Below are 52,936 nucleotides of genomic sequence, written 5' to 3' on the forward strand. Positions count from 1 at the left end.
GCCGGTCACTGAGAGGTGGGCGGAGGCCTGAGCCCGGAGGTGGGGAAAAACCCTGCCTGCGTCCAGCTGGAGAAGTCTCCCAGGGGCGCGCTCACGACAGTGACGCCACGGGCGCGAGGGCGGCAGGGTGGGCGGAGAGGAGCGGCGCGCACCGCCCCTCGGAGGCGGGGGGGGGGGCGCGGTTCCGGAGGGCTGGGGCGGGGCGGGGCTGGGTGCGCCGGGGAGTCTGGGCGCAAGCCGGCGGTTTCGATTAGTACGCGGAGTTGCGGCTGCAAAGCAGGGCACGGAGCTTCGCTGCCCGGAGCCCGGCGGCGAGGCGGTGGGGAGGCGGCGGCGGAGGCGCAGGCGTGTGGGGTCCGGCCGGCGTCCGCGAGGGGGTGGAGAGACGAGTCGGAGCGCGGGGCCACGGCCGCCCTGCCCACTGAGTCCGGCCACCGCAACGCCTGCATCCGCGAGCGCGCCCAGGCCAGCGCGCGAGCGAGTGCGCGCGGGCGGGGGCGCGCAGGCCCTGCCCGCCCCTTCCGCCCCCACCCCCCTCCGCCCCTTCCTCTCGCCACCTTTCTCTCCACTTCTGCGACCCCGCGCCGGGCGCCCACCCTGTCCTCCTGCGGGAGCGCTGTCCGCTGCGGCGGCCGGAGCGGGCCAGGCCGGGGGATGGCGCTGCTGGACCTGGCCCTGGAGGGAATGGCCGTCTTCGGGTTCGTCCTCTTCTTGGTGCTGTGGCTGATGCATTTCATGGCCATCATCTACACGTGAGTGAGGGGCAGCTGGAGGAGCCCGTGGCGGGGGTCGAGGCCTGGGGACAGGCGAGGGTGGGAGGAATTTCGCTTTGGAGGGGATTGGGATCGGATGGGGGTGGAGAAAGCCAATTCTCAGACTCTTCCTCCCATTCCCTCTCCCTGTGCATCAGCTGGGGCGGGGGGTTCATTGGAAGAGAAAAGTGGCGAGTGAGGGGATGGCTGGGCTTCAGGCGACTGCACAGCCAGGAGAAAGGAGACTATGCTCTTTTTACGTGTCAGGCGGAAGGTTGCTTGCTTGGTTTGATTGTGTTGGGGATTCGTGTGATTTTTCATCTGGGCCAAGATGTATGGTGTATTGTGTTTTGTGGTTTTCCCTCGACCTGGGCCACGTTTCTATTATGGTGATGATCGTTTCCACTCTTCGGTGAGCTGCACACAGCCACCTGGAGACCTCCCTGTGGATTTTCTTCTTCCTGGAAGAGCTGTGTGTCCTTAGATAGGTGTGAAGCACCTGTCCACCTTGAAAAATGTCCACCAAATGTCTGAGCTGGCGTTGTAGTCTTGAGTCATGTCAGCTTGTACATTTCAGTGTGGTTTTCTTTCCTTTTTTTTTTCCCAATTCCTTATTTATTATCTTGTTTAGATGTGCCCCCCCCCCACACACACACCTTTTCATTAGATGCCTTTCACTGGGGACACAGTGGCGAGCACGACAGAATTCCTGTCCTCAAAGATCTTACATTCCAGAAGGGAGAGACAGATAATAAAATTCCAAATAAGGTTATTTCAGATAGTGATAAAGACTATGAATAAAATAAAACCGGGTAATGGATGAATATGACATAGAGTGTGTAGCTACTTTTGATATTTCAGTTGTTCAAATGTCTTTAAAATGTCTTTATCCTTCATGAGGATATGAAAGAATTGGCATAGAGTGCATTACTCTTGGATTCACTGGATTTTTAGACCCCCAAAAAGATGATGGTGCATAGTGATGTTTACCACCCATTAGAATAAGGTATATGTTAGTAGAAGAGAGAGGAGAACTTTAAGAAATTAATTACTTATAGTTTTTTTTCCTTTTCACTACAGAAAAAGTGTGCTTTTTCCTTTTGGACATGCTGCATTTTATTAGTGTAGTGTGGCATTTCCTGGTACTGGAGAAAGATACTACATTGTACAAGGCATACTGATATTTCTTTGAAGATGAAAGAAAAATGCTTCTTGGACACTGTTGATCTTAGGTTTTGGAGTTTGTGAGCTGTAGGCACTGACATTCTGGAGTTCATTTTAAATATATGAGTTCTTAAAAAACAATTTTGTCACTTTTTCCAATCATAAAAATAAAACATGCTTACTATATAGAGCATTTAGACAGTACAGAGAGGAAGAAAGAAGAAAGTTCAACACACACACCAAAACTCCATTACCTGTCAACCTTTTGTGACTATCCTTCCAATTATATTTCTGCGGTGGGAGGGAAAGGAAGGGAGGGAGGTAAGGAGGGAGAGAGAAAGGGGCCATATTATGGTTGTTCTTTCACCAGCCTCAAAATTCATCTATTTAATAAATACTTTCTGGGAAGCTCTTTTGTATATACAAGGCACTGTTCTAGGTGCTGGAAATAAGATTGAAGAACAATACATGCAGGGCCCCTGCTCACATAGAGCGTCCATGTAAAATGTCTTGAGTAATTTTCTCATGTCAGTAAATGTATGAGGGACTTCCCTGGTGGCACAGTAGTTAAGAATCCGCCTGCCAATGCAGGGGACATGGGGTCGATCCCTAGTCGGGGAAGATCCCACATGCCACGGAGCAACTAAGCCTATGTGCCACAACTACTGAGCTTGCGCTCTAGACCCCGCGAGCCACAACTACTGAGCCTGCATGCCACAACTACTGAAGCTCACTCACCTACAGCCCGTGCTCCACAACAAGCCACCTCAGTGAGAAGCCCGTGCACTGCAACAAAGAGCAACGCAGCCAAAAAATAAAGAAATAATTAATTTAAAAAAAGAAATCTATGATCTCTCCATCATTTTTAATAGATGCATGACATTTTTGTTTATGAGGTACTAATATGTATTCATTGTTATTATGATGGGCATTTAGGTTATTTTCAATTTGTCAAGTTACAAACAATATGGTGATGAATTCATATGCTTACATCTTTGAGAGATGATCTCCTTAGTTTACATTCTGAAAGAGGAATTATTGGGCCAGAAGTGGTGCACATTTTAAACTTTATTACATATTGCTCTATAGAAAGGTTGTATCTATTCATAGTCCTTGTAACATGGTATGATGGTCCCCATTTCCCCTTACTAAGTATCAGGCTTTTTACTGTTTTCTGTTTTTTATTTTCATTTCTTTAATTACTAGTTCCACTGAATGTTTTTCATATATTTAATACTAGTTACATTTAGTTGTAAATTTCATACTCAATCTTTTGCCTGTGCTGCAGTGTATTGCTGTGTTAATCTTTTTAATAGGAAGATTGTTCTTCTGTGATATGTTGCAGTTTTTGCCCAGGTTGTTGTTTTTTGTTTTGTTTTGGTTTTGGTTTTTTTTTTGTCTTTCAACTTTGTACATGTATTTAGCATGGAGAAAAAGTGTGTACCTGTGTGTTTTAGGTAGTCAAGTCTTTTTTTTTTTTTCCTGACTGGTAAAATTTTTTATCTTCTCCATTTCCCCCAACTATTATATAGTAAGTATCTGTTTTTCTTTTAGTATTTTGAGTTTTCTTAGATTCTTTTTTTACACTTTACTCTTACAAAGTGTACCAGTATCCACTATTTTAATGAATGAAGTATTATTACCTTTACTACCATATTACTGGCGAGGCCAGCCCCTCCTTATTCTTTTGCAAATTTTAAACTTTTTATACATTTTTATTTAAAAATGAACTTTAGAACCTTTTTTTTTCAGACACTAAGTAATCTTGTATTTAAATTGGAATTGTTAAATCCACAGCTTGATTTGAAGAAAGTTGACTTCTTTCAACATAGGACCATGATGGATCCCCTTCCCTCTATGATGTATACATAATGATAAAGTCACACTTCTTTCACACTGGTGATGTAGCTTAATACTTCAAATAACCATCTGGGAATGTTTATACTCTTAGACTGTGACAACTCCAGAATAGTTTTAAATTATTTTGTGCTTCATGATAAACTGCAGAATTTTCTTAAATACTTTTTTACTTAAAATACTTCTAGTTTTTGAGACTAGTACAAACTTTAGCTTAATTAAGATACTGTAAAGAGTCTTTGTATTTCTTTTCCAATGCCCCATAAAGTTACCTTTTATATTGACAGTAACAGGATTCAGAAAAGTTATGTGAAAATAGAATAGAGAAAATGCAATTTTTTATAACAGATGAGTAGGAATCTTCTCTTTCTGAAATGGATAACTGAACATAAAGTAAATCAACAGCTTAATTTATGTATAAATTAAATCTTGCCTTTTAAAAAATTAAGTTCTTTTCATCTCATCCCACCATCAAAATTATTTACATGTTTGATTTGATTCCTTTCTTATTGAAGTAAAGATACTTCCCAATTTAGTGAGTTGTTTTCAAGCAGAGCCCTAAGGTTTTGTCCTCTCCTTTTCTCTTCTGTATTTAAAATTGCAAATTTGATAATCTCCACATTTTGACAAGCAAGGTTAAAGAACATTGGCAATGATATTTTGGTTAAAATATTGTGCTAAGCATTCTGTATTTTATTGAAGAATATATTTTCTGAACAGGTGTTCTGTGTCCTCTCAAATCATTTTAAGTGAGGTAAAGTATAAATAAAATAATCATATATTGGTTCTCTCCTAAAACCTTGTGCCTGCAACTGGTGGAAATGGAGCCTATTTTCAAAACCTTATATGCCTCCATATCTGGTCATCAGATTAAGGAGCATAATCTGTGAGCTACTAATGTTTAAAAATGTTTTAGTAATACAAACATTGTAGTGAAATTGCTGAGAAAAACGATAAAACATTCTTTTTTAAAACCAGTGGTTATTTTTTAAAAATTAAATACAGTGTATAATGGTATCTAGTTAATTTAGATTCAATGTTCTATTGTATTGTAACTTCTTAAAATGAGATAAAGAGCTAAGTATTGGCCTGTATTTTAAAAATGGAGCTGAATGTGATTAATACAGTGAACAATTGTTCAATGAAATTTTTTGCTCCAATTTCATAAATATCTTACAGTTCCTATATGCCTACAATTTAAAAAATTGAGATGATTTATAAACTAGAGAACCATTATTTTCAATATTTTCTGCTCACTGGTATCTCTACCTACTGCTTTGCTCCTTTCCAGATTTAGTATCGACTGATGCCTAATCATTTCATAACATATTTTAGACGGCAGACATTTGTGGGATTTTGCCTATAATGTCTCCCCCTCGCCCCCCCATGGCTCGCGGGATCTTAGTTCCCTGACCAGGGATTGAACCCCGGCCCCGTGGTAGTGAAAGCGCGAACTCCTAACCACTGGACCACCAGGGAATTCCCCTATAATGTTAAAGATAACATTCAGATTAGAGCATTTGAAATTCAGGGCTCTTATTTTGAAGATTATTTTTTCCTAAAACAAAACAAAACAAACAACAACAAAAACTAATGATTATATCCTCTGTAGGCGGAGTTGGTTAAGTGATCTTTATGGATTTTTTTCCTTTTTTGAGAGCTAGTGTGGTTTGATAGCTTGGGGGCTGCTGTTTTCTTCCCTGTTTAGCTGTTAGGAGCCATACTGCTAGATAAGAGTATCTAAGCAAGACACCTTGCTTTTTTCTCCTCTCACTCCCCCATCCCTCTCCCTCCTTGGATTTATCATTTTTTCCCCTCTACACATGGTATACTAATGTTTAGTGATAGGCTTTATCTTTTCTATTAATTGACTGGAGGTGCCAGGGTACGGTGGAAATACTTCTTGTATCCATAAATATTAACTGCCCTCTACTAAAGCAGAGGTCCTTTTCCTGAAGATTTTTTCTCAAGTTAATTGTGCCTTTCCTAATTTTTCTAGTATAACAACTTTTATACCTGCTGCACAGCTTTTATTTGTTTGTTTTTTGGGGTTTTTTTTTTTTTTTTTTTTTTTTTTTTTTTGCGGTACGCGGGCCTCTCACTGTTGTGACCTCTCCCGTTGCGGAGCACAGGCTCCGGACGTGCAGGCTCAGCGGCCATGGCTCACGGGCCCAGCCGCTCCGCGGCATGTGGGATCTTCCCGGACTGGGGCACGAACCCGTGTCCCCTGCATCGGCAGGCGGACTCTCAACCACTGCGCCAACAGGGAAGCCCTGCACAGCTTTTGAATGGAGTTTAAATACTCACTGTATCAGGATAACTGTGATAAACTTCCTGTTAGAAAGTAATTGTGTTTTTAATGTGAATTTTAGCATTTCAAATATTATTTTTAGGTAATATGATTTTTTTTTGCCTTAAATTCATTAATATATTGATGTTCTGAGCCTTAGTAGAATGTAAATTGAGAGCTTATTTTCTGGGTTTATTCCTGAGGATGCACTTGGACTTTGGACAGATGTTCATCAGTCAGGGTCATTGCTACCAGAACCACTTTTGGGTGCACGAATAAGGCAATTAAGCCCCTTGAACCTGAGCCTGGGGTAGATACAGAATTGGACTATATTGTGATAGCTTAAAAAGCAAAAAGGAAATCGTAATTCAGTTTTAATATTTAGTGATGATTCTCTTGATTCATCATTCCTCCCTTTTCCTACCTACATTATTAGTTTAGTACATGTTATCTCTGCCCTAGATTATTGAACTCTCTCTACTCTCTGGTATCTTTACCTACAGCTTTGCTCCTTATCTACTTTATTTTTCTTATTGTAACCTAATCTTTCTGGTGCAGTAATCTTGGATCATGTGCTTAAAATCTTACCATGGTTCTCCACTGCCTTCAGTTTAAAATTCAGATGCCTTAACAAGACATGTATAGTTCTGTAGGAGCTGAGCCATCCCCTGTGCCTGTTTCTCCAGCAACACTGAATTACTGGCCTTCCCTTGAATATGCAATGTAATTTTCTTTAGAATTCTCTTTCCTTCCTTTTTTTCCCCTTCTCTCCCTCCTTCCCTCCCCTCCTTCCTTTTTGTTTTACTAACTCCTACTCATTCAAGTCATTGTCGACTTTTAGCTCTTTATTGGAACTGGCACCCCCTCTTATGTCCTTCCACAGTATCTTGAATTTACCCATCTAAACAAATAGGTGTTCCGTTGTCTCTTTCCCCACTTAGATTATAAGCTTTTGAGGGTAAGGAGGTGTCTTTTTTTTTTTACATGTTTATTTATTTTTTATACAGCATATTCTTATTAGTTATCTATTTTATACACATTAATGTATATATGTCAATCCCAATCTCCCAATTCATACCACCACCACCACCTGCCCTCAGTCTCCCCCCTTGGTATCTATGTTTGTTCTCTACATCTGTGTCTCTATTTCTGCCTTGCAAACTGGTTCATCTGCACCATTTTTCTACATTCCACATATATGCGTTAATATACGATATTTGTTTTTCTCTTTCTGACTTACTTCACTCTGTATGACAGTCTCTAGATCCATCCATGTCTCTACAAATGACCCAATTTCATTCCTTTTTATGGCTGAGTAATATTCCATTGTATATATGTACCACATCTTCTTTATCCATTTGTCTGTCGATGGGCATTTAGGTTGCTTCCATGACCTGGCTATTGTAAATAGTGCTGCAGTGAACATTGGGGTGCACGTGTCTTTTTTTTTTTTAATTAATTAATTTATTTTTGGCTGCGTTGGGTCTTTGTTGCTGTGCGCAGGCTTTCTCTAGTTGTGGCGAGTGGGAGCTACTCTTTGTTGCGGTGCATGGGCTTCTCATTGTGGTGGCTTCTCTTGTTGCAGAGCATGGGCTCTAGGTGCGCGGGCTTCAGTAGTTGTGGCACGCGGGCTCTAGAGCATAGGCTCAGTAGTTGTGGTGCAAGGGCTTAGTTGCTCTGCAGCATGTGGGATCTTCCTGGACCAAGGCTCAAACCCATGTCGCCTGCATTGGCAGGAGGATTCTTAACCACTGTGCCACCAGGGAAGTCACAGCATGTGTCTTTTTGAATTATGGTTTTGTCTGGGTATATGCCCAGTAGTGGGATTGCTGGGTCATATGGTAATTCTATTTTTAGTTTTTTTAAGGAACATCCATACTGTTCTCCATAGCTGCTGTATCAATTTACATTCCCACCAACAGTGCAAGAGGGCTCCCTTTTCTCCACACCCTCTCCAGCATTTATTTGCAGATTTTCTGATGATGCCCATTCTAACCAGTGTGAGATGATACCTCACTGTAGTTTTAATTTGTATTTCTCTAATAATTAGTGATGTTGAGCAGCTTTTCATGTGCTTCTTGACCATCTGTATGTCTTCTTTGGAGAAATGTCTATTTAGGTCTTCTGCTCATTTTTGAATTGGGTTGTTTGTTTTTTTAATATTGAACTGCATGAGCTGTTTATATATTTGGAGATTAATCCACTGTCCGTAGATTCTTTTGCAAATGTTTTCTCCCATTCTGAGGGTTGTCTTTTATTCTTGTTTATAGTTTCCTTTGCTGTGCAAAAGCTTTTAAGTTTCATTAGGTCCCATTTGTTTATTTTTGTTTTTATTTCTATTACTCTACGAGGTGGGTCAAAAAATATCTTGCTGTGATTTATGTCAGAGAGTGTTCTTCCTATGTTTTCCTCTAAGAGTTTTATAGTGTCCAGTCTTACATTTAGGTCTTTAATCCATTTTGAGTTTATTTTTGTGTATGGTGTTAGGGAGTGTTCTAATTTCATTCTTTTACATGTATCTGTCCAGTTTTCCCAGCACCATTTATTGAAGAGACTGTCTTTTCTCCATTGTATATCCTTGCCTTAAGGAGGTGTCTTACTATTGTATCTTCATTGCTACTTGGCACTCACTTATTGCATGTCGAATGAATGATCTTTGAATTTTTTCCAGTGGTAATGGTGGGATTCTTGCTCACTCATTAACTTAGTGTCGTTTGGCCATTGTGATTTGAGGTAGATGGACAGAATTTGGGATGCATTCAGTGGCCATGGTCTTCAATGAAATTAATTGGACCAAATGGAATCTTTATCTCACTATTTCTAACTAATCGTGGTTCAGATAGAAACAGGGCCGTATCAATAGCATGTTCACCCACAAATCATTTGTTAGATTTGAATTTTCCCCCCAAGGTTTTCCAAAGGGAATACCTGTCGTTCCATCATAATCTTTACACTTAGATCTGCCCTTTGGGAAATGCAAAGCCATTAGTTGCTGTTAGCAAAATACCTTGATCTATTTATTTCCCATACACTAAAGCTGACTCTTGTCACCAAAGGGTGAGTGAGTGGAGTTTTTGGGGAGGGAGGGGGAGCAAAATTAATAAAGATCTCCTCTTTGTTTTTTATGGTGACGGAATCTTTTGTGTTTTGTAGTGTACAAGTCCGTTGTCCATGGGAACTAGTTTGTGTTTTCCTATAAAGCTAACTCACTATTGGTTGTTCTGTGTCCTCTGGGGAATCTTGTGTCTACAAAGTTAATGTTGCACCAGGTATGCTTTGTGTTGCTGATGAAGCCCGTTTTGCTGCAGTACCATTTTTGACAAGATAGGTGCTATATGGAGGTAACATTAGTCATGACACATACTGATTATTAAACAAAGTAACAGCCTTCCAGGGCACAATCGTAGCTAACAACAACAACAGAAGCCTTTTATATTGGGAATTGCTGGCATAGACTATATGAAGTAGGGGATCTGCTGATCAAGCAATCAACTTAATTTTACATGAAATATTAACAACCTTGATAGCATGGAGCAGAGGTGAAAACTCCCAATGTCAGGTAAGTTGGTTCAGCTGAACTGCACAGCACAGTCTGGGACTGTTGAGCAAGGTGAACCTTTGCCCTCAAGGAATCCATATTCTCCCTTAGAAGCTTCTAGGAAGATTCTTGTGCCTCACTTTTGGGAGGTGTAGCGCTGTCTTAAGGTTGCTGCAAGGGGCTGACAGAAGGGGACGAGCACAGCCAGCCCTCTCCCAGAAGTTTCCCTTCATTCCAGGCCCCCCTCCCACTCAGAACTCAATCCGAATACAAAACTGTACAATAAGTCATTTAAAAATGGTGCAAACCATTAAATAAACTGGTGAGTAGGGGCAGAGAGGAGACTAAAAGATTTGAAAGATAAAACAATTAACTAAAATGACGGAAAGGACAGTAACAATTTTAGAGACTGAGATGTTAGGAAATAAAAATCAACCAGGAAGAACAAGGCCATCCTATCAGCTCACAAGTTGGAAACCCTTATGCAGAGAGGCAGTGAAGGTTCATCAAGCCAAAGCAGCCATAAAGTCCAGCAGAATATTCCTGAATACTCCTTACCATCCCTTGGAGTTCTTTGAAGTGTTCCCTGAATAGATGTCCTTCTAGCTCGCAACGGAAAGCAGGACCCTGAAGGCCTGTCTTTCTTGCCCGTGATTCATCTCTCGTGACCTTTTAGACTGAGGTGACTCTTACTCTGAGAAAGCACCTCAGATGGTACCTACCCTTCTGTTCCCTGTCCTTGCAGCTGGCAGGTACAGCCCTGCAGCAGCGTGCTGTGAGCATCTGCCCCTCCCTGTCTTTGACAGTGACATGGCTTAATTACATGAATTCGATTTTCTTTTTTTCTTTTGACTGCAGCTCTCAATTTCAAGTGTACTTTAGAAATAATTCCTTTGGAAAATGACACGTATTGAAAATTTACCCTGCTTTCTTGTCTTCCCCAATTGCTCCCTTAGTTTCAGGATCATTTTATCCTTCAAAAATGAAACCAATCAAAACCATTGGCTAGTATATAAGAGGTTCATTCCTCTTTTACCTAATGTGTTCCTGAAAATGTAATAAAATCAAATTTCTGAAAATCAAATGGACATACATGTTAGGAGGGGAGATTCTGTTTCAAGAGAACTAAGAAAAGTATTAAAATCCCAGACTGTGGATCTGCTGGTCCTGGTGCCTGGACATGCTGCCACTGACTGAGAGCTTGCCGGGTATTAGGGGCTGCGGGGAGGGGCTTTCTCTCAGGCCTGGACCCCCGGGAGGAAGGCTGCATTGTAGTCTTTGCTTTGGGGACTGTGTTAGGCGTGGTGATTTAATGGTCAACAAAACAGAATACAGTCCACGTTGGAATGCCTGAAAATATCTTCATGAGAGACGGTGGTATTGATTGGATTACATAGTAACCAGTAGTTGCTTTGTACATGGTACTTGCTGCATTGGGCAATTATCTTGCCTCTGCCTCTCAGCTCTGAGGGTGACAGTCTCTCCCTCGAGCAGAGCCAAGGGAAGGGGGAGATTCATGTGGCTACGGAATCCAACACTTTGAGCCAGGCTCTGAGGATAGAGGGATTTCGAGAAGCCAGGACTGTGCAGTACCTCTGCCCAACTGAGAACCCATTTAATAGTCTTAAGGAGAGCTCACCTAAGAAAACAGTAACAGGTCATTTTGGGGCAATAATAATTTGTGACATTTAATGCTTCTCACTCTCATACTTGCATTGTTTTTATACTTTTAGATGACACCTATAGAACTTTAAATTGGTTCCTAAATTTTGAGTGTAATTTAAACCTTGAATACAATTTTAGCTTAAATATTGGATATAATTTAAACTTGACATTAAATGTTTTATCCCATGTTTTGACTTATTTTGTTTTAACCATGATTTGAGACTTTTGATGATTCCCTTTTCCCCCTTTAATCTTTCTTAATACATAAGAGTTGACTTTATGTTTAAAAAGAAAACCAAGCTTTGTGACCACCTAGAGGGGTGGGATAGGGAGGGTGAGAGGGAGGCACAAGAGGGAGGGGCTATGGGGATATATGTATATGTATAGCTGATTCACTTTGTTATACAGCAGAAACTAACGACATTGTAAAGCAATTATACTCCAATAAAGATGTTTAAAAAAAAAGAAAACCAACATAATGGTCTAATCTTTAAATATATATGAAATAATCTTTAAATCTATGAATTTCCAGTCCTTCCTTTTTGTTTATATGTCGCATCAATGTTTGATATCTCTAAATCTCTTATCAGAACTATGGTAATTCAGAGAAGTTACATTTAGTGGAAAATGTCCTTAAAATTAGCAGTTTTTGAAAAAAAATTACCAGTGATAGCTATCACTGAATGTTTACTTTGTGGCTTAATCTCATCTGTTTCTCACAACTATCAATACTTTATGAGGTAGGTACTGTTATTCACACTTTAAACAACAACAACAACTTGAGATAAAGAAGTACCTTGCCCAAGGATACACAACTAGTTAGCTGTGAAGCTGGTACAGAAATCCAGGCAGTTGCCCTCCAGCCCTGGCTCTTAAACCAGTATGCTATATACACTGCCAGTGATAACCTAAAAATAACCCCAGAAGTAGTCCATAGGGATAGGGTAATCTGTATGGGAATTTCTCCAGTTGCTATGAATCTTAAGTTTCTGATAACGGGCAACATTTAGATCACTAGGGAGAGAGCCCCTACTTTCTCTCTTCTACAACTCTTCCCCATTCTCATGCCACTTGTATGGCTCCTTACAGGCTCCTTGTTTTCCGTCCATCCCATAACTGCTGATCTTTCTGAGAGTTTCCATCTCAGCCCTCTTCTGTTAATCTAGCCTTCCTAGGTCCGTGGGTCTCAACTTTGCACTTTGGAGTCACCGGGGAGGTTTTTTTTTTTTTTTTTTTTTTTTTTTAAAAAGCATGCTGCTGCCTGGGTCTCAATTCAGGAGATTCAGATTTATTTGGTCTGGGCATCAGGAATTTTCACAAAAAAAAACCTCCCCAGGTGATTTTCATGTACAGTCAAGGCTGAGAGCAGCTGCTCTAGGCAATTTATCGACAGGTATGGCCTCTACCTGCTTACCTCTTGGTTTCACTTAATTCTCCATTACAATTCATCACTTCGTTATCTTGCCCCTTGCCTTCCCTCATATCAGTCTGCCCTGTTATCCTGTATCCATCTCATAATTTACAGCTTCTCAACTTTCAGAATCTTGCAGAGGTAATCACGCAGCCACGTGGGTTGGTATTACTACACATTCATGGTCTCAAATCTCAGCTAAGCCTACGCTGGTATCTGGCAATACTTCGTTTCTGTTTATAGCCCTGACACCCGTGACTGGCAGCACCTCTTCTACATCTTCACCATTTTACCTTCATCCTTGTCACATTACCTTTACTCCTACTTCGCACTGTGGATCCTATCATGCCATTAATTATTTTTATTTTTTCTCTATTTACCTTTTGACTAGCTCTTTCCCCTGACCATATATACTCAAGGATTAAAAGCTAAAAATAATTAAAAATTAAACTGAAAAACCCTTCTCCATCTAGTTACTCTTTGGCTCTTTTTCACTGTCAGGTTTCAGGAGAAACCAGTGTTTATTCACTGTTATCACAGCTCACCTCTCATTCATTTGCTTCTTAACCATTTTTATCTACCTGCCCCTTGCCCAGAGTACTCTGAGGTCACCAGTGTTCACACATTCTAGTGGACATTTCAGTTCTGTGGACATTTCAATCCAGTGGACATTTCAGTTCTTATCTTGTGCTCTCGACAGCATTCAATGTTTTTCTTTCTTGAACCCTGTCAAAAAGAAAACAGCCCAGCCAAATAAACCCTTCTGTGACTTCACTTTCTTCCTGGCTCTCTTTCTACTCTCCTGGTCACTCACTCTTGGTCTCCCTCATGCATTACTGGTTCTGTAATATTAGTATATTGATTTGTGGCCACCTGCTAATGGCATGCTCCCCCTGGGAGAGCTTATGTATTTACCAAACTGTGGGTGACTCCCATGTTTTCATCTCTAGACTAACCATTCCTTCCAGCTCTATTTAGCCAACCATTTTTTACTCTTCATTTATTTAACATTTTTAAAAATTGTGAACATACTATTGTGTTGGACCCTAGAGACTTGACAGCCTACTGTAGTGTGTCTTCAAGTGTGGTTCACTGCTAGCCTGCATCAGAATCATTTGAGATGTTTGTAAAAATGCAGATTCTGAGGCTCTGGAATGGTCCAGTAAGTTGTGATTTCTGCCTGTGGGCGTTTTGTATACTAAACATTTAAAAAAAAAAAACAGGAGTCTCCTGGCCTGGAAATTGTCTCAGAACAGTAAGCTGAGGCAATTGGAGGACTCACCTCATTCGTTTTTCATGTCTTAGGAATCACTTCTTTACCTGATATTCAGTATCTTTAAAAACATTTCCTATTTTTTGTCTGCTTTGTTTGTTTGTTTGTTTGTTTCAGGTGGGAGAGTAAATCCAGTTCCTGCTTCTTCATATTGTCCAAAAGTTGAAGTCCTGAGGCGTGAGAAAGGGGAAGCCAGGGGTTTTTATACTTATGTAAAGTCAGAGACAAAGTCGCAGACTATTTGTAATAACCGGAAGCTGGAAACAACCCAGTAGTCCATCAACAGAAAGTAGATAAAGTGTGGTATATTAATACAAGGAATACTATGCAGTTGTGAGGCTGAATGAACTATAACTGTACCAACAAGGATGGCGGTTACAAACATGGTGTAAAGTAAAAGAAGCCAGACACAAAAGAGTATGTGCTCCGGGGCTCCATTTAGATAAATTTTAGAACCAGCAAAATTAGTCTATGGTGTTTGAAGTCAGGATGTGGTTACCTTGAGGAGAGGGTAGTTAGTAGAAGGGCACACTCATGAGCTTCTGGGGTTCTGGTGAGACTCTGTTTCTTGAGCTGGGTACTGGTTCCATGAGTATTTCACTTGGAGAAAATTCATTGAGCTGTGTACTTACATGTGACTTTACTATATGTGTTACATATCAAGAAAAAGTACTCCCTGGCTCCCCTACAAAAAGGTCAAGGCTTCAAGCCAAATGCACGATGGGAAGGTAGAGGTGGATTCCCAGTATAGCAGCTGAAACGGAGAAAGTGCTGTACCCAGGATCCTGCAAGAAAGCAAGTTACCTGATCAAGCTAGGGTTGGAAACGGGCACCCACAGGAAATCCTGTGCAAGGTGTCAGGGCAGTAAGCTCACGTTCATGCCACCTAGGTAATGCAGAAACCCTGACCTGAGATACTTAAATAAAAACTGCTTTGAAACCAGGAGACCTTGCAAGACCCTGTCAGAGCCATTCATGAAACTGGCCCACTTGGGGGACTTCACCATTCAAGCCACTTTTGAGATTCCAGGCAAATGGGCTGTTGTTCATAATTTGAAAACTACAAATTAGTTTACAACACACTGGCCATGGCCAAGGTTCCCATCGGCATCATTTCTGTGTGTGGCAGGCAGAGTTCAGGTAGGTATTCTTGCTCTAGAGCTTGGCTCTGTTGGCCTCTCTAGGAGTTCTAAAAGAAGAGCTTCTGTATGTGGGCACCTCCCCCGTTAAACCACAGCTCCTTGACAGTATGGAGTCCGTCTGTTCATCATGGTATCACCAGTGCATAGGATAATGCCTAGTGTACATTTGGGCTCAAAATAGATTTGTTCAATAAGGGAACGCTGAGTAGTCATGGAGCACCACTGTGTGCACAGCAGAGTGCTATGTGATTGTGTGTGTGTGCGTGCGCATGTTGACTTAATGGATATTGTTTTTTTTTTTTGATAAGCATTTCAAGTAATTTGTAGCAAGGGGCTATGTCAGTTGTATTACATAAGTCAAAACAATACTCTCCAAAGTAAGATACTTGTATGCTAGGGGGCAAACTACAAGATGACCCCTTGGGGTGTGGAGGGAAAATTGTGTGTGTGTTTGTATGTTAGAGAGGTGGGGGGGAAGGGAGAGGACTAGATACATAGATAGACAGATATTGGGAGGAGGCACAAATGAGAATTTTTTTAAAGGTCCTGTGATACAGTTGCGCTTATGATGATTTTGAGTAGAAATTTCAGATATAGTACTTATCATCAATTCGCTTCACTGTAAACCTGGAGAGGACTTCATTGTTGTTTGGCAGGTCAGCCTATCTTTGATAAAATGCTGCATTCTTGATATGAAAGGATAGGAGGTATATCTATATTAGCATTTAAAGTAAAATGTCTTAAGGCAAAGGGAAGAAGGAAAAAACAGGATCAACGCTACACTGTTTAGCACAGTTTAAATTAACATTGTTTTTCATCTAAAGCCTCGCCAAATGCAGTGTGTTAGTGGGCTAGGTTTTTCCATAATTGGTCATCACCTCACATGCATGTTTTGTTACAGTTTAATAGCACTTAATGAGCATACAATGGGACCAATAGATTAAAATTACTGTGATTTTAGACTTCTTATTCTAGCCTCCATGTCTCAAACCCTTTCATGATTTCAATGTCGTTGCCTCTCATTCTCTCTGTGCTGCATTCTGGATAATTTCTTCAAATCTAGATTCCAGTTCTCCAGTTGTCTTTTGAACTGTGGGTATGCAACTTCTCTATGACCTGTCTATTGAGCTTCTGATGTCAGTGACCGCCATTTTCATTTCTAGACGTTGTGTAGTTCTTTTCATATATTCGTGGTCACATATGATGGTCTCTCTTGTTCCATCTCTTAGGTTTTGTTCAAGCAACACCTATAGTTTGCATTCTGGGTTCCAAACCCACGTGGTTAGGTGTTCTCCAGGGAGCCTTTTTGCTTTTGTTCCATTTTGCTTCGGACTGAATCCAAGATAGGCGGCATCCCCATCTTCCCTCTGTGGTCCAGAAGTTTTCTACTTTGCCTGTAAGAGATTCCATATTTATTCAATGTTCTTCAGACAGATTTACTATCATTCCTGTCTCAGGCTTGTCACCATTTCTAGGTCACTAGGGACCAACAGATGATCCCAGTGCAAGTATTGTCTCCAGCACTACTCACTCAGGGGTTTCTCCTCATTTCTGACTTGGGACGCTTTCCTTTTATTTCTAACAGTTTAGTCATATATTTAAAAACATGCTTTTGGTGTGCTTGTATTAAGAAGGAGGAGAGAAAATTATAAATATTATGTAAGAATTTCGTGTGTGTATGTTTTGGCTTGAATATGCATTTTTTAAAATCTCTGGAAAGATAAGTAAGAAACTAATAATGCTGGGGAGGTGGTGATGGCGACAAGACAGATGGGGGACAGGAGTGACAGGGAGACTTTTTTATATGAACCTGTTAATATTTTTAGTGATTTGAACCATGTGGATACATAACTGTTTCAACCAATTAAATATATAATATAAACATTTCCTTCTGGCAATCTAGATGTTCTGTACTGGGTGGATTTCTCCGGACATCTAGTCTACTATTTTGTTAGAAATGGAATAGTTGTCATATTTGTGGTTATATAAATTTTAGATCATGGTTTTACCTCTTTCCAGCCCTCTAGATGAACTCTGTAGATCAATATTTTCCAACCTATCTGTGGCAAAGGATCAGTTCTTTAAAAGTTTTCCCATCTGTCATGGATTGATACGTTGGTAAACTACAGTGAAAATAAATGACTGACCATATGCTTGGATGGCATGGCAATGTCAAACTGCTATAAAAGTTTCTAAATGCTTTCTCTCCATTTCTTTTCATCACTGGCCAGTAAAAAGCAACTTGTGGACCACTGCCACACTGAACAGCACTGCTGTAGATGGTGCTCATTATTTTCTGGCGTTTGATGTTATGGATGAAAAATTGAGACCACACTGTTCTTTAAATTTTTTGTTGGTTTAAATTTTTTTCCACTGTAGGTAGTAACCTGCTTTTCTTTCCGTAAAGATGCATTCTGGCAGCTGTCCCCAACCTTTCTGACATCAGGGACGGGTGGAAGACAATTATGCCATGGATCGTGGGTGGGGGAGGGGATGGTTCAGGCGGTAATGCGAGCGATGGGGAGCCGCGGGATGAAGCTTTACTTGCCCATTGCTCACCTCCTGCTGTGCCGCCTGGTTCCTAACGGGCCTCGGACGGGGATGGGGGGAGGGCGGGGGGGTTGGGGACCCCTGCTTATGACCTTATCTGAAACATGAGATGTTTGCTGCAGCACACCCCTGCCTTAATTAGGGGAGTGAGCCTGTGGCTGACTTCTGTGGATGATGGTACTGGTGTACTTCCAGATGAATAGTATATTTCACTATGCATTGATACTGGCGTTTTCTTGATCTTCTAGAAGGGTTGGTTTTCATGCTATTAAGTCTGGGCCGCCATCTGGCTGCCAGCAACTCTAAGATGCCATTGATTTCAGAGATGTGGAAGAATTGTGTCTTAAAATATCCTGCAGTTGGCCCCATGATTGTCCCAGCTTCTAATTACTGTTGAGTGCTTGGAGACTTGCTAATGAAAAGAAGGGAAGACGCCCTTGGTGACTTCCTTTAGAAACTTCAGCACTCTGCTGAAGAGTGTCTCCTCTCTTTATCGTGACAACCTGACATGAACTGGAGCACATTCTCTCTTCTCTAATTGGCATGGCTTCCCCCATTAGGAGCCCTGTGCTTCATTCCCCATGGGATGGAGCAGTGCTGAGAACCTTGGCCAACTTATCTGTGATTTGGTGACACTGGTATATCTTCTAGTGTCCTTAATAGGCATTTCTGTCATCATTGAGATTTTTTTTCTTACCTTCAATTTCCCTCCATTCCATCCCTGCCATTCTGAGATTGTGAACATTGGGAGTTCTGATAGTTATCCCATTTTCTTGCTTGCCATGCAGGCTGGCTTGGTAGTTCTTCCAATCAGTGGTTGTGTGGACTGTTTGTTATAGAAAGTTCTCAGATTTTTCTGGTTACTCTTCCGTATTTTTCTGGTGCAAATAGGGTTTTTTTTTTTTTCCCTGCCATGTTTATAGTTCTTTGGCCACCTTGATGGCGATTTGGGAGGAAGGTCAGTTAATGTGTGGGCTAACACTGTCATTTGTTACTTCAGCTGATATTTATTGAATGCCTGCTCCAGGCCTAGCACTGTTCTGGGTTCTGAGAGTACAGCACGAAACAGCAGTCTTAAGCTTCAGCCTTCACTGGAACATTCATTCTGCTTAGTTCTGGTTTTCCTCAACTGGAAGCTTACCTGGTTCTACTTTCTTTCATTTTCAAATACCCCTTTCGAAAGATGCCAATTAAAAAAAGAATTCAGTAATTTATTGGTAGCTTGATACATACTTTATATAGATTCGGCCCTAATATATTCTCCAGAAATGTATGTTAATATATGTATCATTTGCTTTTTAGCCGATTACACCTAAACAAGAAGGCAACAGACAAACAACCATATAGCAAGCTCCCAGGGGTGTCTCTTCTGAAACCACTGAAAGGAATAGATCCTAACCTAATCAACAACTTGGAAACATTCTTTGAATTGGATTATCCCAAGGTAAGAACAGTGTTGTACTCATAGGAATGGGCTAGACCATACTTTTTTGTTCTTATAATAAACACCTAGAGAGAAATTTTGACACTGTATCAGGTGAAGGTATTAAAAATGCATGATGGTGTTGGCTTCCTCATACTTATGCTCTAGTAGTAGTTGTGGTTGTGGTTGTGATCACAGGACAGAAACCGGGTTGAGGAAGGGGTAGAAATTCCTTTTCTAACTACCTATATGTCAACCTGAATTAGAAATCCCTGAATAAAGCTCCTGGAACGCAGACAGCGTTAAGTGCCCGGTAGTTTGAGTATGAAAGTCTTGTTCCATGAGAGTCGGTCGCAGTGAAAGTGAGAAAACAATATTCAGTGGTCAGAAATGGGATGCAGGACAGCTAGAACTAATGATGAATCCCCTTGAGAATCTGACTTTTGGGGTTAGAATTAGTGGTAAGGTGGAGCTTCATCAATACCGGATTTTTCACAGGGAGATCAGCTCAGTGCTTTGTGACCACCTAGAGGGGTGGGATAGGGAGGGTGGGAGGGAGGGAGATGCAAGAGGGAAGAGATATGGGGACATATGTAGATGTATAACTGATTCACTTTGTTATACAGCAGAAACTAACACACCATTGTAAAGCAATTATACTTCAGTAAAGATGTTAAAAAAAAAACACCGAATTTTTGATGTCTTGATTTTTCTGGGTTTTAATACCTAATTGTATTGCTTATATCTTTTATCTATATAATCTGTTTATCTCTAAACTCAATGTACTTCCTTCCTTGGAGACTTCAATTTTCTTGAGATGGGAATATTCTTTTTATTTCTTCCCTTTAGTTTCTTAGGAAAACTTAATATTCCTTAATTTTTGTGCTTAGTTTTATGGCAACTTTTTCAATTGCCTATTTGAGACGCTGCTTTTGAAAGCAGGTCCTAGCAGTGGTAGATTACTTGTGAAAATATGTCTGAATTTCTACCTGCTTGATTTTCAGTCCAGTTTAATTTTCCCTCTGTGGTCTCTACTCACTTTCCTCAGTTTTTACCGTCATTGCCTCAGTTTTTCCATAATTTTTGCCAGTCGGAGACTCTTTCCTTCCTATTTCTTTAGAACAATGTCGCCCAAGTAGTGAGAAAGAAGATGACATCTACACACCACACTTCTCATGGTGACTGGTTTTCACGCTGTTATTTCTTTTCTTTTAAGAAACAGAAGACACGGACGTGGTAGCCTTAATTCAGCTCTTACTCAGTATGTAGACATGAGTATCATTCAGTTATTTTTTAGTGTTGCTATATTATTGCTTTTGGAGTTTTGGAGTCTAGGCATTTGAAGCTAATTTGTAGCAGAAAATTATGTATTTCTTCTACTTTGTGTGTGTATATATATTTAATAATTTTAGAGATCTGAATCATATGCATGCATTATCTTCAATAAATTAAATATATAATTAGAAAAAATAAGAAGATTGGTACTTGATTTTTTTTTCAAACTAAAAATGCAAAAAGTGGCCTTTGATGATTCAGGAAGGATGAGACAAACAAAATTAATTGTAAAATAAGCTTTGCAATAAGAAAAATGGAAGTTTTTCAAGCCTCACCTTATATAAGTAAATGTAAAGGAGAATTTATTTTTGTGAATGAAAGAATATTTTCATTGATTATGAATAAATTTCAGAGCATAGTGTGGAACCATGCATTTATCCTTGTGAAACTTAATCTCACAAATTTCAGTTTTTTAACCATCATCCAACCCTTTCCCCTTTCCCTATTCAACCACTCTTAAAACTTAGTTACGGAATTTTTATGTTGCTGCTCTTGTGAGATAATAGTCATGGAATTTAAAATGGTTTTGGAAGTTAGTGTGGGTTTAAACAGTTTCTTAAAATAACCCCAGGAACATATGTATCCATTAACTCTGAACATTTGGGATGAATCAATAATTGATTTCTTCTTCTAAATGAAGTTTTTTTTTTATACAGTTTGGAATTATCTCCAGAGCTCTAGTTTTTCACTTAGTTCTTTTTCCAATTAAGTTATGTCATTAAGACATTTATTTGGTTGAGGAGAAAGCTGTTTTGACACATTACAAAAATGAATAACATTATATGCAAGAGATTGTTTTCATTCTTTTTTAGTTCATAATTTTATTTTCTAATTACAAAAGAATCATTAGCTGCGTAAAAAGAACATTTAGAAAGCAGAGCAAAAGTGCAAAGTATCTGCAATCTAAAGGGAAATGTTGATCTCACTGCACTGTATTTGCTTTTTAAAAGACCAAAAGCAATGGCAATTCTACAGGAGACTGAAGTTAAACCACTGAAATTGCACAAATCTGAGTGTGAACACGAGTTGTTTGTGTCATCAAGGAGGCATGTAGTCATGAAATGAACATTTGTGTAACTGCCAGGCCCAGCACACTTTAATATTCTCCATTTGTCAAACGTGAACATTGTTTTATAAAAGTATGGAAACGTTTTTGTTCTGGATGTAACTCTTTCCTCCGTTATTTGATTTGGAACCTTATAGGCCATTTGGAAATATGTATATAACATATTGAAATTCTAAAATTTCATTTAATTTTAGACATGTGCAAGAAGATTTATTACTGACACTTGTTCTGAATTTCTCGGTTTAAATTTTGGTGAGACTGTTATTATACTAAGTGCCCTGAAAGATATCTATGCTTTAAATATCTTGTAAATCCACCTTATATTGATATTTATTCCTTGGGGGAAAAAATTCTTGGAAAAAATATAAGAATAAAAAAAAATGAATACAATTCATTTTTCACAAAATCGAGTACTCATTTGACAGCAGCATAGAAGAAGGCATTTAGGCAGAAATTCAGCCATATTAGGAGGATTCAGTAATCTGCATCTAAAGTGTCTTGATGGCTTTACTTTAGTAAATTCTGGCCATATGAAGAATTTTAAAATGAGTGATCAGAGTTATTAACAGAGTGAGGTTATAGTAATTGTGATTTTCTTTTCTTTTTTGCAAATATAGAACAGGTTTAAAATGTTATAAGTCCAGTGCCATACTTGGATTCTTTATTGTCACTGATGACAATAAAGAATTTAAAAAGATTGAAAATATGTTCAATTATTGAAAGATCGGCACAATACATGTACTAAAACTACTACGTCTGAAGGATTAGTGTTTTACCAAATAAATTTGAAAAACCATGTAAACTACCTAGTTCTTGAAAGTAAGTAAGTTTTTGATATAACTTATCAAAACTTTGAATTCAGAGCAGTTTTCTTACAAAATATCTTCCTTTCACTCAAAGGAAGCATCTATCTTTCACTCAAAATTTATCCTAGGGCTTCCCTGGTGGCGCAGTAGTTGAGAGTCCACCTGCCGATGCAGGGGACACGGGTTCGTGCCCCGGTCTGGGAAGATCCCACATGCCACGGAGCGGCTGGGCCCGTGAGCCGTGGTGGCTGAGCCTGCACGTCCGGAGCCTGTGCTCCGCAACAGGAGAGAGGCCACAACGGTGAGAGGGCCGCATACCGCAAAAAAAAAAACAAAAAATACTTTTAATCAACTTAATATCTTATGTTTTACCAATTGCAGTGTAGTGGGAGTGATTTAACTATTTAAGTACAGAAATTCCTAGCAAATTGAATGTTGATCAAACAGAGATTCTAGCTGAAAAATGAAGATTCTTGGTTAAAATCTAATACTTTAGAAAACACTTGGAATACTACCTCCAATTTGGTATAATTTTTAATATCAGAAACATCTAAGGGAAAGATGTATCTTTAATAAGAGTCTGAACATTTTTTAGATAAAGTGAATTGAGTTTCATCTGCGCTCTGGCTAATCAGGAGGTATTTGTTTTTCATTTGAAATTAAGTTTAAGAGGTGTAATCAATAAAAACAAAAACTTTAAATCTTGCATTTGGATAAAGGTAAACTATACCTCCCTTACTTATACTAACACCATATACTTCTGAAAAAGTTTTTGCTACAACCTAGTATAGCCTTTTTCTTCCCATTGAGTACATGTCTAGTACTATATATTACAGAGTTTCTCTTGCTGAGGAAAAAGCCAAGAGTAGATTTTTAATAATATTTTATGGAATTGTATTACTTATAAACATATTCTTTCACTATATTTACTTACACCTGTAAAACAGTATACATTATAAAAGCATAAAACTACGCTATGTTTGGAAAAACAATGAACTCTTTAGAGCAAGCCTGACTGAGCAACTCACTATAGTAGGAAAGCTCATTGTTACTTACACCCTTTGGAAAGTCACTTAACCTTTCTAATCTTCATCGTTAAGGTCTGCCTCTTGTTGGCTCAAGCAAACATTTTGGTAGGGAGGATGGCTGACTTTTTATGGGACTTAAGAGTCAACCCTTGAAGAAGTTTCAGGGTGTGGCAGGAATGGTGTCCATCCCATTCTCAGATTTTTATCTAATCTCTGGAGACCAGTGGCTGTAAAGTTGCTTAATTATTTCAGTACCTCTAAGGTGGCAATTTTGGTCAGTCATCATGAGAGGTAGATATTGGATAGAATATGTAATAACTATAGGTAGGAAGTATGAGGGAAATATACATTGCTTTTCCCTTTTACTTTTTTTTTTTAATTGGGGTATAGTTGCTTTACAACAAAGTGAATCAGCTATATGTATACATATATCCCATTTCTCTTGGACCTCCCTCCCCCACATCCCGCCCATCCCACTCACAGAGCACCAAGCTGAACTCCCTGCGCTATACAGCAGCTTCCCACAAGCTATCTGTTTTACACATGGTAGTGTATACATATCAATCCCAATCTCCCAATTCATCCTACCCCAACCTTGTGTCCACACGTCCCTTCTCTACATCTGCATCTCTGTTCCTGCCCTGCAAATAGGTTCATCTGTACCATTTTTCCAGAGTCCACATATATGCGTTAATATACGATATTTGTTTTTCTCTTTCTGACTTACTTCACTCTGTATGACCGACTCTTAGGTCCATCCAGGTCTCTACTTAATTATTGAGAAAACTTTTTCTTCACTTGAAAAAAAAAATCTCACCTTGTTAGCTAAACTTTCTTTATTTACCTTAGTCCTGGTCCTTATGTGCTCAACCACTAAATTCTGTGCTGCCACTTTTTGCTGACATATCAATATATTAGGTGAACAGTAATTATTGTGCTCAAGGCACTGTACACATTTTATTTCCACTTTTTACTTGTGTATGCTTATCAACGGAAGTAAATCAAACAGGCCTTCCCATTACCTTAGCTTTAGTCCCTGTATGTTAGACACCTAAAAAATTGTGTCCTCAACTTTTTGTATTTTTTAGAACACATAGCTTTGTTATTTTCTCATGGACATAATTAACCTTCCTCCTTTGCTTAAAAATGTTCAATCTGTCTTAGAAAGAAGGTTTGGGGGCTTCCCTGGTGGCGCAGTGGTTGAGAGTCCGCCTGCCGATGCAGGGGACACGGGTTCGTGCCCCGATCCCGGAAGATCCCACATGCCGCGGAGCGGCTGGGCCCGCGAGCCATGGCTGCGGAGCCTGTGTGTCCGGATCCTGTGCTCCGCAACGGGAGAGGCCACAGCAGTGAGAGGCCCGCGTACAGCAAAAAAAAAAAAAGAAAGAAAGAAAGAAGGTTTGGTAGGAAATTTGCTATTGAGTCAGCATGAATTTATCACCACTTTTGAGAAAAATTACTGCTTAGAATACATAGCCCACAAAATAATAGAGTAGCATCTTTATGTGTGAAAGCAAACACTTTTAAAAAATTTAGTAGTTTACTAAATGGTATCTTAGAGCTCAAGATTTTATAAACTTGGTTACATGTCAGAATCCCCTCAGATACTCTGATTCAGAAGTTTAAGAGTGGGGCCCAGTATCCTCTTTTTAAAAAAACTGCCCGAGGGTAATTTTGACACAGCCAGCCAAGTGCTAAGAAATGTCTTCCTTAGTGTACTATCAGAGAGTAAACATAGGGCTTCCCCATGGCGCAGTGGTTAAGAATCCGCCTGCCAATGCAGGGGACACAGGTTCGAGCCCTTGTCCGGGAAGATCCCACATCCCACATGCCGTGGAGCAACTAAGCCCGAGCACCACAACTGCTGAAGCCCACAGGCCTAGAGCCCATGCTCCAAAACAAGAGAAGCCACTGCAATGAGAAGCCCGCGCACCGCAACAAAGAGTAGCCCCAGCCTGCCGCAACTAGAGAAAGCCCGTGCACAGCAACGAAGACCCAATGCAGCCAAAAAAAATAAATTAATTAATTTAAAAAAAAAAAGAGTAAACGTGGGTCTGGGCAAAATAAAATCCTGGGTGTTTTCATAGTTAAAAGGCTAAGTGTGCTTTTCAGGATACATTTTTAATCAAATCAGATTCTATTTTACTTCAGAAAACTATTATACAACAAAAAATCTAATCTCACTTTGTCCTTGTGAAGAGTTTGGGAAACCTCTTTTAATTTATCATAGTGGTATTCAATATGTAATTTTTAGCACCTTGATGAAATGATATTAAGTTCAGAGACAAAGCTGCTAGAGAACGAAGGGTGTGTTCATTTTGGTTGCTTTCTGTGTTGCTTTTACACTGCTAGGCACCCTGTGAGCATCTAGTAAATCTTCAGTGATGAAGGCCATGGAGAAGCTGGGAATCCAGTTGAATTATTAGGCCACGCCTATCTGGCAATGGCAAGACTTCAGCTGTGGGCCCTGCCAATCTCTTCATTCTGTCTTTGGCTTGCAAACAGGCCCCTTCTGGAGAAGCTGCTCTCGGTTAAAGCAGCACTTGATAATCCTTTAAGTGTCTGCATCCATTATGAATACTCTCTTAACTTTTAAACTTTGTACAATTGCTTGTTTTTCTTAATGCTTTTTGATCCATCAGTAAATGCTAATAATAAGTGGTTATCTTTGGAAAAGAGGTTAATTTACATAAAATGTGTTCTTTGACTAGTATGAAGTACTCCTCTGTGTCCAAGATCATGATGATCCAGCCATTGATGTGTGTAAGAAGCTTCTTGGAAAATATCCAAATGTTGATGCTAGATTGTTTATAGGTAAGTAACAAATTCTACAATAACCTTTTTGCTTTAATATATTAAATATCAGTAATCTTCTTTGCATTAAATTATAGATTAGGGTGCTAGACACCCGTTAAGTTATTAGCATGTCTGCTTTATGCATGTTGGTTAGATACAGTGAAAGGTGTTTCTGTCCTTTTGAGAAGACTTAAGTTATAAAGACAAAGTTTTTTTTTCATATCTGGGATTAACAGAATTACCCCAAATTATGTTTTACTCATCAGTCAGACATGAGTCTGTTATTTTTGTTTCTTTAATATTTTCAATCTATGGCCTTTTCTGTATCTCATTGATTATAATTGGGAATGAGGGATAGAACTCATTTTTGTAATATTGCAAAAAGAATATTTTCCCAAAAGCCTACAGGCTTATTCTAAAGACTAATTAGAGGTATATTTGCTATTAAATATTGATTAATGTTTACTATTAATGCAAGCACTTAAGAATTAGAAAACTGAAACTAATGAATTTTCAAAGATTAATGCTGTAATTTTCTTTTTGAGAATGAACAGTTTTTTTCTAAATATATTATTATGAATAATAAGAAACAATGGGTTTTTGGCTTTTTTTTAAAGTATGGTGGTTTCACCTACTATTTTCTTTTTTTTTGAATTTTTGAATTTTATTTTATTTATTTTTTTATACAGCAGGTTCTTATTAGTTATCCATATTAGTGTATACATGTCAATCCCAATCTCCCAATTCATCCCACCACCAGTGTCCACCGCCACCCCATGCCACTTTCCTGGTGTCCATACGTTTGTTCTCTACATCTGTGTCTCAAGAGAAACATAATGTTAAAGTATGTTTGTTTAAATTATTAAATCTGCAAGTACTTTTTACTTCTCTCTACTATGTATATGTATAATAGAAAATATTTCCAATACTGCATGAATTGTTCACTGCTGTACTTTAAAATTTTTAGGTGGCAAAAAGGTTGGCATTAATCCTAAAATTAACAATTTAATGCCAGGATATGAAGTTGCAAAGTATGATCTTATATGGATTTGTGATAGTGGAATAAGAGGTGAGGTTTTTCTTATTTATTTTGCAGAACTATTCATTCAATGATAAAATGCCAAGAGCAGTCTGAGAATACATTTATCAATCCTATTTGTTTGCCTAATAAAGTAATTCATTTATCATTATTTCATGGTAATATGTCAAGTTATACTTACTAAGATTTTGATCTTTTTTATACTAACCTAGAATGTTACGTGTATGAAAATGTTTTCATTTTGAAGAGAAAATTCCAACTATTAAAAAAAAAAAATAGGGCCTCCCTGGTGGCGCAGTGGTTGGGAGTCCGCCTGCCGATGCAGGGGATACGGGTTCGTGCCCCGGTCTGGGAGGATCCCATATGCCGCGGAGCGGCTGGGCCCGTGAGCCATGGCCGCTGGGCCTGCGCATCCGGAGCCTGTGCTCCGCAACGGGAGAGGCCACAGCAGTGAGAGGCCCGCATACCGCAAAAAGAAAAAAAAAAAAAAAAAAAAAATAGTCGGGACTTCCCTGATTGCGCAGTGGTTAAGAATCTGCCTGCCAATGCAGGGGACACGGGTTCAAGCCCTGGTCCGGGAAGATCCCACATGCCGCGGAGCAACTAAGCCCGTGCACCACAACTACTGAAGCCCGTGCGCCTAGAGCGCGTGCTCCACAACAGGAGAAGCCACCACAGTAAGAGGCCTGCACACTGCAACAAGGAGTAGCCCCTGCTCGCTGCAACTAGAGAAAAGCCCGCGTGCCGCAACAAAGACCCAATGCAGCCAAAAAAAAAAAAAAAGTCGTGGTCCGTTATATAGTCTATGAGATTTTTCTAGGTGTAAGTTTTCCCTTATTCATGTGACATCTTTTACTTTAATCTGTTTGTGGCATGCGCAATGTACTGTCTCGTGCAAAGAGACAGAAATTAATAGGTGCATATTTTACTAGAATTACATACATTTATTAGAATACATTCATGGCTTTTTACCTAGCTGATTTTATCAGGAATTATTTTAATAATAATGTTTTCAATTATATTGAAATTATAATTTCAATATCAATATATTGAAATTATAATTTGTATTTTTGCATTTTTAAACATATATACTTATAATAATTTTGGTGTTCTGTAATATTCTATTATATTCTAATTACCTCAAGTTTTTCAGCCTCAACACTTTTGGGCTGGGTAATTGTTGTCAGGGCTGTGCTGCAGGATGGTTAGCAGCATCCCTGGCCCCTACCCACTAGATGCAGTAGTAGCCGCTGTTGGTTGTGACAGCCAGAACTGTCTCTGGACATTGCCAAATGTCCCCTACAGGGCAGCAGTTGAGAACCACTACCCAGACTACCTGTATTTAAAGTCCAAATACACTTTTATACAGTAGATTTGGTTCTTAAATACTTGAAGGAAATAAAAATGAAGTTGTATAAAATGATATGAGATTTTTGCTATTTAAAAATGGGAAAATGATTTAAATTTTATCGGCTTGAAATGTGCAAATTTGAAAATTAATAGTAAGTGTGGCACTCCTGCTTAATTAGATCATTACAAATCTATCAATTCATGGTCAGAGATTACATTCATTTTTCACATTTGCTACCTTAAATTATTTACTATCATATATATTTGCTATGTTGTCAGTGTATCAATCTCTGTCAAGTATATTCTCATTCAGTTCCAATTAGCAGTTTTGAGAGAGAATATCTCATACCCCCAGAAAGAGGAGGCTCATTCCCTATGGTTGGAATGGAGGAGTCATAGTGAACACTGAGTCCCTTTGACCTCTGCTCCTGTACCTTTTGTACTAGGACATATTGTCCGTTATTCCAGTTGGGAGGTTCAGAAATGGACTGTTAACATTTTCAAGGTACATCCTGCCCCTGCTACATATTAGGTATGTACCAGCCTGCAAGTGTCCAGAATAAATTCACTACCATAAGTTAACCTCTTTGAAATTTTGTATTCTACTCAGAAAGGTGATTGAGATTAGACCCACATACAAAGAAAAACATTTATTAAGAATTTAATAACTCATAAATTATATTTTACATTAGTGGGCATTTTACTAAAAGGAAATTTTTTCCTCTCTCCCTCTGCACCTTTTTTTCTTTTGCATCCTAGTGATTCCAGACACACTCACGGACATGGTTAACCAAATGACAGAGAAAGTAGGCCTGGTTCACGGGCTGCCGTATGTAGCAGACAGACAGGGCTTTGCCGCCACACTAGAACAGGTAAGTGCAATGGTTATAAATAATATTCTTGGGCTTCCCTGGTGGCGCAGTGGTTGGGAGTCCGCCTGCTGATGCAGGGGACACAGGTTCGTGCCCCGGTCCGGGAGGATCCCACATGCCGCGGAGCGGCTGGGCCCGTGGGCCATGGCCGCTGGGCCTGTGCGTCCGGAGCCTGTGCTCCGCGGCGGGAGAGGCCACAGCAGTGAGAGGCCCGCGTGCCACAAAAAAAAAAAAAGTATTAAATAATATTCTTGTTATCAGATCCCTAATCTCGCAGAAGCTTGAGACTATGCTGAGAGTTGGGATGAACTACCTGAAGTTAACTGTATTAAGTCTGTGGGTTCTACATCTGTGGCTTCAACCAACAGTAGGTCGAAAATATTCGGAAAAAAAAAATTCCGGCTTCCCTGGTGGCACAGTGGTTAAGAATCCGCCTGCCAATGCAGGGAACATGGGTTTGAGCCCTGGTCTGGGAAGATCCCACATGCTGCAGAGCAACTGGGCCTGTGAGCCACAACTACTGAGCCTGTGCTCTAGAGCCCATGAGCCACAACTCCTGAAGCCCGCATGCCGAGAGTCTGTGCTCTGCAACAGGAGAAGCCACCATAATGAGAAGCCCATGCACGGCAACAGAGTGGCCCCCGCTCTCCGCAACTAGAGAAAGCCCATGCACAGCAACGAAGACCCAATGCAGCCAAAATTAAATAAATAAAATAAATTTATAAAAAAAAAAAAAAAAAAAAAAATTCCGGAAAGTTAAAAAAAGCAAAATGTGAATTTGCCTTGCACCAGCAACTGTTTACATAGCATTTACATTGTATTTACAACTCTTGACATAACATTTACATTGTATTAGATATTATAAGTAATCTGACAGGTGTAGATAATACGCAAATAGCATTGGTGGATTTTGGTACAGGGTTCCTGGAACCAATTCCCCTAGGATACAGAGAGATGACTAATTACAAAAGGCAGCATATCTAAGATGTAAATAATAAATAGGTTTTATATCTGATAAGTTGGGTGATGACCATTTAATTCTACCGTTAATTTAGTAGTTTGCATTTTTCATGACTTCAAAGCACATCTAGGAAAAGGGCAGTAAAATGGAAGACAGAATATTAGTATCCACCCTATTTATGAAAAATACATTGAAAAATGGGGAAGTTGGGAAGCTCAGTGACTCCGGCAGGAAATAGCTAGCTATATAAAAGGACACAAGAAAAAGAATTAAGAAATAGGATTGCTCTATTGGTTGATGTACCTATAAATATTGTGTGTATGAATGCGTGCATGTGTGTAGCCACATGCATACATATACACATATACATGTACATACGTATACCTATATATGTAGGTATGTGTATATCTACATGAACATTCTGAAAACAACACATTAAATATTAATATTTTATATGAAGTGAGTGATATTTTTTACCTATCTGATTCAAATCCAAATTAAGTTTTACTTCAGTAAATCTTTAAATCTTAGAGTTTTAGAGAAGACAGTATTTATTTGAGAATAAAATATACTTTTCCCTCCTAGAAGTAAATACTTCTTTGTAATGGTGATAATAACAAGTGTAGGCAATCACATAAGAAATTATTGACTGCTTGCTATATGTAAATATTACTTTGTACCACTTTTTATTCAGGTAATTTATGTAAGAATAATAGAATATTCACCCAATCATACTGAAATTCATTAGGAAAAAGAATTTATAAACATCATACTTTTAACATAAAATTCTAATTGTATACATATGTTTTTGGCTTTGTTTTGGCAGGTGTATTTTGGAACCTCTCATCCAAGGTCCTATATCTCTGCCAATGTCACTGGTTTCAAATGTGTGACGGGAATGTCTTGTTTAATGAGAAAGGATGTGTTAGATCAAGCAGGAGGGCTTATAGCTTTTGCTCAATACATTGCTGAAGATTACTTTATGGCCAAAGCAATAGCTGACCGGTAAGAAAACTAAATTAAATTAGGCTGTTACATTTTTGGTTCCTAACTTCTGTTGGTTTATTCTGTTTGTTAAACCCATGGATTAAGAGCTATTTTATTTTATTTTTTGCTAGTGAGTACAGAATAGTTTAATACTTTTAGAATGTAATTCCTATTAATTATTCAGTTATGCACTAATGAAGCAAATAAATGTTCTAATTTCTCTACATTCTTCAAATTAATGTGGTTTCTAGAGCAGTATGGAGTTTCCTTAAAAAAACTAAAAATAGAGTTACCATATGATCCTGCAATCCCACTCCTGGGTATATATCTGGAGAAAACTCTAATTTGAAGATACATGCACCCCAATGTTCATAGCAGCACTATTTGCAATAGCCAAGACGTGGAAACAACATGAATGCACATCTACAGATAAATAGATAAAGAAGATGTGGTCTGAATATACAATGGAATATTACTCAGTCATAAAAAACTGAAATGTCATTTGCAGCAACATGGATGGACGTAGAGATTATATTAAGTGAAGTCAGACAGAGAAAGACAAATGTCATATAATATCACTTATAGATGGAATCTAAAAAAACGATACAAATGAACTTATTTACAAAACAGAAATAAATTCACAGACACAGAAACCAAACTTATGTTTACCAATGAGGATAGGAAGGGTGGGGGGAGATAACTCAGGAGTTTGGGGTTAACATATATACACTATATAAAACAAGTAAACAACAAGGACCTACTGTATAGCATACAGATACATACACACTGAATCACTTTGCTGTACACTTGAAACTAACACAACATTGTAAATTAATGTTATACTATACTTCAATTTAAAAATAAATACATTTAAACCCTAAAAAAAACAGCTGGGTGGTTTGAAGTTATTAAATTGAAGCTTCTGTGTGATTATAAATTTTCATTATTATGGATGTAAATTTTTATGTGTTTTAGAAGAATTAAAAATGTCAGTGCAGTCATAAGCCAGTAGGTGAAAATTTAAAGAATATGATTTCAAATTTTGAAATTTCTCAGTAGATTATTTGATACTTTGCTAAGAAGCCACCTAATGATTCACATGATTGGCTTAATAACATTTCCCTATCACACAGTGACACTCATTTGCTTTTTTAAAGGGGGTCGTTTCCTTGTCTGATAATTTACTAAAGATGTGATCTTAAAAATTGAAGTACGTTTTTAAACTTCTCTCCTGATGGTGTTAATGTGGTCCATGGTTTCATAGCGTTTCTCATGAGATACAGAATACCACTTTTGGTTTCACACCCTGCCCCCCCCCTTTTTTGATTAATAGTGTTCAGAGACTAAACTATTAAATACAGGACCCACTCCATTTAGTACTTTCAGAATGTCTGTATTTTAAGTTTATTAAACTGTGAACTGAGGGGTTGTTCCTTCCATTTCTTAGGTGGTACTCTCATGGGCCTCTGTAATGACTAAATTGTGTATAAATATGATATACCCTACGTAGGGTGCTATCCTGGGACGAGGCTCACCCTGAACACTGGCAGTTGCTCACTTTTTTTTTTAATTAAAATACAGTTGATTTACAGTATTATATAGTTTTAGGTATACAACATAGTGATTCAGTATTTTTATAGATTATACTCCATTTAAAGTTACAGCAAAGTAATGGCTGTATTTCCCTGTGCTGTGCAGTATATCCTTGTTGCCTATTTTATACAAAGTAGTTTCTATCTCTTCATCCTCTTCCCCTATCTTGCTCCTTGCCCCTTCCATCTCCCCACTGGTAACCACTAGTTCTCTAAGTCTGTGAGTTTTTTCTTTTTTGTTTAGTCATTCATTCGTTTTATTTTTTAGATTCCACATATAAGTGATAAGAGACTATTTGTCTTTCTCTGTCTCACTTATTTCACTAAGTATTTGTCTTTCTCTGTCTCACTTATTTCACTAAGCATAATACCCTCTAGGTCCATGCACATTGTTGCAAATAACAGGATTTCATTCTTTTTTTATGACTGAGTTATATTCTAGTGTGTGTGTATGTGTGTGTGTGTGTGTACTTCCATATCTTGACTACTGTAAATAATGCTTCTTATTCTTTATAGGGATGAATTAATGTATAATCAGTCATGCTTGCATGTGTTCATCATCATAGCTCATTTTATAATTGTCTTAATTTTCAGAGGTTGGAGGTTTGCAATGTCCACTCAAGTTGCAATGCAAAACTCTGGCTCGTATTCAATTTCTCAGTTTCAATCCAGAATGATCAGGTAAATCAGCTGGATTTCTTCTTTTTATACTTTATTAAAAGAAAAGGGGAAGGGAGAGTAATTTTTACATGGTTTTAACTTGGTTTTAACAACAAAATTAAAAGTCAGGTTTTGTTTATTTCCAGAAAAGAGAGGTTAACTTCCTTATTAAAATAAATTTAACGTCTAAATATATTTTCTTTCCTATGTAACACTGAAAGCTTCCAAAAAAGAGATGTTGAGACTTTGAATTTTTTTATGCCAATCTCTATTTTCTAACTTTCTACCCTTTGAATTTTATGATCTTTATTCATCAGAGTATAGGCCATACAAGTGAATTGATAGACTTTTTTCTTTGAGATACTAAATAAAAATAGAAAAGAGATTCATTAAATACTCTTTAAAGTTTATATAAAAGGCTTTTATATAACAGGATAAAATGCTGATCATTTTGAGAAAAATTGATTAGTCTTGTAACCAGGCTGTTGTTTAAAGAAAATCCCTTTTTGTTTTGTTTGTTTAAGGTGGACCAAATTGCGAATTAACATGCTTCCTGCAACAATAATTTGCGAGCCAATTTCAGAATGCTTTGTTGCCAGTTTAATTATTGGATGGGCAGCCCACCATGTATTCAGATGGGATATTATGGTATTTTTCATGTGTCATTGCCTGGCATGGTTTATATTTGACTACATTCAGCTCAGGGGTGTCCAGGTATGTGGATAGGCTTGGGAAAGTTGGCAGTCATTTGGTAGAACTAAAACACTTTTGATTTAGAAGAAGTTGAAGAAAATCTATCTGAGCCATTCTTCAGCCTCCCAGTGAAGGTTAAAATCAGGTTTAAGCATTACTTTCCTTAGTGGAACGTGGACACAAAATGGAACTTGATTTTCAACTTTCAGCTGGTTGTACAACCACTTTTATTAAGGCTCCAAAAAAAAAAAAACCAATGATGTTAAGCAAATCAACAAGTCTTCAAACTAAGAATATGTTAGGATAGCAGTTATTTTAATGCTGCTTTTCTTCCTAATTAACATTTCCTTAACCAATATAGCATGACAGTTGAATTATCTTAAGAAGCAGACTTGACTTTATATAGTGTATTTAAGAGTGAAATTGAAGAATTTCATTTTTTAAACTGTGTCTTTGGTCTGACAGTACATAATTTATTCTTTTAATTCCTAGGGTGGCACACTGTGTTTTTCAAAACTTGATTATGCAGTAGCTTGGTTCATCCGTGAATCCATGACAATATACATTTTTTTGTCGGCATTATGGGACCCAACGATAAGCTGGAGAACTGGACGCTACAGACTACGCTGTGGAGGCACAGCCGAGGAAATCCTAGATGTCTAACTACAGCTTTGTGACTGTACATAAGGAAAAAAAGAGGATTATAAATTATGTTTATATAAATGCTTTTAAAAAATCTACCTTCAGTAGTTTTATCACATGTATGTTTTGGTATCTGTTCTCTAATTTATTTTGCATGGCACTTGCATCTGTGAAAAGGAAAGAAAAAAAAAAAAAACCACATCTGTAGTCTTGGCCAAATGGTTATACTTTATTTTGTGGAAGTAGAGAATCAAGAGAATTGGTTCTAGGAACCTGGGTTCGGTTTTTGTTGTTTGTTTGTTTACTTTTAAAAAATAAATAAATCTATCTATATATATATGAATGTTCTGCAACAAACACTATGACAGTATCCTTCAGTAGAGAAAGTTTCTTATTGGTGAGTACACTCATTTAGAATATGTACGGGATGGCAACAGCTTTGTTTGGGGGACTCGAAAAGACCAGAAGGTACAATCCCTTTTCATGTCTAAAGTGAAAGGTATTAATGCAGTGAACTGCCTGCAGTGAGGTACTAACTGAGAAACTTTTTCATGCTTTATGCCTACCTCTTGTAGTCGTTGCAGAGGAAATATAAACTGTAATATGGTAGCTAGGCCTTGCAAAAACAAATGGAAAAACTTTAAAAATAATAATAACAAAAGAGCTGGAGTCTAGTATTTATATGAATCTGTGAGAAATATTTTTTCGGTCTCACCGCAACGAACCAAAAGTGGTTGAGTTTGGTTTTTAATTGTAGCCATGTCTTGAAGGCATCTTTTTGACCAACTCTTGTTGGTTCTGTCTTGAACCATTGTTAATCACTGTGCTGGTAAGTCTTTCCTTCCCTGCTCCTCACCTGACCCATCCCATCTTTCCTTAACTTTTTGCAGGGGGTGGGGTGGGGGGTTTGTTTTAGTGTGAATGGATGTTTTGATAGTTGTGAGGAAAAATGCATTTCAGACACATTTCACACATGAGCTATTTTCTTACACAGTCTGTCTTATTGTTAAAAAAGAATGTAATTTCATGATACAGGTATTTAATATCTTTTTTAAGTAAATAAATATTCTAGCCATCAATAAATTGCAGTAGAGTATTAAGAGGGGACAGGATGAGTTTTACTCTTAAAATTAATCAGTATCCAGCTAAGTCTATGTGTGTGTGTGTGTTTTGTTTTGTTTTTTAATTTACTATTACTGTTAGTCTAGTCTTATTTAAATTGGATTTTTGTATTCCAGTTTGTATGACAAAATAGACTAGAGCAGTTCTGGTTGTAAATGCATGCTGTATTTCACTCTTCTCTCCCCATCGTGCCGCTAAACTCGCTTGTCAGGTTGTGCTTAACTTGTGGTGAGCTGGACTTGTTTTTGTTTAAAAGAAAAAAAAAGAATAGGCAGAAATGTAAGGGACAGTGCATAAGCCTTTCGTTTTTCTTTTTTCTTTTCTTTTTTTTTTTTTTTTTGTAGTGAACGTTTTGCTCTTTCTTCAGGATTGGATGGCATGTTGTCCATATGAATGCCTGCTGCAGGGCTGACACTGGCAATATGGCAGCTTCAAACTCTAAGTTACTGCAATTTCCATGTCAAAGCATAATGTGTCACATATTAGCAATAACTACATATTTATAAAAAATGAACACTTTTTCACTGAGCCAATTTCATTTAATTGTCTAATGAGTATATACATGGTTTAAATTGCAGTATATCTGTAAATGTGTGTATACTGAGTATACACAGTATATACAAGCTTTCTCTGGGCCAAACTGCTTCATTCAGTTTTTTCATTTTTTTGCCTTATGATGAATTTGTTTGAAGGGCATTTTCTTCATGAACAAAGGCTTTGATGCGTATTCCTTTCTACGTGAAATGGGGAGAGTATTGTTCCCTGAGGAAAGTTGCATAGCGAAAACCAGTCTAGTTGTGACCCACTCTGTTTATTTTTTTAAGTCAGTATCACGCAAGCTGAATTTTGCTGACCGTGTTTGTAATTTGTTGGTTTGTTTAACGAAGTTTGGTTGATGCCATCCTTTGCACTGCTGAAGTGAAATCTTGCTTATTCCTTAGCTTTTTGCTGATCTCGGTATGGGCAGTGTAACAACAAAACCCAAATGGCTGGACAGACTTCTTGTGTTTGTAAATATAAAAAATGACTGTTCTGTATATGTGTGTTTTTAATGTGGTAGTGGAGTATTTCCTTCCAGTGAAGCTTCACTTAACCAGACAGAGTGATTCTTTGTTTAGCAAGTTTAGAGCGATGATAAAATGGCAAGAAATAATATAAATGTTATTATAATGATGAAGAAAGCATCACAGCAGAACTGTAGGAGTCCAAATTTAATAAACCATCTAAAAAAAAAACACCAAGTGTCTAGAATATACCATGTTTATTATTTAAAATCATTGTCTTAAGTTTTTTGTTCAAAAAATAAAAATTTGAATACAATCAAAACATTAGCAATAATGTATTTTTGTTTCTTGTCTTTTGTTTTGTATTTTTTAAAATAATCTAACATGTTCCACCATTCACAGCAGAATTATTTGAAGAATTCTGTAGTGTTAATTTTGAAATCTTCCCTTTACCTGTGCTACAGGTGAGATGTATGACTTAAAGTCAGGCTTTTCTGTATTGGTTGCATGTTAGAATCACCAGTAGAACCTAAAAAAAAACCACAGATGCCTGGGCCCTGCCTGCAGAGTCTGGTTTAATTATTCTGGGTGGAGCCTGAGCACTGCTCTTTGTTCTGTGCAAGCAGATTTGAGAAGCCCTGGCCCATTGTAACATTTAGAAAAGACTCAGTGGTCCTTTAGTCCCCTCTCCCCTGCGCTTACAACCTGAACTCAGCCTTTGAGGTCTTACCACCCCAATGGCGAGGAAAGGCAGATCCAAGGAAAAGAAAGGAATGACTTTGCTGCTGGACATCTAACAGAGAAACAGACTACGTGTCATCCCACACACTGTCCAGGGTCAGGCTCCTCCCAAGCTAAGAGGCACCCCCAGGCCTGTTTTACCACCAGCCTGTGAGAGAAGAATGCTCTTTAACTGGAGAGCCCGTCCCAGGGGAGAAAGACTCTAGAAGGGGTTTGGCTGTGGCCTGCCATGGGCCCCACTCCTAGCACCTTGACCCAGTAAAGAAGCTCATTCCTCCTGGTTTGTAAAGTATACTTCTAACCCTAACGTTTAAGAAACGATGGACAAAAAGTTGGTGTAAGTCTTAGAGTTTTATAGCTAGGCAAACTTTGAAAAGCCCTTGCCCTTATTTTAGAGTAAAAAGCTGAGACACCCACTGTGAAAGCTGTGGTCACAAAGGGTAGGTGGACAGTTGTCAGCTGAGCTGGGAGTAGCCCCTGCATCTATCAGGTCCCAGCATCATCGGTCACTCCATTAGATCCTGTTGTTTAAAATTCTGTCTACAACAGTTTTAAAACTCAGTATATAAATCTTAAAATTTTTTTAAAAATCCATAATTTCAATAACCATCTATATTCCATCTCTTAAATTGTTCTAGAGAACCAGATTCAAACCTGCCAAACAAGAATAATTATAAAGCTAGTTTAAGGTAAATGCTTTACATGTATTATTTGATAGATAAGATTAGCACATACCACAAGACTTCATGTTTATGAAAATAGTTAAGACATTTCCTTCTCATGTTTAGTAGGATACAGTGTTTGGATTATTTATTCATTTCAAGTTATAGTTTATGACTACACCAACTTCTTTTTTTTTTTTTTTTTTTTGCTGTACGCGGGCCTCTCACTGCTGTGGCCTCTCCCGTTGCGGAGCACAGGCTCCGGACACACAGGCTCCGCGGCCATGGCTCGCGGGCCCAGCCGCTCCGCGGCATGTGGGATCTTCCGGGATCGGGGCACGAACCCGTGTCCCCTGCATCGGCAGGCGGACTCTCAACCACTGCGCCACCAGGGAAGCCCCCAACTTCTTTTTGTTGGAAAAGAAACAAACATTGCAAAATGGTGAGCAGTTATCCCTGCAGAGCTGCAAGGAATGCGTTTGAGTAATTTGCCTTAAAAATACTAATATCTGCAAGATAGCTTAGAATCACTATCTCCACATTTTCTAAAAACAAATAAAAATGTATAACTTTAACAGTTTCTTAAGCAGCTACTTGCCTAAGGACCAAAATGTGCTAAACACTTTACACGACCCCTGCCCTGTCCTGGGAGAGATTGGAAGAGACTGGGTAGTGTCATGTGCTTTGCTGTTTAGTCGATTCATCATTAAGACATGTGTGCTAACAGCATGGACTTGTAATTAAACAATTTAAGGATATCATTTCTTTATACCAGGACTGGAAATATCTGTTCTGCCCCCACTGCTGCCTCCACACCTCCCATTGCGACCTTGTTTTCACTGTTTTCTTACCCTTCTCATCAGCCCTGGAACCTCTGTCATCTTCCCTCATGGCTGACCAACACCAGGCCAGTGGAAGGAACATAGGCAGGATGTTAGAGAATTCTGCAGACCATTGACAGGCTGCTCTGGAGCACGGCAAAGAGTAGGCTTGGAAGTGGAGACTTGGGAGTCCTTTCCATAGACGTGATAGTTGAAGACAATGACTGATAACCACAGATAGAGTGTCAATGAACGAGAATCTTGGGGACCTACTTAGACATACAATGGGAGAAAAGCATCCAGGGAAAGAGGCTGCCAATGTGGAGTCAGACAGCCTTTTGGTAGCTATGGGATTTGGGGCAGTTTACTTAATCTTTCTGAGCCTACGTTTATTAACCATGTGGAAATGGGGAGCTAATGCGTATGAAGTGATGGTTAGCTCCTCTCCCCTTTCAAAGAAGAAGTAGTGAAAGGAGTACCAAGGGTGCCTTAGAGAGGTTTCAAGAAGGAAATGGTCAGTGGGGTCATGGATGAAAAGGAATGATGGCTGGTGAGTTCAGGAACAGACGTACTTCCTGCAGGGGCACCGATGTTGTTGGATTTCAGGCCATTGTGAATCGCCGCATAATGATAGGTGAAGTGTCAGCATGTGAGAACATAGCTTCTTTATGGATGGTCTGTCTTGTTTTACATTATACTCTCTTCAGGGAAAGAGAAAAGGGTGGGATGCTCAGATAGAGCCAGAAATCGCTCCTGACCCTGAGAGTAACCGTTGTGCCAAAAAAAGTTTTAAGAATGGCTGCTCTGGGAATTCCCTGGCGGTCCCGTGGTTAGGACTCCATGATTTCAATACTGAGGGCCTGGGTTCAATCCCTGGTTGGGGAACTAAGGTCCTGCAAGCTGCGTGGCACGGCCAAAAAACCCCAAAAAAACAAAAAACATGGCTGTTCAGTAGAGTGGAAGGAGCAGAAATCAGATTGCTGGGATTTAAGGAGCATGTGAGGAAGAAATGAAAGCTATGGGCACAGATATTTGGAAATTGCAACAGTGAAGTATTGATACATGCCACAACACAACCTTGGAAGCATTATGCTAAGTAAAAGAAGTCAGATACAAAAGGCTACATACTGTATGATTCCCTTTGTATGCAATGTCCAGAGTAGGCAAATCCATGGGGACAGGAAGTAGATTAGTAGCTGCCAGAGGCTGGAGGATGGGAGGAAAGAGGACTCCTAACAGATTCAGGGTTTCTTTTTGGAATGATGGAAATGTTTTGCAATTAGATAGTGGTGATTGTTGCACAACAACAAAACAAACAAACAAAAAACACCTCTGAATTGTACTTTTTTTTTTTTGTGGTACGCGGGCCTCTCACTGCTGTGGCCTCTCCCGTTGCGGAGCACAGGCTCCGGACGCGCAGGCTCAGTGGCCATGGCTCACGGGCCCAGCCGCTCCGCGGCATGTGGGATCTTCCCGGACCGGGGCAAGAACCCGTATCCCCTGCATCGGCAGGCGGACTCTCAACCACTGCGCCACCAGGGAAGCCCATGAATTGTACATTTTAAAAGGCAAATCTTACGGTAAAAGGCAAATCATACTATTGGCATGGGAATTATATCTCAATTTTTTAAATAAAGAAAAAATAAAAGTCACCGTTAACGTATTATTTCCTTCCAGTGTGCTGACACGTATTGCCGAAATGTTTCAAGAGAGGGTGTGTGTAACTGCTCGTTACTTGGCATCCTTGCTAGAACTCGGGATCGCCATTTTCTACATCTTTTAAAATTTGACAGATGAAAATATTGTACCTCATCGTCTAAATTATAGATTTTTAAGTGACTGGTTATGATTGAGTATTCTTTATGTATGATTTTTAGCCACTGAAATTTCTTCCATTTCTTAGTCTTATTTACCTGAGAGTCTTAAGGCTTTCCTATTGCTTATTACACACGTCTTTTCTTTTTAACCATATGAAACAATTTACATTGCCAACCAGAGCACACCGCTAAAATCTTTGCCTTTAGGATATTTCCCCAAGGCAAGATGGGGTAGGCATGGAAATAATTGATTAACATTTGTGCAACTAAATGGCCCACGCAGGCATCCAGATCAAAGATCAGTTTTCTCAAATGTTATTTCCCTCCCTCTTTTAGCACAAAACCCTTTCAGTTCTGAAGTAACATTATTTTCAGAGTCTACATATATTTACACTTCTGAAATAAGGCTTACTTAAAGCTTTTGGGTACTGTTTTTCCAATACATTTCTGAACTTTATTTGCTAGTATTTTATGAAATATTTTCTAGGCTGTAGAGTGAGGTTATGCTAACTACGAAGTCAATTGGCCTTTTTTTTTTCTTTTTTAATCTAAGCTCTAGAAAAAAAATTTATTTAGCTAGGAATTATCTGTTCCTTGAAAGCTTGAAAGAATTTATCCTTAAAACTTTAGGGGCCTGGCACTTCAATAACATTTTCAGTTTATTTCATTGGTAATAATCAGTTCATACTTTCTACATTTTTTTAAAAGTCAGTTTTAGTCAGTTACACCATAGAGATGCACATAGCATTTTCATAATTCTTTACAAACTCTTTCTGGCCAAATATGCTGTTGTCCAGGAGGTTTGCGGCCCCTGTGCCAATTGAACTTGGGCCTCTGTGATCTGAGAGCTGAGTGGCAGGCAAGGCCATCCCTCCTGTTGACACCAGTATCCTTTTAATATGAAGAAAAGCTGACCGACCTAGTTACTCTTCCTCTTAAAAAGCTTGAATGGCTTGGTGTGACCTTCAGGATAAAGCTCAAGCTTTTCTCATGCAGAGGCCATTTAAGTTAGGTCCCTGCCAATCCCTCCAGTCTTGTCCCTTGCCACTTGCCTAGCCCATTCATATAAACTCTCCCAGTAGTAAGCTTCCTGTAGCTTCCCTGACATCTGCCCTTTCCTGCTCTGGGCCTTTGTTCTGCTCTGCTTCCTCATCAGGGTCCCCCAGTTCCTCTAACTAACCCCCCACCCTGACCTTGGGACTCAGAAGCCAACTAACTCCTCCATGACTTATCTAACTATGGGTTAGGTACCGCCCCCCACCCCCCACCTTGTGTCTGTGCCTCCATAACCTCACCCCTCACTTAACTCTCATTATTTTAATTGACCTTTCAGTTGTTTCTCTTCATCATTCGATTGGGAATGTCACAGCAGGGAGGGTCAGTAATATCCGACTTTGTGTCCCAAGCACCCAGGTTACGACCTGACACGAAGTCCACTATATTGAAGGAATTAATGAACAAATAAGGATAAATATGCCTTGATCACGAATCTTATGCCTATAGCTAATTACACAACAGTTAGGAATGCAGACTGTGGAGCCAGACTGCTTGCATCCACTTGTCGGCATCACCACTTGCTCCCTGTACCTCTCTGTGCCTCGGTGGACACCAGCGTTACCTCCTTTTCAGGCTGATCTGAGAATTAAAGGAGATAATGCATATGCAAAGGCACATTCTCAATAAAAACTTTGTGTTAGTATCATAAGGATCTCCAGTGTTAGGCTGTGGTTGCTAAGTAAAAACGAAAGTTTCGCTGCCCAGTCGACAAAGTAGCTCTTCTTCCCTTCAAGGCTCGAGGAAGAGAATTGTTCACAATCTAATGGAGAGGGTTGCATGAGCTTTTCTAGGACAGCTGACCCTCAGCCCTTGATGGTTCAGAGTGAACATTCTAGCATTCAAGGAGAAAATCAATCTGATTAATTTGAATGATTATAAATAGTGCTAGTGTAGCCCATATAATACTGTCCAGAATGTTAGCACCAATAGACTGAGCTGCAAGGCATGGCAGGCAGTTACAAGACTTCTGGACACAGGCCTGCATTCCTGCGAGAATAGTCCACGAAATCCCAAGGCTGAGAGAACCTGGCGTTTACGGCAGGGCATTGTACATACTCTGTGGAATGAGTTGCACCCACGACGTGGGCAGCACTCAAGGAATTTTACGCAGCTGGAATGTTCCCAGCTATCATTCTTTTAATGGACAACTGGTTTTGTATAATTCAGAGGCAGTTTCCCAGGTGTTTGCTGACTTGGGGCACTCAGAGCAGTGACTGTGTGGGGCTAGAACTGGCCATCTGAAAGGGAATTTTTTTCCACAAGGCTTTATAGCTTCCATGGTTCCCAGACTGTAGTATGAATAAAACTTATTTAAAATGCCAACCACAGGGCCCTACTCCCCTGAGATGAAGTCGAGAACTCTCAGCCTGTATAAGCTCTCCTGAGAGTCTGATGTGGGCACCTTCCAGTACACTTTGAGGAACATTGCAGTGAGATCTATCACTGGGGAATGCACTTTATGGAAGTCAAGCCCAGTGGAGCAGAGGAGGGTGGTGGCCTTGGGCAGAGGAAGGTTGAAACTCTGCTCTTAGGACCTCATTTCATCCATCTTTAAGTGAAGTGGCTGTGATATTGTGGTTTATGATAAGAAACGTATATTTGGTCTTCATCCCCATTCCTGGCACAAAGCTCCTAAAACCCTTAGCATTCCCTAAGGGATGAGAGCCATGAAGGTGTCTTTTGTTATGTGAATGAGGTGACTTTTGGACCACATCTAAGATGGGGACTGGCTGCCAGGAGAACCAACCCTGTGATTAGAGGGTTGGCACTTTTAGCTCCACCCCTCCCACCCCGACATCTGGGGTTGGGAGAGGGGCTGGAGGTTGAATCAATTACCAATAGACAATGATGTAATCAATCGTGTCTTTGTATTGAAGCCTCTATAAAAACCCAAAAGGACAGAGTTTGAAGACTTTCCTGGTGGATGAACACATAGAGATCTGGAGAGAATGGCAGGCCTGGAGAGGGCATGGAAGCTCCACACCCCTTCCCCATACCTTGCCCTATGCGTCTCTTCCATCTGCCTGTTCCTGAGTTACATCCTTTTCTAATAAGCTAGTAATCAAGTAAGTAAAATGTTTCTCTGAGTTCTATGAGCTGTTCTAGTAAATTAATGAACCCAAGGAGGGGGTCATGAGAGCCTCCCATCTATAGCCAGTAGGTCAGAAGCACAGGTGACAACCTGGACTTGCAATTGGTGTCTGAAGAGGGGGCTGGGCAGTATTATAGGACTGAGTCCTTAACCTGTGGGATCTGATGCTATCTCCAGGTAGATAGTATCAGAATTGAGTTGAATTTTTGGACACCTTGCTGGTGTCCCGAGCATTGCTGGGCAGCGTGGGAAGAAACCTCCCCCTCCACACGTTGGAATTGTGATCAGGAAGCAGACTGTGGCCCAGTAGGAGTGTAGTCCTCAGAGGTTGCCACGACACCCAGGAGTCTGCAAGGCGGGCCATTCGAAACCGCAGATGTTGATTGGCCAGCAAGAGGTCTGGTAACGAAAGAGAGAGAAACAAAGGAAAACTAGTTGAAAAGTTAACAAAGTTTTCCATTCAAACATCTTTTCCTGGGCTTCCCTGATGGCGCAGTGGTTGAGAGTCCGCCTGCCAATGCAGGGAACACAGGTTCGTGCCCTGGTCTGGGAAGATCCCACATGCCGCGTAGCGGCTGAGCCCGTGAGCCATGGCCGCTGAGCCTGCGCGTCCGGAGCCTGTGCTCCGCAACGGGAGAGGTCACAACAGTGAGAGGCCCGCGTACAGCAAAAAATCATCTTTTCCTTAGAAACTGCAGTATTTTTTGTCTTTTTTAAAAACTGAAGTATAGTTGATTTACAATGCTGTGTTAATTACTGCTTGACTCAGTTATGCATATATACACATTTTTTCATATTCTTTTCCATTATGGTTTAATCAAAGGATATTGAATATAGTTCCCTGTGCTATACACTAAGATCTTGTTATTTATCCATTCTATATATACCAGTTTGCATATGCTAATCCCAAACTCCCAATCCATCCCTCTCCCAAACCCTCCCCCTCAGCAACCACCAGTCTATTCTCTATGTCCCTGATTCTGAGAAACTGCCATTTTGAACTTATCACCAGTGTAACTGGAATTTAAATTTTTTACTTTGTTTTCATGGACCAGCCCAGGGGGAAAAATGTGGTGGAGGAGTACCATTGCTGTATCTAATGAGGTTGAACCAGAGCTGCCAAGGGAATGTAGGAAGCAGTCTCTGGCCTTCAGAGTCCCACTGATTTGGGCCAGAAGTGCTGCCTTTGCCCATCCTTAGGGAATTCTGGGAAAATGACAACCTGTGCAGTCGCTCCTCATCTCAGTCCCCCCCATCTAGGACAAGTCAGGCATCAAATGAAGAGTCCAGACACAGCTAAGAGCTTATTGTTTGACACCTAGGGGTGAGGATCCAGATCTGGCTGCCTTACCTCCTCTTCCTTGCTGTAACCATCTCTGGGGAAACGGAGGTGATTCCACTGATGCCAGGAGCGCTAGAAGGGAGGTTTAGCTTTCTTATATCTGAGAACAATGACCTCTCCCCACAACCTAAATCCTAAACTGAAAAGTCCTGGCTTCCTGTCCCAGTACTGCTGGCCCATGTTACAGTGGCAATCAGTCCACTCTGCTTGAGGGATTCCATCAGCCGAGTTGCCAACTGATCAGGCAAATGGACTACAAACAAAGGGAACATGTCATTTTTAGGGAAGAGCCCAAACTGAATGGCCAGAATACGTGGGCAATAGAGGCAGAATGCATGGGAGACACAGAAGCGAAATTCAATTAAAACATAATGAAGGAAAAACCATAATGAGAACTTTCAAGAAGATAGAATTAGAGCATAAAAAATGAAATTATGCAACTAAGGAGCACGATTTCTAAATTGAGAAATTCAACGCAGAAATGAAAGAGAATGATAGTTTCTGAAAACTAAATTAGTATTTGGGGTGGGTGTAGGGGGTTGTCCCAATAACCCGAAGCAAAAGAAAACAAAGCGTACTAACTACTAAGAAAAATGCACAAATACAACACATAGAAGACCAATTAGGCAGAGACTTAGTAGTCTAATAATAGGAGTTCCAGAAGGAGAAAGGAGAAGATAGAAGAAAACTAAAGAAAGACTTGATTATTTACATTTAAAGGACTCCCCTGGTCTCAGGTGGGTTTAATGAAAAGACACACACACAAAGAAGTATCCCGGTGAATGTTCTGAGCTTCAAGGATTAATTTAACCCTCATCAGCCAGAAAGAACAAGTTATTGAAAAAAAAGAGAGAGAGACCATAATTGGACTATCAGCAATACTGGAGGCTCTTGAGAGACAAAGGTATGATATCTATAGACTATTTGGGGGAAAAATGGATTATGATCTGAACATCTTATATCCAGTCAAATCATTATATGAGAGCAAAAAGAAGGCATTTTTTTTTTTTTTTTTTTTTTGCGGTATGCGGGCCTCTCACTGTTGCGGCCTCTCCCGTTGCGGAGCACAGGCTCCGGACGCGCAGGCCCAGCGGCCATGGCTCACGGGCCCAGCCGCTCCGCGGCATATGGGATCCTCCCAGACCGGGGCACGAACCCGTATCCCCTGCATCGGCAGGCGGACTCTCAACCACTGCGCCACCAGGGAGGCCCAAGAAGGCATTTTTAAACACACAATGCCTTGGAAAATTTACACCCCTGTACTCTGAAGAAATTTGTCAAGAAAGTTCTCAAGAAAATAACCCCAAACAAAAACCTCTGCATGGAAGATGACAAAAAATACAGGAAAATGGTGGTGATTAATGAACCTTGTATTAGTCATAATCTAAATGGACAGTGCTAGTGTGACATGGAATAATAAGAATTTTTGAATAACATAAGACCTACTCTAGGGGAAATTTCAATAGCCTTAGCTAAAATTCTTTTCTCTCAAAACCTAGGAGTAGGGATGTGAAAGAAGAAAATGGAGAAGTAAAAATGGTTCAAAGTTTTATTTAGGTTTATGATTCTTGAAGGAGGGGGTGCAGTGCACAAAAAACAACTTGAACTTGCTCCTTAGACACGAAAAGTCCTTTGTTCTTTTCTTATTTATGTATTTTTGGCTGTGTTGGGTCTTCCTTGCTGTGCACGGGCTTTCTCTAGTTACAGCGAGTTGGGGCTACTCTTCCTTGCGGTGTGCAGGCTTCTCATTGCTGTGGCTTCTCTTGTTGCAGAGCACGGGCTCTAAGTGAGTGGGCTTCAGTAGTTGTGGCTCGCGGGCTCTAGAGCGTAGGCTCAGTAGTTGTGACGCATGGGCTTAGTTGCTCCACAGCATGTGGGATCTTCCTGGACCAGGTCTCGACCCCATGTCCCCTGCATTGGCAGGCGGATTCTTCACTGTTGAGCCACCAGGGAAGCCCAAAAAGTCCTTTGCTCTTTCACCGAGGATTTCTTACTAGCAGTAGTATCTCTCTCTCTCTCTCTCTCTCTCTCTCTCTCTCTCTCTCTCTCTCTGTCTCTCTCTCTTTAACCTAGCTGTCTCCTTTCTTTACCTTCTCAGCTCCTCGTCTTTTTTTTCTCCTTACCCATATTCATCTCACTCTTCACACAGGCCAAATTAACTACAGATTTCAGACTTAGCTCCAGGCTCACCTGTGCACATCCAAAGTCCATCAAGATGCTCAGCTGAACAAAAGGAACAATTTCTCCTTTAGTAATGAAAAGGCCTAGCAGAAAATTTGTGATTATGGTCTTTCCATTGACAGCATCCACCCTCATTAGAAGGCTGTGCATTTTTAAAGAACATTTCTCCCCATCTGCTCCAGAGTCCTGTAAGAAGTTCAGTGTCAGCTTTCAGTGGAAAGCTGTAGGGTTGAGAATAGGGGTAAGGATGGAGGTGGGGACAATGAGATGAGGATGGAGAGGTCGGCAAGGATGCAGCCTGCTGAGCCTTGAGAGCCTAGTTAGAGTTTGGGCTTTATCCTGAAGGCAGAGTGGATCCATTAAAGGTTTTGTGTGTTAGAAAGATATCCCTGGGACTTCCCTGGTGGTCCAGTGGTTAAGACTTCTCCTTCTCCACCCCAGGAGGTGTGGGTTTGATCCGTGGCTGGGGAGCTAGGATTCCACATGCCTTGCAGCCAAAAAGCCAAAACGTAGAACAGAAGCAATGTTTTAACAAATTCAATAAAGACTTTAAAAATGGTCCACATCAAAAAGAAAGAAAGAAAGATATCCCTGGCTGCTGTGTGGAGATGAATGAGCCTGTAGAGAGAATGAACTTGAAGGTAGAGAAGCCAGCAGGAAAGTTGTTGCTCTAATCCCAGTGAGGAATTCTGTTTATTTACAGAAATCCTATCTACCCCTGTGACCTAAGTGTGGGTGGAAACTTTTGTTTTTTCCTTTTGTACAGGTCAGATGGGAATGTACCACTTGTAAGCTACCTAGTTTCTGCAATGAGAATCCATCTTCGTTTCATACCAACCCTAAGTCTGCCTTTATGAGGGTCTGACCCCCCGCTCCAAAGGTCCCAGGAGGCTGACACCCAAGACAAGTCCATGTCAGGATCACAGCCATTTCATCTGACTTCCCACCTTTACCTGAGCTCTCCTGGACATCATTCTCCTATTGGTTCTACGTATGACTGGCTCTCAGTGCTACTGGCTATATCTCCCCATCCAGTCTCCTACTCACTCTTGAATATGATGACCAACTTGGCATTCCCTGCTGCTTCCTAATAGTCAAAGTTTGATTCTACAGCATGTTAAATTCAAACCTTCGTTAAATTCAGAGCTTCATCAGGTCTAGGGCAAAAGTTATGGCACTGACTAGAAAGAAGTAGGTGCCAAGAATTGACCTGGGGGAATTCATGTGACTCAGAGTATCCCCAATCCCCACTGAGCCTCTCTTGGCTGCAGGTCCAGTTCCTCCTTCCCCCAACTATCTCTCCCTTGCTTTCCCCCTCGCCTTCCCCTCCCCCCTCCCCTCCCCCTCCCCCTTTCCCTCTTCCTCCTCCTCTCCTGTCTGGGAGCCCACAGAGATCTTGCTATAGGGATTTACCTTGCAAAAGGGAGACAGTTCTCTCCATGCCCCATCCTTTTACCATCTCTGATTGTCTCCAGACTTACAATGAGAATTATAGCCTAGCCTGTGCCCAAGGACCCAGAACCCGGAATAAGGCTAAGATATAAAAAGACTTTAAGTCTCTCCTAATTTATCAGCAAAACCCTGGAGAATGTATGCGAGATGAAGGGCTTGGCCAAGGAAAGAGAGACATAAACAAAGATTAGGCTACATTTTTCAATCTCATATTCTTTCCAGAGATGTTGGATGAAAATGGTAGCTCCAGCAGCTGGAGTGAGTCTAGCTGTTTTTCCTCAGTTGGCAGACTTCAAACTGACTCAAAGATGGACAACACCACATAAAGCCAAGGAGTCAGAAATTCCTGAATATAATAAAGAGGGATGAATAAAAAGACTTAGGAAGACAGGAATCTGGGAATGGATTTACCATGGGTGATTCAGCCCTCCTCGCAATAAAGATCAAGAATATACAGTCATCCCTCAGTATCCGAGGGGGGATGGCTTCCAGGACGCCCCCACCCCCACCTCCCCAGGCCCTGTGGGTACCAAAATCCACAGATGCTCAAATCCCTTATATAAAATGGCATAGTACAGTTGGCCCTCTGTATCCGTGGATGCAGAACCCATATATGGAGCCCCCCGTACTCATATCACCAAACCATTGAAAAATACATTGGTTCAGAAGACTTAGAAACTTTGAAAAGCACATGTAGGCCAAGGATGCAGATGGGAGGAGCTAGCTGTGCTGAAATTGTCTCCTTGATTCCGACAATGGTAATAGGATGAGGGCAGGACACTTAAGCAAGGCCAAACATCAGACTTAACACTCCGAGGCATGGTGTGTATAATTATCATAATTGGCAAAGGTGCTACAGTGGTAATCTGATTGGTCTGACTCTTTAATTGTAGCCAATTAATTAAACAGAAGATCCAGAAGTGAAACATAGGCAGCCAACCACAAGGTTTTACTTGATTTATGAACCACTCCTCCACCCTCCACCCCTCCGCAAAAAAAAACCCAGTCTGGTGGAAAGAGACCTTACTTGGGCTGCTGCAATAGAGAATCCCACCTCCTCATTCAATTCCCAGGCCTGACTTATTTCAGAAACTCTGAGCCCCTTAAATGAAAGGAAGGTTGCATACCCCTGACAAAAGACTCTGATAACTTGACAGGTTATATGTGCCTCTTCCTCCTCCTCTTCTCTAAAAGACAACTATTGATCAGGGTAAATGTACACTTAGGGAAAGAAAATATCCCAACCTTTGGCTTTGAAATAATGGGAAACTAGAATGCCACTATGGATTACCAGTCAGTGGCAGCCTTATGGTGATCAGATTATAAATGCTTTAATTTTAATCTGTCTCACAATGGGCCCTATGAGACCCCAAACTCATCTTATGGTGACCATATAGCTGGAATAAATAAATTCAGCCATTGGCATAATTTCCAGATTTGTTTCCTAACCTCTGTCAAGAGGGCTATTACAGTAAGAAAAGCAAATGAAGCCTTCAAGCAGTACTGCCCCATAGAAATATAATGTGAGCTGCAAATCTAATTTTAAATTTACTAGTGGCCATATTTTTAAAAGAGAAGAAGAAACAGGTAACATTAAGTTTAATAGGACATTTTATTTCACCTGATACATCCAAAATACTATCATTTCAACATATAATCCATACACAACTTATTAATATACTTATTTTTGTACTAAGTCTTCAAAACAGGGTGCATATTTTGCACTTACAGAACATCTCATTACAGACTCACCACATTTCAAGTGCTCATGTGGCTAGTAGCTATGGTATTGGACAGCATAGCTTTAGATCTTCCCCTCCTCACCATGAGAACAAGCCAAAAAATGTCTCATTCCTGGAAGATTCTCAGAAATGCATGTGTAGTCAAATCAAAAAAGAGCTGAGAGTTGCAGGGGTTATGGTTCCTTTCATATCACTTTTTATTTTATTTATTTATTTGTTTGTTTGTTTGTTTATTTATTTTTGCTGTGTTGGCTCTTCGTTTCTGTGCGAGGGCTTTCACTAGTTGTGGCAAGTGGGGGCCACTCCTCATCGCAGTGCGCGGGCCTCTCACTATCGCGGCCTCTCCTGTTGTGGAGCACAGGCTCCAGACGCGCAGGCTCAGTAATTGTGGTTCACCGGGCTAGTTGCTCCGCGGCATGTGGGATCTTCCCAGACCGGGGCTCGAACCTGGGTCACCTGCATTGGCAGGCAGATTCTCAACCACTGCGCCACCAGGGAAGCCCCATATCCCTTTTTAACATATCTGTTGTCTATGCAGTTGTCAGATAGATCTCAAAGAAATACAGAGGATTACTTTTTTATTGTGATTTTTAAAAAAATTGAAGTATAGTTGATTTACAATGTTGTGTTAGTTTTAGGTGCACAGCAAAGTGATTCAGTTATACAAACGTATACATCTAGTGTTTTCAGATTCTTTTCCCTTATAGGTTATTACAAAATTTTGAGTATAGTTCCCTTGCTGGTTGCAGAGGATTATTAAAGGCTTAATTAGGTAGTGACTCAAATTGTAACTGCTGTTTCAGATGTGGTCTCTTTGCTGGAGTAAACCAGCACAGTTCCTAACATCTGGTATGCAACTATGGATGCAGTAACTGTTCTGTCCATTCAAATAAGAAGAAAGCATTAGTTGTAATTTGCTTTCACCTGGCAGGCAGAGCCGTCCACCTCCACTGTTTTGCCTTGGGATTACGTCAACTCTGCATCTGTGCCGAAATTTAGTCCATGCTTGACTTTCTCCCTATTTCACAGGACGTGATGTTGGCTCATTATGTTGATGACATCGAACTAATAAGACTTGGAGACCAGGATGTAGCAGGTGCTTTAGATACTTTGGCTATGGTACATTTGTGCCTTGGGACTTCTCTGGTGGTCCAGTGGTTAAGAATCCGCCTGCCAATGCAGGGGACACAGGTCTGATCCCTGGTCCAGGAAGATCCCACATGCCGCAGAGAAACTAAGCCTGTGTGCCACAAATACTGAGCCTGCGCTCTAGTGCCCGCGAGCCACAACTACTGAGCCCATGTGCCACAACTACTGAAGCCCGTGCGCCTAGAGCCCATGCTACACAACAGAAGCCACCACAATGAGAAGCCTGCACACCACAATGAAAAGTAGCCCCCACTCGCCACAACTAGAGAAAGCCCGGGCACAGCAATGAAGACCTAATGCAGCCAAAAATAAAAAACTAAATTATAAAAATAAATCATAAAAGTAAATTTTAAAAAAGGACACATCTGTGCCTAAAGTGAGAGATGTATCCCCTGAAAAGATAGGGGGCTGCCACCTCATTAAAGTATAAATCCCTCATAAAGTTCAGGAATTGGGATCTCATCCTCAAAGTAAAAGATGAGTGAGTGTACCTTGTAACTTCTACCATTAAGAAAGAAGCACAGGGCTTCCCTGGTGGCGCAGTGGTTGAGAGTCCGCCTGCCGATGCAAGGGACGCGGGTTCGTGCCCTGGTCCAGGAAGATCCCACATGCCGCGGAGTGGCTGGGCCTGTGAGCCATGGCCGCTGAGCCTGCGCGTCCGGAGCCTGTGCTCCGCAACGGGAGAAGCCACAACAGTGAGAGGCCCGTGTACCGCAAAAAAAATAATAAAATAAAATAAAATAAACTTCCTATCAAATCTTCCTTAAAAAAAAAAAGAAAGAAGCACATGTGGGATGGAGGGGTGTAGGGATAAATTAGGAATTTGGGATTAGCAGATACACATTACTGTATATAAAATAGAT

The 52,936-nt window shown here is 40.1% G+C and overlaps 1 protein-coding gene across 1 annotated transcript; it reads left to right on the forward strand.

Moving 5' to 3' along the window:
* The first annotated feature begins 225 nt into the window (after positions 1-225).
* On the forward strand, positions 226-37,333 carry UGCG (UDP-glucose ceramide glucosyltransferase). Its single transcript, XM_082623282.1, has 9 exons — positions 226-752; positions 18,945-19,086; positions 26,012-26,114; positions 27,064-27,165; positions 29,245-29,357; positions 31,145-31,323; positions 33,492-33,578; positions 34,082-34,271; positions 34,743-37,333. Exons 1-9 carry the CDS (start codon positions 655-657, stop codon positions 34,911-34,913), a joined length of 1,185 nt encoding a protein of 394 aa, XP_082479408.1. The 5' UTR covers positions 226-654; the 3' UTR covers positions 34,914-37,333.
* The last annotated feature ends 15,603 nt before the right edge of the window (positions 37,334-52,936 follow it).

This window comes from Mesoplodon mirus (assembly GCF_964341445.2).
Source record: "Mesoplodon mirus genome assembly, chromosome: 1".
Lineage (NCBI taxonomy): Eukaryota > Metazoa > Chordata > Mammalia > Artiodactyla > Ziphiidae > Mesoplodon > Mesoplodon mirus.

Bases quoted from the DNA above. Each gene is read 5' to 3' on its own strand.
- UGCG (XM_082623282.1), top strand. From the start codon at position 655: ATGGCGCTGCTGGACCTGGCCCTGGAGGGAATGGCCGTCTTCGGGTTC. The intron at 29,358-31,144 runs GTAAGTGCAATG...TTGTTTTGGCAG, and splicing joins TTGCCGCCACACTAGAACAG to GTGTATTTTGGAACCTCTCA. The intron at 33,579-34,081 runs GTAAATCAGCTG...TGTTTGTTTAAG, and splicing joins TTTCAATCCAGAATGATCAG to GTGGACCAAATTGCGAATTA.